Source organism: Puma concolor, chromosome C1, assembly GCF_028749965.1.
Source record: "Puma concolor isolate L17-30 chromosome C1, mPumCon1.1.hap2, whole genome shotgun sequence".
Classification (NCBI taxonomy): domain Eukaryota; kingdom Metazoa; phylum Chordata; class Mammalia; order Carnivora; family Felidae; genus Puma; species Puma concolor.
Genome location: NC_141674.1, coordinates 17,748,597 through 17,815,591, shown reverse-complemented (window position 1 = coordinate 17,815,591; position 66,995 = coordinate 17,748,597). Strand labels below are relative to the sequence as shown.

The 66,995-nt window shown below is 45.8% G+C and overlaps 2 protein-coding genes and 1 pseudogene across 8 annotated transcripts; all 3 read left to right on the top strand.

The window, feature by feature from the left end:
• The first annotated feature begins 9,086 nt into the window (after nucleotides 1-9,086).
• CNR2 (cannabinoid receptor 2) lies at nucleotides 9,087-35,052 on the top strand. 7 transcript variants are annotated; one of them, XR_015254537.1, is made up of 4 exons: nucleotides 9,087-9,305; nucleotides 9,783-9,895; nucleotides 24,614-24,829; nucleotides 31,051-31,134. XR_015254537.1 is itself a non-coding variant. In XM_086716025.1 (4 exons), the coding sequence occupies exon 4, from the start codon at nucleotides 31,888-31,890 to the stop codon at nucleotides 32,968-32,970; it is 1,083 nt and encodes a 360-aa protein (XP_086572151.1). In that variant the 5' UTR covers nucleotides 9,125-9,305; nucleotides 9,783-9,895; nucleotides 24,742-24,829; nucleotides 31,843-31,887; the 3' UTR covers nucleotides 32,971-35,052. The 7 variants fall into 7 exon arrangements, 4 of the variants coding, with proteins under 4 accessions (XP_086572151.1, XP_086572150.1, XP_086572152.1 ...); XR_015254538.1 differs by having other exon boundaries at nucleotides 9,092-9,305; nucleotides 24,742-24,829; XM_086716025.1 differs by lacking the exon at nucleotides 31,051-31,134 and adding an exon at nucleotides 31,843-35,052 and having other exon boundaries at nucleotides 9,125-9,305; nucleotides 24,742-24,829.
• A 2,565-nt stretch (nucleotides 35,053-37,617) lies between these two features.
• On the top strand, nucleotides 37,618-50,875 carry FUCA1 (alpha-L-fucosidase 1). The gene is made up of 8 exons (XM_025925611.2): nucleotides 37,618-38,049; nucleotides 39,906-40,040; nucleotides 41,926-42,063; nucleotides 43,978-44,083; nucleotides 46,561-46,761; nucleotides 48,462-48,652; nucleotides 49,796-49,895; nucleotides 50,117-50,875. The coding sequence occupies exons 1-8, from the start codon at nucleotides 37,673-37,675 to the stop codon at nucleotides 50,255-50,257; spliced, it is 1,389 nt and encodes a 462-aa protein (XP_025781396.2). The 5' UTR covers nucleotides 37,618-37,672; the 3' UTR covers nucleotides 50,258-50,875.
• A 442-nt stretch (nucleotides 50,876-51,317) lies between these two features.
• On the top strand, nucleotides 51,318-51,472 carry LOC112848998 (U4 spliceosomal RNA; annotated as a pseudogene).
• The last annotated feature ends 15,523 nt before the right edge of the window (nucleotides 51,473-66,995 follow it).

The following is a 66,995-nucleotide window of genomic DNA, read 5'->3' as shown; positions in this document are numbered from 1 at the left end:
GGATGCTGCCTCCTCTTTGTTCAGCGGACAGTTCTTCCTGCTCCTCTCCTGTCTAGCTGGCAGCTCGTTTTGTCCCCCGCCCTCTGTCTGCCCTCCCTCCACTCCTCTGAATTCCTTCGGGCAGGGGTGCAGTTGAGGAGTGAAGGGGGTCCCTCCTTCCTCTAGGAGATTGTCACCCGCTCATAGGCTGCCTTCTCATGATCCCTATTCTCTGAGTCTCACTCGTGCCAACTCAGTACCTGGACCCTGAATGTGTCTCAGGCCTTTCTGACGCCTCCACTGTCCCAAGCACAGATGGAGGGAGACACTTGAGTACACAAGCAAATACTAATTGGTAGACATGGCCCTTTATGAAAAACAAGCAAACCAGACTGAGAAGTGAGACCAGTGCTGTGGCAGAGATCACTCCTGGTGAGGAAGGACTTGAGTTAAGCCTGGAGGAGTAGAGGTCAAACAGGTGAGCAGCAGGGGTGGGATCTGCTGCCCCACTATCCTCCCCCCCCTCCCCCCCGCCCCGCTTCCTCTCTCCACAATATCCCACCCTCCTCAGCTGATGGAAGAGATGGAACTCGGCGCTTTAACACTCTGGCTCCTATTAGTTCCAATGTCCCACCTTTTGTTTTGTTTTGTTTTGTTTTGTTTTGTTTTAAAGTAGGCCTTACACCCAGCATGGAACCCACTTGAACTCACAACCCTGAGATCAAGACCTGGGCTGAGATCAAGAGTCAAATGCTCAACCGACTGAGCCACCCAGACACCCCTCCACTTTTTTGTTTTTTAATTTTTATTTAAATTCCAGTTTGTTAACATACAGCATGATATGAGTTGCAGGTGACAACATAGTGATTCAACACTTCCATAAATGACCCGGTGCCCATCACAAGTGCACCTCTTCATCCCCATCACCTATTTCCCCCATGCCCCACCTCCCCTCTGGGAGGAGAGTTTGTTCTCTATCGTTAAGAGTCTGTTTCTCGGTTTGCCTCTCTCTCTCTTTTTCCCCTTTGCTAGTTGGTTTTGTTTCTTAAATTCCACGTGTGAGTGAAATCGTATGGTATTTGTCTTTCTCTGACTTTTTTCGCTTAGCATAATACACTCCAGTTCCACCCACATTGTTGCAAATGACAAGATGTCTTTCTTTTTGACGGCTGAGTAATATTCCATATTATATATATATATAATAGGTATATATATGTGGATATATAGAAGGCATATATATCTACATATGGATATCTATATATTCATATATAGATGGATATATAGAAATGGATAAAGAAGGTATGGCATATATATATATGTATATATGCCATATATATATATATGCTACACCTTCTTTAATCCATTTGCCAGTTGGACACTTGGGCTGTTTCCATAGTTTGGCTATTGTAGATAATACTGCTGTAAACCTTGGGGTGCATGTATCCCTTTGAATTAGTATTTTTGTATCCTTTGGGTAAACATTTAGTAGTGCAATTGCTGGATCCTAGGGTAGTTCTGGTTTTAACTTTTTGGGGAACCTCCATACCGTTCTCCAGAGTGGCTGCACCAGTTTGCATTCCCACCAACGGCGCAAGAGGGTTCCCCCTTTTTCCGCATCTTCGCCAACACCTGTCGTCTCTTGCGTTGTGGATTTTTAGCTATTCTGACAGGCGTGAGGTGATAGCACATTGCAGTTTTGATTTGCATTTCCCTGACGACGAGCGATGTTGAGCATCCAGGGACACTCCACTTTCATTAGTCCAATAAATCCTTGCTGAGGGCCTACCTACTCCGGGTTGGGCCTCTGTGCCAGGTGCAGGAATAGTATGCCGTTTAGAGTGCCGTTTAGAGTGTGGGATTTACTGCCTCGTACCTGGGTTAACTTTTTAAATTTTTGGTTTCAGATTGGGGATGTTAAGGAGTATTCTGACACTTGTTTAAACCGCACAGAAGACTTTATTCGAGAATCTTGCAACGCAGAGAGAGATGGGGCTCAACTCCCAACACAGCACAGACAGCTGGGGGTTTACAGTCGAGGAGCACAGTGAGGGGGTCAGTGGACAGATGGTCACCAACAGGAGACATCGAGGGTAGGGGACACCCTCGCTAAACTGACCTAACAGGATTCTCGCTCAAGGCCAAGGACTTGAACCTCAAAGGTGGGAGATGAATAACCTAATCACAGATCACAGGTGGATTTAGCAGGATTCTTTGCTAAGACCAGGCTGGGCAGGCCTCAGACAGCACAAGGGCCAAGATCAAGGCCTACTTGGAAGAAGGGCTCAGAGGAACCCAACTACAGTTTGGTCAGAGAGATCCTTTGTCAGATAGCATTTCCATCTGTCTTCTATATCTTGTGTTTTCCTTGTCTCTGATATTTATATGGTCCTTTCTGATTCTTGCATTAAATGCTAGGTAGTAAGGGGCGCCTGGCTGGCTCAGTCGGCTGAGCGTCCGACTTTGGCTCAGGTCGTGATCTCACAGTTCGTGGGTTAAAGCCCCGCGTCGGGCTCTGTGTCGACAGCTCAGAGCCTGGAGCCTGCTTCGGATTCTGTGTCTCCTTCTCTCTCTGACCCTCCCCTGCTCACACTTTGTCTCACTCTGTTTCTCAAAAATAAATAAATGTAAAAAAAAAAAAAAAAAATTAAATCCTAGGTAGTAGCAGTAGATGGGAAAACTGAGGTTTAAGAAAATCCAGTCACTTGACCAAGGTCACACAGCTGTTTGCTGGCAGAAGAGGGGCCCAGGTCCATCTGTGTTTACAGCCCAGATGCTTAACCAGGGCGCTATGTTGCTTCTCGCGCCAGAACCCAGCTTGAAAATTCAAATCCAGTGTTCTGCTACTGAAGATGCCTGCCACCGTGCTGTTTTTGGAGCCTCGGTGTTATCTGCCTGAAACCCCCCAGGACAGTCGAGGCTATTATTGAACACTTTGAGTCTCGGAGCCTGGCAGGCTCAGATCTGCCCTCAGCCCCTGCCCACGCTGTTATTTATAGCATCGGTTGTTTACTGCTGGGGCTGGGCCACAAGGGCAAAGAACAGGCTGAAATACCCCGGCGGTGGCCGGGGCACCGGAGCCCAAGGTTGGCTCCAAAGTCAGATTCTGTTGATCAACCCTGTAATGTATCTGTTCAACTGTATCCCTCCTCTGTGCCCACGGGCCCCATGGGCATGCTGAGCCCCTCAACACCCCTGGCCCGGATATGTGGCAGCCTAGAGAGAAACACATCGAAAAATTAGCAATGTTTCCCTCCCCCATTGTGGCAGGATCCAGGGGCATTTTTGTCTTCTTCCTTGTAGTTTGTAAAGCTGCAATGAAAATTATTGCTTTTTCTAGGGGACCGTTGGGTGAGTTTACGGTCTTAAGCAGACCCCTTGGGTCTATGGCTCGCTGTCACTACTCTGTGCAAGGCCCCTCTCGTCCATTGATTTATTATGTACTGAGCTTGTTTTAAACCCTTTTCTCCCCCCACGCCCACCACAGATAACCCCTCTGTCCTGTTTTGTAAGTGTGTTTTCTAATCTACAAAAAGAGTAGTGTCCTGAGTGTCTTATTCTGCTTCTTCTCTTTTTTACCTTGGCACATAGGTGGACATTGTTACTTCTGTTTACTTTCATAGTCAGAAAAAAAAGGCCTAACAGTAACAAAGGTTGAGTCTGATGGATTTCAGGGAGAGCTGGGAATGGCTGTGAAGTCTCTAGCTTCCCTCTTCTGAAATACACAGGCATGCTTTAGGAAAGGGAAGGTACCCCCGGGGAGGGGATGTGGGTACACTCATCTAGAAGTTTCCAGCCATCCTCACTGGGAAGGGTAGGACAGGGAGCAAATGGGCAACACAGAAACACCAGGGAAGGGCCCTCGGGCAAAGGTGGCAGACTAGAGGCCTTCAGGACAGGTCCAGCCCATAGTAACCTGTTATTTGTTCCTCACAGAGTGAGATTAAAAAGTTGGAAGAATTTCACTTGCAAATCCAGATTGTTTACTTCTTTTGAAAAATCTGTGGTTTGGCCCCTTGAGCCCGTTCCCACAAGGACCGAGCAACAGAGCTGGGCAAGGGCTCCCTGGTTGGCCACGAGCCTCCATCTGATGCCACACCTGCCCCCACGCAAAGTTGCATTTGCAATACTTGCCCTAGATTTTATCAGATTCTTTTTTTTTAATTTTTTTTTAATGTTTACTTATTTTTGAGAGAGAGAGAGTCGGAGTGTGTGGGGGGGAGGGGCAGAGAGAGAGGGAGACACAGAATCTGAAGCGGGTTCCAGGCTCCGAGCTGTCAGCAGAGAGCCCGACGCGGGGCTCGAACTCAAGAACCTCGAGATCAGGACCTGTGCCGAAGCTGGATTTTTAACTGACCGAGCCACTCAGGTGCCCGAAATTTTATCAGATTCTTAAAGGGGATCATGATCCCCCAAACCCTAAGAATTACATTCCAAGGATGCCAAAACTTGGCTTGTGGACAACTGCTGCCCCTCTTACACCACTACAGACCTCATTAACTGATCATGACATGGTTTCCCACTGAGTTCCTACGCCCAGCTTCGGAATCTATGGTCTGATAACACCCACCAAAATACCTGACGTAGCCCTGAAGCTAAAATCTATCTGCCATTCCTGGAAACCCAACGGTCTCATTTTCTAGAGGAGACCAAGACCCAGAGAGGGGAAAGGACTCGCCCAAGGTCTTGAGGAGCTTGAGGACAGCCTTGCCCAAGGATTAACATTATGCTCACCAAGTCTACCCCTGATTCCCACGTGCTTCCCAAATAACATTGGAGTGACCTCACCAACGTCTACTCGTGCACAGATTTTTCTCGAGCGTTATGTATGTGCCAGGCACTACAGCCAGTTGCAGAGGCTACAACAGTGAATACGGTAGATGGATCTGTGATGCGATGCAGTTTATAGTCTTCAGACAGGGAAGGGCAAGAGTTATAAATATAAGAACTGCTTATAACAGTGGGGCTTAACCTTGCCTGGGTAGTCAGGGAGGGCTTCTCAGGGGAGGCAATGGCATTGCGGCTGACGTCTGAATAATGAATTAGGAGGGAAGAGCTTTCTGGTTGAGGGAACAGCATTGAACGCCCTGAGGTGGGAGGACGTGTGGGATCTTTGAGAAACTAACATAAGGACCCATGCCCCAGTGGCTCAAATGTAGAGGGGAGAGGGGTAGAGGCCGATCCCCCCACCCCTAATCCCCACCTCCAGCCCCTGCCCCTGTTGAGCATGTCGTCGTATATTTAACAAGTGGATATCAGCTCATAACATCCAAGCCTTTTGCTTTTTTTTTCCTCTTAATTTATATTGTGAGCATTTTCCAAAGTCATTGTGATGGGGTTTTTTTGTTTTGTTTTTTTTTTTTTTGAAAGCTTCATTGCTGGGACATCTGGATGGCTCAGTCGGTTAAGCGTCTGACTTCAGCTCAGGTCATGATCTCACGGTTCATGGGTTCGAGGCCCACATCGGGCTCTGTGCTGACAGCTCAGAGCCTGGAGCCCGCTTCAGATCCTCTGTCCCCCTCTCTCTGCCCCTCCCCCCACTCTCTCTCTCTCTCTCTCAAAAAATAAACATTAAAAAAAAAAGACAGCTTCATTTCTAATAGCTGTATTACCTTCCAACGCATGGATGTACCATAATTTATTAAATAATTCCTCTATTATCGGATGTTTAGAATGCCTCCTGGTTCTCACCATCATAAATAATACCAATGTAACATCGTTGATCATGTGATTCGTTTCTTAAAATAAGTTTCCACTTGGGGCACCTGGGTGGCGCAGTCGGTTAAGCGTCCGACTTCAGCCAGGTCACGATCTCGCGGTCCGTGAGTTCGAGCCCCGCGTCAGGCTCTGGGCTGATGGCTCGGAGCCTGGAGCCTGTTTCCGATTCTGTGTCTCCCTCTCTCTCTGCCCCTCCCCCGTTCATGCTCTGTCTCTCTCTGTCCCCCCAAAAATAAATAAACGTTGAAAAAAAAATTTTTTTTTAAAAATAAGTTTCCACAAGTTAATTACTGTTTCAAATGCTCTCTGTGGGCATGTTTGAGATTCACAAGAGGAGCCACAACTTTGTGCAGGACCGCCTCACATACTACCTGCGATCACCCTTTGGAGATTCCCAGGTGAGGAAGCTAAGGCTTGCAGGGGGCTTCACCAGGGTGTCACATAGGTGACAAGGGAGCTGGTTAAGACAGGTGTACTGTCGGGCCCACTTGCACCTGTCGAACGAGCATCTCTGTGCCTCGAACTCTTCCAGCCCTTCTGGTGATCTGATGAAGTCGGACAAACATCGGCCGGCTCCCAGTTGCTCATTTCAAAGGCTGAAGAAATTAAGAAAGTGCTTTGACCAACACAGTATGTTCCCCCCAGGCTAGAATTCCCTAGGTCTAGCCCAGGTCCAGAGGCTGCGCTCAAACCTCTATCCCACACTGCAAAACCCGGAGCCGGCTTCCTTCCAGGCCACACGCCCACTGGGTCTGTCTCACTGCCTGCTTCCCAACGTCGCTATTGGTTTGGGTTTTTTCTTAGTTTCATAAACGAATCACCACATTTTAAACACGCCTTATGCAGCCACCTAAAAGAGTATCTTTGGGGGCACCTGGGTGGCTCAGTCGGTCAAGCGGCCGACTTCGGCTCAGGTCATGATCTCGCAGTCCGGGAGTTCGAGCCCCGCGTCGGGCTCTGTGCTGACAGCTCAGAGCCTGGAGCCTGTTTCAGATTCTGTGTCTTCCTCTCTCTCTGACCCTCCCCTGTTCATGCTCTGTCTCTCTCTGTCTCAAAAATAAATAAAGGCTAAAAAAAAAAAAAATTTTTTTTTAAATACATAAAAAAAAAAAAATTAAAAAAAGAGTACCTGTGGTAAAGACTCGTACAGCTACACAACCCTTTTCCATATAAATATCACCACCAGCATTTGCACTTAGTGAATTCAGATCACTGGTGTTGGGTTTTCAGAAGCTTCAAGGCGTAACAGTTTGGTGAAAACTGCCACCCCACGGACTTGCAACTGCATTTTGTTTTCATTTTCCTAGGTTAATTCAGGCTCCCACATCCATACCGGAAACTGAGTCAGAAGGCCCAGACCTGACAAAGTCTGCTTCCCTGGGGCCCACTGGGAAATACGTCACCCCTGAATGCTCCTCCTTCAATCAGGTCCTAAATGTAGCGCCATGAGAGGCCCAGCACAGGCTAGATGCATCCAGTAGATGGCAGAATCTCACTGTGCGCGGGCTGGTGAGGCTGGCTGTCCAGAGGGGAAAGCCAGCTGGAGAAAACCAGCTCCTGGACCCTTCCCTGCCGATGCACCTAGCTCTCTCTGGGGAAAAAAAGAGAACAGACTTCCTTAGCGGGTCCCATCAGCCCTGCCCAGGGTACCCAGGAAACTTGGGGATCCTGGACTGCCCCGGCAAGAAGGTCTCTTATCCGTCATTTCCTTCAGGCTCCCCAAAGTGTGTCCAAGGACCAACAGCATCACCTGGGAACTTGTTAAGAATGCAGATTCCCAGGCCTCCCCCCAGAATACTTCAGTCAGAAACCTGGGGTGGAAGGGACAGCAATCTGTGTTTTAACAAGCCTTCTGGGCGATTCAGATGCATGCGGAAGTTATAGAAACACCGATTAGCTCCAACTTCCTCATTTTAGGAATGGGGAAATGGATACTACACAAGGGAAGTAACGTCACGCGGCCAGGAAGTAGCCAAGACCACACTAGAACCCAGATTCCCAGTGTTCTTTCTACCTTAACTTTGAAAATTCTTTTTTTATATATATACTTTTAATGTTTGACCATTTTTGAGAGAAAGAGACAGAACACGAGTTGGGGAGGGCAGAGAGAGAGGAAGACGCAGAATCCGAAGCAGGCTCCGGGCTCCCAGCTGTCAGCACAGAGCCTGATGCGGGGCTTGAACTCACGGAGCGCGAGATCATGACCTGAGCCGAAGTCGGACGCTCAACCGACTGAGCCACCCAGGCGCCCCGCCATCCTACATTCTTACTTGCTGAGTCCGGCACCTCTGCCTCAGGGGCACGATCTCCCTTCCTGAGAACCACCGGCCTAGATCCATCCGTTGGGGTCTGGAAAGTGGGGGTAGTAAGTAAAAATATCTAATGAGATAATCAAATGCCATTCATCTAGGAAGGCAGGAACTTTACCGTACTCATCTCTGTATCCCTAGGTAGAAGTAGATCTCATTGAATATTCTACCTGATAAGCCATAAAACAGACCCTTAACTATAGAGAACAAACTGAGGGTTGCTAGAGGCGCGGTGGGTGGGGGATGGGCCAGATGGGTGCTGGAGATTAAGGAGGGCCCTTGTTGGGATGAGCACTGGGTGTTGTATGTAAATCAGGAATCACTAAATTCTACTCCGGAAACTAATATTACACTGTATGTTAACTGGAATTTAGATTAAAACTTGAAACAATACATAAATACATAAACATTCTATCTGATAACAGGTATGAAAACACCCAGGAATGGGCATTAGGGACACAATCCCTGCCTTCAGGGAGCCCACGATCTAGCAAACGTGAGCGGAAAATGGTGTTGGTTTGACCCACATAGCGTTTCTAAAATATTTGACTTTGTGGTCAACATTCTAAAATTGGAAGCCATTACATAAAGGTCAGGATTTCTATTATCTCTTAGAAAAAGGGGAACATGTTCCAAATGTTTGGGACAGCTGGCAGCCGGGGTCTGCACTCCCATGCAGCAGGGCTTGGCTGGAGCTGAGATGCCAGCCCCCTCTGACTGGGTCATGTGTCTCCACTCCCCCACAGTCCCCGCTACTCTCTCTTGCCCCATACCAGCACCCTTCACCCATTTGTGTTATCTGGCGGGTGCCGATGGGCATTGGATTTCAAAGCTCTGATCTGACAGGCAAGAGGGATTGATTGGAACGGAATGTCCTTTGAGGTGATCTGTGTAAGGCTGGTGCATTATCTCCATTTTGCAGATGAAAAAAAAACTAAGGTTTGGGAAGGTTAAAGCGAATTGCTCAAGGTCATGAACGCGATGTTGGATTAGAACCCAAGTCCCTTGGCTCCAGGGCCTACACCTGTGCCCTACAATGGCCCGAGTTCCTTGTGAGAAACAGCTCAGCTACAGGGACAAGAATGCTGCGGCAGTGGGGTCCCAGAGGGGAAGTGGTGACAGGGACGGAAGGCCAGGCCTCCCCACACTCACTCATCTGTGAGAAAGAGCAAAAGCAAGTGAAAGCTGTTTGGGGTGGCTGTTCAACAGGGGCTCTGACTGGGACCCAGACCCACCACCTGGACACGACTGCCAGGACTCCTCAGCGCCCAGCAGGATCAGGGAGCTCAGCCACAGATCACCGTGAGTAGCTGTCTGCAGCTTTCTTTGGGGCCTCTTCCTCATTTCGGAAAACTGTGTTCTGTGGGGCGCCGGTGGCCTAGCGGTTAGTTAGTATATAGCTGCCTTCCAGAAAACCTGTGCTCTTACTTCACCCCTTCCCTCCAGGGATGTAAGGAGCTGGGAGGGGGAGGACTGCCTGGGGCCGGGAAATTGCTGCCGTGTGAGGGGGACTCCTGAGGTTTTTGAGGACCAGTCACAGGAAGGCTCAGGGCTGGTGCCGTCCTCCCCTTTGGACAGGACCACCAAGGTCAGGACAGAAGGAGACACTCACCGACACACAGAGAGCCTTACTGCATGCAGGGCTTGACTTAGTTAACCCTCACATCTGTCTGCAGTCAGGACTGTTATCCCTCCCCGCCCCACAGATGGAGGGAAGTGATTTACCTAATGTCACATTCAGTGAGACACTGGCTTGAACTCAGACTCTCTGTTCCACAGTCACCCTTTCACCACCGGGGTGTCCTGCCTTACAAGGTCAGGCCTAATGAGCAGACAGTGGGCCCAGAAAGAACCCCAATAGATCGGCTGGAAGAGGCCTTAGAGGTCATCTGGTGAGTACAGGGCCCCTCTGCTGGACGGGGGGGCTGGGGGGGGGGCAAGGCTGAGGCTCAGGGAGCACAGCTTCCCTGTCTGGGGCAGTTCCGCAGCGTTAGAGCCACACTAGACTCAGGAGGCCAGGGGTCCGCTCCATGGAGGTTCCACTTAGCAGGACAGTCGTGTTTACGAGTGTGCCCTGGGCCAGCACCCAGGTGAATCTCAGCACTGGTAGGTAACCCCACGGCCTCAGGAAAATCGGTCCCCTTCCTTCCCACACGGCTCCCTCTTCTGCGAATGTTGGGCCCGATGCCAGCACTCGTGGGCCTGTGGTGAGGGCGGGCTGGATGATGCTGACACCAGGCGGGCACCTGGGTCAGCAAATGACTACAGTGGAGAGACTCTGATCTTCATCCATCGGCTCCTGCTATGGAGTAGAGATAAGGACGTCATGGCTGCAGGCTGTTTTTCTCTTGAACAGGTGGCAGGTAGATGCCTTGAGGACGCAAAGGCCAGGACTAGGGCAGAGGAGGGGCCGTGGAGGAATCTGGGGAGTCCCTGGGAGTCAGCACCCTAACGACTCTGGCCCTAGCATTAATTTCTACCAATGAAGCGTGTCCTTTACCTTTGGGAGGGTTAAGACCATGTAGTTAAGGTGGGCAAAATGGGAGCACGGCCCAGCCGAGCAGAGCCCTCCAGTGTATCTCTTCTGTTCCCTCCTCATCTTGGTGCACCTGTTAATCTTACTTACCCTGTGCTCTCAAACGTGCACAGAATGTTCTTTTATTCATTCTTATTAAAGCATGTTCAGTAGGACTCCGAGCTCTCACCCTACTGAGCTGGTCAGCGATGGGGTCTCGGTGCGTAGCGAGTCTCTCTCACCTTCCAGCAACGCACATGGCATCCTAGGGTCTCGTACAGAGCACAGAACGAGGGAGGCGCCCGGCCTTGGTGCCACCCTGGTTCCTCCTGTGATAGATGCCCATTGTCCAAAGGGGTTTGATTTCCCTGAAGTCCAGCCCTGTCCACTTCTCTGGCAGGCCTGGAGTCCGGATTCTTTGCCAGGATTTGAAACCACTGTGCTTTGGATTCAACTTCAGGGTGAGCCACCCAGTAACTTCCCCCAGAGGCCCCACCATCTCCCCAAGACAGCAGAGCACAGGATGTCAACACTCAAGGGACCCGTGACCTCTGGTCCCTTCTCAGCCCGGGGCCATCTGTCCTGTGTCCTTGGCTTTGGGTCACAGATGTAGGCTCTTCTCCCCACCCTCCTGGGACACCCACTTAACCGCACCGCACTCAGATTTTCACAAAGGACAGGGAGAAGGGCTGTCTTCAGACAGCTTCTGCTTTCTACCCCAACCCCTGCAAAAAGGCCCTGAGCCAGGAGAAACCAAGGATACTCTTTGAAGGGAGACAGGCAGCCTGTGAGACAAGGCTCGCAGGCAATGGTGACTCATTCAAGGTTGACCTTGAATTCAAGGCCAAGGAAGAGTGTCAAGTCCAGCTCTCTGGGCTCCAAAGCCTGTGCTATCAGTCGCTGAATCCTGTGGAAGACACAAGTCCCCCTCACCAATGAGTCAGATGGCCTTGGGGGAGTCACATCACCTTTCTAACCTACAGTTTCTCCAACTCCAAAAATGAAGCAAAGCCTTACCAATCTGCCGCAAAGGGGAGCCCCTTTCCTTAAGTTAACATTTAGTGAGAGTTCACTACCTGCTGGAACTCTGCCAGCACGGCTGCCTCACCTTGTCCAGTGCTCACGACAGCCTGTGAGGGAGACACAGGCTCTCACCACCCACATCTGAGAGGTGAGAAACTAAAGCTCGCCCAGGACTAAGACCTAGCCCAAGGTCACACAGCGGGTGGCACACGGCAAAGCCGGGACTCAAACCTGGGTCTGTCTGAAGCCAGAACCGGCTGCACTGTAGTGAGACCCAAACAGAACAGGTGTGGAGAGTACCTTGCGAGCACTGAGGTGTCATGCAGGCTTGAAGAACCATCAGCCCTCTTCCAGCCGAGCTCGGAAAAGGAAATTGAAGACCATAATTCCCTCTTCCCTCCATCTCCTGGGGAAAGATAGGGTCCACAGAACATGGGCTGTATCCTGCCCCACCCCCATCCAGGGGAGACCCCCCCAAATGCCAAGGAAAGAAAATGGCAGAGAAAGGCAGATCATCAATAGGGTAGATCAGAAGGGGAGGAGCCCCCAGTGTCATTAAAGCCAAGCTAGGGGGAGGGCGCCTGGGTGGCTCCGTCGGTTAAACGCCCGACTTCGGCTCAGGTCAGGATCTGGCAGTTTGTGAGTTCGAGCCCCGCGTGGGGCTCTGTGCTGACAGCTCGGAGCCTGGAGCCTGCTTCGGATTCTGTGTCTCTCCATCTCTCGGCCCCTCCCCTGCTCATGCTCTGTGTCTCTCTGTCTCTCAATAATAAATAAACATTAAAAAAACATTTTTTTTAAAAGCCAAGCTTGGGAAGGAAGGCTGCTGAGGTCCCATCCAAATCAGAAGAATGTTGGGGAGACCTCCGGACAGAAATGGGTTGGGCTGAGTGTCCTATGGGCTTTGCTGCCTCCCCTCTCCTCCCCCCCCCTGCTCCTACCCCTCCAGAGGAGGCCCCCAATCTTCTGCTCGCACAGTGAGTCAGAGGCAGCCCCTCCCACTACAGCTACCACCCCCCCTCCGCCCTCCTCTCCCTGGGGGGTTGGGGCCACCCCAAAGTTCCTCTGAGAACCACAGCTGCGTTCACGGTGTTGCCTCTGCTGGACAGTGAATCGTCCTCTGTGGGTCTCCGTGGATCTGCCTGGGTCCTGGGAAATCTGACGGAGCTGAAAGGAGGGGGTGGGAGCCTGCTGAGAACCGGGCGGGGGTGCAGGGTGTCTCACGGACCTTCTCGAAGACTTCACACGAGTCCTAGCTTTTTTTTTTTTTTTTTTAATTTTTTTTTCAACGTTTATTTATTTTTGGGACAGAGAGAGACAGAGCATGAACGGGGGAGGGGCAGAGAGAGAGAGGGAGACACAGAATCGGAAACAGGCTCCAGGCTCCGAGCCATCAGCCCAGAGCCTGACGCGGGGCTCGAACTCACGGACTGCGAGATCGTGACCTGGCTGAAGTCGGACGCTCAACCGACTGCGCCACCCAGGCGCCCCGAGTCCTATCTTAATAATACCCACTTGGCAGATGAGGTCACCAAGGCCCAGTCAGAGCGGGCAAACGGTAGAGACCAGAGTCAAGCTCAGCTCTGTGTTTCCATTACTTTCCACGAGGTTTTCCCAACAAGGAGGAAGGTATTCCAGAAGGTTCACACACTAGAAGTTCAGGGTGCTTGGCTCCATTTTTAAAAAAAATTAGCGAATAATTATTTTTGCTATTTAGAAGATTGTTTTTATTCAGACTGAGAGCTTCTTAAAATAAAAAGGATCAAAAGCAGAAGTCAGTGGTGATCAAATGAATGATAACCTAATGAATTCCCACCCAGGATGTTTCTTCTTTGGCGACTAGAGTGGCTTTAGCTGATATATATGGTTTTACACTGGTCTTATCCTTAATTGTTTATTATTTAATTTGCACCCTTATTGAACCAATGATCAAAGACAGGATGCAAAAGGAACTCTGATGTCAAAAACAGAAGGAAATAAGAAGGAAAATAATACCTCCTCTGAAAATTTGCCTCAAGATTCATAAGTTGTGTTTATCTGATCAAGTTACTTACAAAGCATTTCAGGGAAGTTCTTATGCTTCTCCACATTTCAAGATTGTTAAAAAGAGAAAATAACGTGTTCTTTCGTCTCCTGTGTTGGGCATAAAGGCGATCCACACTTGCCAGGCAAATGCAGAGAGAGGCTTGCAAATAGGGACCTCAGATTATTTTCTCTTGCCTGTGACAAACATGAGATTCTTTTTAAAAAGGTACAAACTAGGGGCACCTGGGTGGCTCAGTGGGTAAGTGTCCAGCTTCTGCTCAGGTCATGAGCTCATGGTTGTGGGTTCGAGTTCTGCGTCGGGCTCTGTGCTGACAGCTCAGAGCCAGGAGCCTACTTCAGATTCTGTGTCTCCCTCGCTCTCTGCCCCTCACACTCTGTCTCTGTCTCTGTCTCCCTCAAAAATAAACATTAAAAAAGTAATAAAATTTTAAAAAATGACAAAATAAAGCCATGAGGAATTAAAAAAAAATTTTTTTAAGTACAAATTGGCTTTTTAAGCATTGAATGCAAGAATTCAAACCCTCGTACTTGGGTGGCTCAGTCGTTAAGCATCCAACTTCAACTCAGGTTATGATCTCCCTGTTCTTGAGTTGAAGCCCCATGTCGGACCCTGTGCTAACAGCTCAGAGCCTGGAGCTCTGGATTCTGTGTGTGTGTGTGCTCTCTCTGTGCCCCTGTTTCCCCCCCTCCTCAAAAATAAACAAACATTAGAAAATTTAAAAAAAAAAAAAAAAAAGAATTCAAACCCTCAGGTCATGAAAGTGATTCCCATCCTCCTGTTACATCGTAGCCTATTGTAATGTCCGTTTGGTCCCAATATTAACATTCCCTCAAAATGTGTTCACTAACCAGGCGTTTTCTTCTGTTGTCACTGCAAAGCAGAAAGGAGCATACGTGCCCCTTGGAAGGTGGGGAGGAGTCAAAAGTTATCTTCACACATCATGCATATAATTTAAAGGGTTTAAAATAAATCTTAGGGAAAATTCTGCAATGATACACGTATTGAAAATAGTACATTTAACTTAAAATCGCTTCCTTTTTCACAAGCCATACACGACTACAAAATGGCTCAAATAATTCCTATTGGGGTTTCTAACATTATATGTTACTGTGAAACAGTTCCCAAGTCGGAAGAGATTGGAGATTATTCTAGTCTGACGCCCTCACTCTGTTTTATTTTACTCTTTCAGTTTTGGCCATGACCCTTAGATAACCTGGCACACAGACAGACGACCTTAATTGAGGGTAGAGTAAGGTACTGAGCTATGCATCTGCTACATGCCCCCTGCCCCATATACTCCTCACAACAGCCCTGAGTACTTTCATTATCCCCATTTTACAGATGAGGACACTGAGGCTCAGGGAGGTGAGGCAATCTGCCCAAGACACAACGGACCTAATAAGAGGCAGAACCAGAATTCACAACCGTGACTTGGGGCGGCCTCTTAAACCTCTGTCTGTAGGGGCGCCTGGGTGGCTCAGTGGGTTAAGCGTCTGACTCTTGATGTCGGCTCAGGTCTCGATCTCACGGTTTGTGAGATCGAGGCCCATGTTGGGCTCTGTGCTGACAGCCCAGAGCTTGCTTGTAAGTTTCCTTCTTATTCTCAGTCGATCCTTATCTGTTGACCACCTCTCCTTCCGGAAGCAGGAGATGGAACTCCAGGCCTCCTTGCGAGTTGGTGTACCGAGGGAATCAGTGTGCTGGGTCTGATCCCAAATTCTAGGCCAGAAATGGTGACATGCTTTCGTCCTCACTGCCCCAGGGCCCAAAGCAAACAGCGCCACCGGGGCACATTAATTCGCTCTGTAGAAAGCAGTGGGTGGAGTGTGCGTGAGGGTCACCTCCCCAGATGTCTGGCCCATCTCTGGCTTCTCCGCATCTCTCCATGGCCTGACTGCCCACAGCAGGTTTCATTCATTCATCAGCCTGCATCCAGCTGTCCCCGCGGCCCTCTAGCCACTTTGTCACCCCAGATGTTAGGGGCCCAAAGTCTTATGAATCAGCCCCTCTGCTGATGCCAGTTTCCTCGATTATGAAATGGGAATGCTACCAGTCCCCTCGTTGGCTTGTCGTGCAGAATATATGAATTACTGAGCAAAGGGCATAGAATGGTCTGGCACACAGTATACAGTAAGCGCTCATTCAGTGTTACTTTCCACTATTGTCGTGATCACCACTGTGTTCCATGGCTCTGTCGCCCCACCGCTCCCACCTCCGTTTGGAGAACTGGTCTGAATTGCAACCCCCACGGTGCAACTAGAAACAACCAGAATCAAGGTTAGGGCAGGGACCACACCCTTTGGGATCTGGGCAAGCCAGGAAGAAGTAGAAGAACCTGGGGGAAGCTGCAGGTGATTCAGAATATCCACCACTTAATTAGCCCTTGCCTACTCTCTGCTGTATAGAGAAGCCACCACGAAAAGTCCCCATCATCACACCTCTCTGCCCCCTGGTTATAAGGCCTTGTTTGCCCTACAGGGAGCACTTCATGGTCAGAAGGGGTCAGCCGCCATACACACACACACACAGACACACACACACACACACACACACACACACACTTCCCAATGACCAATGACCAAGCTTCGCCCTCAGGGTCAGGGAGATCCATGCACTGTTATCAGTCATGCAGACTTTAACGTGACTGAGTTTCCAAAATTTTCTGTAGCAGGTTTTCTTTGAAAGAGAGGTATAGGCCTTTTTTAAATCCCTGTTACAGAGATAAAGGTAAAAGGCAGGGAATCGGAGTAACGGGCCCTGAATCACAGGGGGGCTCCCTGCTAGGGCAAAACTAAGACACCTGTCATCAGACACCCCATCCTGAGACCCTGAACCCTGGGATCTGGTAAAGCAGGAAACAGGGGACCTTATGCTGCTTCCAGAATTTCAAGAAGCGCCCCGCCCCCTCCTCAGAAAGGACAGAGGTCCTCAGGAGAAAGCTGCAGGGACCCACTGAGCAACTGGGAGGAGAGGTCCCATGATTACAGGCCAAGCCTGGGTTTGAATTGGGCTCTGCCCTTTCGTATGACCTCAGGCAAGTCACTTCGTGTGTGTCTGCAAAAGGGAGCCGATGTTAATAGTACCGTCCTTCCCTGATTATCGTGCAGATTAACTGAGTTCACACGCGAAGCCAAGCTTGGCGCACAGGAAGCTGTTAGCATTTAGGTTCGATCCCCCAAGACCCCACCCTCTCCTGCACATTTCAGCAGGGCAGGGGAATCTCCTAAAGGCTTGTCCTAAGTGCTCTTGTCGCAGATCCTTTGAGAATCACTTGTGAAATGTCAAGCCCGGCTTCTGCAAGCCCGGCATGTTCTTCCTGCTGATATACATTCCATCAGCCCCCTTTCCCCCCCTATACATTTTTTAAAAATGTTTTTATTTATTTTTGAGAGAAAGAGAGATAGAGTGTGAATGGAGGAGGGGCAGAGAGAGAGGGAGACACAGAATCCGAAGCAGGCTCCAAGCTCTGAGCTGTCAGCACAGAGGGGCTCAAAGAGGAAAGTCCAAAGAGTCCAAAGAGGAAAGGATGAAAAGGAAAGGGAAGAGATTGTCGCCCCGAGTGCGTCCCTCCCGCGGACAGGGTCCGCCACGCGCGTAGCCACCCAAGCCGGAGTTCTGACTCTGCCACCTGCAAGTCGTGTGACCTGGGGCGGATCCATCCAGCTGGGCCCCAGCACCGTCATCTTAAAATAGGGAAAATAAGACAATCCACCCACAAGTGCGGTTCGCAGGATAAAGGAAACAATGCAGGTAAAAAGCCTCTTGGAGAGCCTGCTACGAAGGAAGTAGTAAAGGGTGGTGACAAATTCATTTTCCTCACATACTTTAACCACAATGACCTATGACAATAGGCTGAATGCAGAAGCAGAGATGAGAATCCGGCTGCCAGATAATTAAGAGACTTCCTTTTGCCTAAAACTATTTTCATTAAAAATGGGCTATTTCTGGGGCACCTGGGTGGCTCCGTCGGTTAAGCGTCCAACTTCGGCTCAGGTCATGAGCTCACGGTCCGTGAGTTCGAGCCCCGGGTCGGCCTCTGTGCTGACAGCTCGGAGCCTGGAGCCTGCTTCGGATTCTGTGTCTCCCTCTCTCTCTGACCCTCCCCTGTTCATGCTCTGTCTCTCTCTGTCTCAAAAATAAATAAACGTTAAAAAATTAAAAAAAAAAATAGGCTATTTCTAGGGGCACCTGGGTGGCTCAGTCAGTTGAGCATCCAACTTTGGCAGAGATCATGACCTCGTAGTTTGTGGGTTCGAGCCCCGCATCTGGCTCGCTGCTATCAGCCTGTCAGTGCAGAGCCTGCTTCAGATCCCCTGTCCCCCCCCCTTAGGTCCCCTCCCCCACTTATGCTCTCCCCCAAATAAATAAATATTTTTAAAAAATAGGTTATTGCTATTAACATGTAATATAGTTTCACTAAACATATTTTTTAAGTTGTCAGGTTTATTTTCTAATACAGTAAAGAGTGAGAGATGTAACCTACACCAATGAAAGCCCTCTAGGGTCTGGTGATTTTTTAAGATAGTAAAGGGGTGCAGAGAGCCCAGAGTTTGAGATCTGCTGCTCCAGGCTTTCCTAAGCTGACTTTCTCATGCCCAGCTCTTCTGCAAGTGAACAACAACCCCCCTGCCCCATGTGGTTACTTGCACAACTTCAAGTTGGAAAGAAGGACCCTTTGAGATGTCATCAAAAACCCCTTCCTGGTACAGATGGGCACACTGAAAGAAGACTGTTTTGCCTGAGGTTACCCGGCCATCGTTTCCACCCCAAGCTGGAACCAGAAGCCTCTCTCCTTGGCCCAGGGCTGTAATATGTACACATATTGTGTGTGTGTGTGTATATATATATATATATATATATATAGTCTCTACTATATATATATATTATAGATAGATAGATAGAATCTGCCATCCACGGAGGGCTTACTGTGTGCCAGGCACTGTATTAAGCATTAATTCTCGTGCTTCACCACCACCGGTGAAGTATGTACTATTTGTTATTCCCATTTTATGGATGAGGAAACAGAGGAAAAGAAGTGAATGAAGTGACATTTTTAGTGTTTATTTTTGAGAAAGACAGCGTGAGGGGGGAGGGGCAGAGACTGGGAGTGGGTTGGGGGGGACAAAGAATCCAAAGTGATCTCTGCCTTGACAGCTCAAACCCATGAACCGGGAGATCATGACCTAAGCCAAAGTCGGACGCTGAACCGACTGAGCCACCCGAGCACCCCCAGAAGTAACTTTATCTGAGGGCACAAAGCTAACACTTGGCTGTGCCAGTTCTGGAAGTCGGGTCTGTCTGACTCCAAAGCCCCAAGAGCCTGACTGGCAAATCCTTGGGGGTGAGGAGGTCAGGACTCCATCTGGTTGGCGGGGATAAGACTAAAATCTAGATCAGCTAATGTAAGCAAGGGAGGCATTGCTGAGTGAAATTGGTCCAAAAAGGAAAAAGCCAGAAAGAGAAACGATGCAATTTGCCCCTGGGGCTAAAGGACAAAGATCGCCTATTTGCTGTGGTTAGGGCCCCTCGCCCCCGGGCAAGGTCATGCACTGGATCCTGTCCCTTTACCAACCTGACTTTGTCGGAGCACTGGGGCTCAAGTCCTAGCTTTGCCTGGCACTTGCTGTGAACTTTGGGTAAGTGACTTGCCCTCTCCGCACCCATTTGCTCAAGACATGCTACCTGCTTCAGATACCATCGTGAGCCCTCCCCACTGTGCAAACTGTCAAATATGATATGGATGTGGGCACCATTGGTTCATTCTCTGAAAGGGAAGTTGCTGGAACATAAGGTAGTTGAAAAAAGGAAGAAAAGATCTGAAAAGACTCAACCACCCTGTCCTGTGGGAAGATTTCAGATCAGTCAGTTAATTACCAAGAATGAAGGAACAGAAACCAACAGGACGGGACCCTGCGTCTTCAGAGGAATGAACACGTGCCCGGTGCCCCCAGCACGTTTCTTACATCCATCCCTGGGCCCCGCTTTCCTCATCTGGAAAATGTGGAAAATAATTACACCAGCCTTGCAGGGTTGTTTTGAGGTTTCAGTGAGATAATGTGTGGAGGGCGCTAGTACCATGCCAAGCCCTCGTCATCATTATCCTTCGATCTTCTTCTCAGATGGCAGCACTGGGGACAGGGAGGGAAAGTGACTTCTCCATAGCACCAACTGGTGCCAGAGCCAGGCTCAAACCCTGAGCATCGCGGCTTAGCGTGAGACCCTTTTCTTTCCGCCACATCACACACCAACACGCTATAGTCCATTCAGGCCCCCATGCGACTGCTTGTTTTAAATCGTTACTTAATCTGCACATCAAGAATGCAGGTAGTAATAGTTTCCCCAGTCACAGATGAAGAAACTGAGGCTCGGAGAGTCTGAGTAACTCGCCCTCAGGTCACACAGCCCACCACTGGCAGAGCCGGGATTTGAAGCCGGCAATGTTTCATTCCAAAGCTTTGGCCCTTTAACCTTTGCTACCGTGGAAAGAGGCCTCAGACACCGTTTAGCTTAGTTCCTCCCAGGAGGGAGGCTGGAGACGATACAGAAAGACGAGGAAGGAAGGTCCAGGGAGAACAAGTGTCCAGACAGCAGGTAGTGATCCCACAGGCCCCTGGTGGGAGCGATGAACAGCGAGTGGACAGCAGACAGGACGGAAACTTCCAGCCCCACAGGGCAGACTCATGGGGAGTGAGATTTTTCTGCCAACCGTTAGATGTTTGAGAAAGGCCTTCATGGTGATCCTTTGCGCCAATTCTATAAATTAAAAATCCTTCCCTTAAAGAACTGGAGGAGGTCTATCTTATGAATTAGGGCAGTGGAAATACAAGCAAAGCATCAGAAACCACTAAAAGAGAGAAGAAATGAATCAGGAACCAACCTTGAACGAACCAGGACTGCAGGCTTGCATCGTGTTTAGCTCTGAACTTCCTGTCAGCGGAGGGAAAAGAAAATACAAAGTCTCTCTGAAGAAGCCTGTTTTTTCCCAATAGGACATTTGTTCGTTCATTCATTCAACGTGTTGATTTTAAAATATTTAAGTGCCTACTTTATGCCAGCCCTTGTGCTCAAGTGCTGGAAATCCCAGGAAAAATGTATGAAAGAAATCAGTTTGAGGCGCCTGGGTGGCTCAGGCAGTTAAGCGTCGGACTCCTGATTTCAGCTCAGGCCATGATCCCAGGGTTGGGGGACCCAGTCCGGCTTCAGGCTCTGCGCTGAGTATGCAGCCTGCTTGGGATTCTATCTCTTCCTCTGTCCCTCTCCCCTCTTGCTCGTTCTCTCTCTCCCCCTCAAATAAAAAAAAAAATTTTTTTTTAATTAAAAAAATAGAAGAAATCGGTCTGGGGGCGCCTGGGTGGCGCAGTCGGTTAAGCGTCCGACTTCAGCCAGGTCACGATCTCGCGGTCCGGGAGTTCGAGCCCCGCGTCGGGCTCTGGGCTGATGCTCAGAGCCTGGAGCCTGTTTCCGATTCTGTGTCTCCCTCTCTCTCTGCCCCTCCCCCGTTCATGCTCTGTCTCTCTCTGTCCCAAAAATAAATAAAAAAAAAAAAAGTTGAAAAAAAAAATTAAAAAAAAAAAAGAAGAAATCGGTCTGCGCAGCCCTTTGTATCCCTTCCCTAGGGGAATTTCCATATTTTGCCTCACATCCATAAGCTTCTCCTAGGGCTTATATCACTGGAGAGATTTCTTTTTAATTTTTTTTAATGTTTATTTATTTTTGAGAGAGAGACAGAGAGAGAGACAGAGCACAAGCAGGGGAGGGGAAGAGAGAGAGCAAGACACAGAATCCGAAGCAGGCTCCAGGCTCTGAGCTGTCAACACAGAGCCCGATGCAGGGCTCGAACTCACAGATTGTGAGATCATGACCTGAGCCAAAGTCAGACGCTTAACCCACTGAGCCACCCAGGCGTCCACATCACTGGAGAGATTTTTAAGTTCCTTCACTCACAATCTGTCCCACCTCCTCTGGGATGACTACCGTAGTGGTCTATTTACAAGGTCAAAAAGAGCCTGGACAGTTGCCAACCTTTTAGTTCACTTTCTGCCTTAGACCTGCTGTTTGTGGTTCCCATCTCTTTCTAGAAGGCTGGTTCCCTGGATAAAGGGCACTAGGGTGAGGCTCAGGATGAGGGGGAATTGGGGCCGATGGGCACTGTCTGTCATGGCTTGGGAACAGGGGGTGGTGGCTCGGGGCCACCTAATTGTCTTGCTTACCTGGGCTGAGTTCCACCTCCATGAGGGCTGCTGAGCCTAGCTCAGAACCCCTCATTACAAGAACTTCGCTTCATTGTAAAGGGAACTAGAATACAAAGATGTCTTCCCTCCCTGACCCCCAGATTCAACTCTCAAAACTAGAAGCTCACAATCCAGGAAGCAAGAGGAGACAAATATTACTGATACAAATAACAGAAGGTAGATGGTGATCCATACAGCAGGACTCAATGAGTTTCAACCACCTGGAAGGGTTACGGGAAACCAGAGAATGCTTCCTGGAGAAGGTGGCCTTGATACAGGACCTGAAAAAAATAGATAAGATTTGGGTAAAGGACAATAGCCTACAGCCCCAAATCCCAGAGAACTTCCTTGCAACTTGCAGCCAAGGGCTATCAAGCACAGAAAGGAAGTAGGAGAAGAAATGTGGAAGGAAGGCCCCGTGACTCCCTTCCTACAGCTGGACATAGCACCAAGAGCCCAGACTGCTGGGAAGCAGGCCAAGAAGGTCATGTGGGTCAAACAGGGTTTTAAAAACGTGATGGTTTGGCCTTCATGGTGATAAAGTGTCAGCTAAGAACGAGCAGAGATCTTTCTATTTGCCTCAGCTCTCAGAGGAAGGTCAGACAAGCCTTGAGCACAGAATCCTGTAAGAATTCTAACTCAACTGAGTTCTTTCCTGCCTTTTATTGGACACGTACTGTTAGCCAGGCACAGCACCATGAATTTAGGAAACTTCAGTTACTTAATCGGTACAGCAATGCCATGTGGGTGGTATTTCTCACCGGTTCACAGCTGGATGAAACAGAGGGGAGGTAACTTGCCCAGTGTCACACAGCCCACGAAATGGAGAGCTGCGTTCGAATCCAAGGAGGTCTGGGATTCAACATGGTGAATTTCCAGGAGGAGACCTAAGAAATCACCCACTCTACCCACCTGCTTTAAAGATGCAAAAAGAAAGACCCAGAAAGGAGAAGGGAGCTGCCCAATGACGATCAGTAGCAGAACAGGGACTAGAACCCAGGCCTCCGCACTCCCAGTCAGAGAGAAAAATGACCGCTCTTGACCTCCAATCTCAGCTTTTCACTTGCAGGTGTAGTAGCCACGTTCAAAGGGTTACGATCCTCCTCGTCCCTGGTGCCCCCAGGCTTTAACGTGGGGGCAGCTGTTACCATGGCGCTCATTCTTTCACTTCACACTTTCAGTTCAGGTAGGAAAACCCCCCAGGGGCACCCACCCACCCCCACCGCCCCCCCCACATCCCCCTGCCTGAAGGTTCCCTTCCCAGACACTCAGCATGAGGGCTCTAGGACTGCAGGCCCTGCCAACCCACCACAGCATGGACATGCTGTCTGAGAAGAGTGTCAGGCAGTTTGAGGACTTTGACATGTTTCTTAGGTGGGGATAGCACTTGCCTGGTTCTTTTTTTTTTTTTTTTTTTGAGAGAGAGAGCGAGGTGGGGAGAGGGGCAGAGGGAGAGAGGGAGAGGGAGAATCTCAAGCAGGCTCCACGCTCAGCACAGAGCCCCATGCAGGGCTCGATCCCATGACCCTGGAATCCTGACCTGAGCCAAAATCGAGAGTCAGAGGCTCAACCAACTGAGCCACCCAGGCGTCCCTGGTTGGTTCTCTTTTTAAAAAACATTTTTTTAACGTTTATTCATTTTTGAGAGACAGAGAGAGACAGAGTATGAGCGGGGAAGGGGCAGAGAGAGAGGGAGACACAGAATCCGAAGCACGCTCCAGGCTCCGAGCTGTCGGCACAGAGCCCGACGCGGGGCTCGAACTCACGAACTGCGAGATCATGCCCTGAGCCAAAGCAGGCCACTTAACTGACTGAGCCACCCAGGAGCCCCAAGGTTGGTTCTCTTTTCATCCTGCATTTGTACAGAGTCGGCCACAAAATGGTTTTGTATGACTTGGTGCTTCTTACTATTGGGAACTTTATTGACACAGTGATAAAATATATATATATATATATATATATTATATATATATATACTGAGCCTGGGTAGCTCAGTCGGTTGAGCGTCCGACTTCGGCTCAGGTCATGATCTCACAGTTCGTGGGTTCAAGCCCCACGTCGGGCTCTGTGCCGACAGCTCGGAGCCTGGATCCTGCTCCGGATTCTGTGTCTCCCTCTCTCTCTGCCCCTCCCCTGCTCCTGCTGTCTCTCTCTGTCTCTCAAAAATAAATAAATGCAAAAATAAAGGAAAAATATGAACGCTTTCCCCTAAAAAATGTACAGACATAAAGTCTTACACACACTTTGAAAAGATGGCTACCCCCATCACAGCTCACTGGCTTCAAAAGCCGTGTTGGAGGTCATCAACCAATTGGTTTTTCCAAGGAGAATGGGACAGGTATTGTCACTGCCATTTCATAAATGAGAAAAGGGGATGGGGGGCGCCTGGGAGACTCAGTCGGTGGAGCGGCCGACTCTTGATGACAGCTCAGGTCATGGTCTCACGGGCTCGTGGGCTCGAGCTCTGCACTGACATCGCAGAGCCTGCTTGGGATTCTCTCTCTTCCTCTCTCTCTCTGCCCCTTCCCCTGCCCTCTGTCTTGCTCGCTCTCTCTCAAAATAAATAAGTAAACATTCAAGAAAATAAGTAACTGAGAAAAGGGGCTCAGAAAGTCGAAGGGACTTGCCCAGAGTCACATGATGAGACAAGGCAGAGGTGGAACGGTTCCACCTCTGTCACGCAGCCCACGCTGGGTCTCTCCCCGTGCTGGGCATTCAGACCAGTCCTCGCCCTGGAGGCAGGCCCGTCCGGGAGCCAGATGCTCTGACTCCAGAAGGTATTTCTATCCGCCCACAGGGAAACCAGACAGGGAGCTGGGTTTCCTGTTGCTTTGTGCATCCTGTTGCCGTCGGATGTTGTCTTGTCAGGCCCTCCCTCCAAGGGCCTGCATTTCCTGACCTTGCCGAATTTGGACACCACCACAGGTCAGTGGCCACGCCAGACCTGGATGCAGCACAGAATGCCGGCAGCCACCTCTCTGGCATCCCACTTCTAGGCTGGACGCTGCGTGGGGTAAGCCATGCTCTGGTGGGAAGGGGACCGTTTTCCCAGGGAAATTCAGGGAGAGGGGAGTTTGGCTGGGGCCGCAGGGTGCAGGGAGGAAGCTTCCAGAAGTGACAGGGTGGGGACGTGGGAACCGAGAAAGGTTTGCACTGTCTGTCACTCATTCATGACCAGGGCTGAGAACTCGGCCAGCACCATTTCCTGTCTCAGCTCAGATGTGACTTTAGCGACATTCAGCAAACTGTACGTCTCAGGGAAACACTTCTGTCGGTAGGGTCACCTCTGTGCCTACAGAACAAGAGTCTTGTCTTGTGATCTGGGGGGATGTGAAGTCTAGTTTCAGGTCTGCTGCTCTTTTGCTGGGCGACCTCAGGGATTGTATCCCCACCCTTGGACTGTTTTCTTAATGGTAAAATGATGGACCTGGATTAGACGAGAGGTTTCCGACGTTCCTCGGGTTGCCTTGAAGAGAGGCTACCAGTGACTTGAGCTCAGATTTTACCTGACTTATGAATAGGGGTTCCATCAATTGTAAAAATTATTCTGCTGTCTTAAAATTTTTGAAGCCCTAGCGGCGCCTGGGTGGCTCAGTCAGATGAGCGTCTGAGTTCGGCTCAGGTCATAATCTCAGAGTTCACGAGTTCAAGTCCCGTGTCCAGCTCTGTGCTGACAGCTCAGAGCCCGAAACTGTTTCAGATTCTGTGTCTCCCTCTCTCTCTGCTTTCTTCATCTTGTGCTCTGTCTCTCTCTCAAAAATAAACAAAAATTAAAAAAAATTTTTTTTAACCTGGATTATAATAAGGGTTAACATTTATCACACTCTTGTGATGTGCCAAGCATGTTATTATTTTTTTTTAAGTTTATTTATTTATTTTGGAGAGAGAGAGACGTGGGAAGGGCAGAGAGAGAGGGAGAGAGAGAGAATCCCAAGCAGGCTCTGCACCATCGGCACACAGCCCGATGCAGGGCTCGAACTCATGAACTGTGAGATCATGACCTGAGCGGAAACCAAGAGTCCGACGCTCAACTGACTGAGCCACCCAGGCGCCCCCTGGCATGTTATTCTTAAGAACCTCATGGAGTAGGTGAGTTATCCCCATTGGAAGATGCTCATCATCATCATCAGCAGCAGCAGCAGCAGCACTTTCAGATAGTATATTAATGTACTTAAAGCCTCACAAAACCCATTTTACAGATGAGAAATGGGAAGACTGAGGCATTCGGTATCTTCAACAAGGCCACCCTGCTGGAATTTTAACCTACAGGATGTGCTCCCCTCCCCCTCACATTCTTACTTGGGGTCCACTCCACTTGAGGCAAATGGGGTTCATTCATTAGGGAGTTTTTGAGCACCTACTGTGTAGATGGCAGGCGTTGTGCAAGGCACTAAAAGACCCAGAAATAACGAAAGCCCAGTCCCTGACCTTGCCAAGCTGTGGGACCTCCACCAAGTGGTTTAACATCTCTGAGCCCACGTTATCTATGCAAGAACAGTAACCATAATCTTTATATTGTCAAGTTGTATGAAGTAGATGGTGGCAAATTACTTTGTAGAATTTCAGTCCCGTACAAATGTTGGTTAGTGCGGTTATTCCTCCGGTGGGAGAAAAGCCTAGTGCAGAACTGGTTACAACATAAGCAGAGTAAGACTGGGAGCTTCCAGACTGATGGGGGATCGAGGAAGCCTTCACTGGGCGAAAGATGAGTCCAGAAGGAAGGAAAAGAAGGAAGGTGAGCCAGAAAAAGGAACCCTGGGGCAAAGGTGTGGGCAGAGGTGCAAGAAAGCAGAGCTATCTGGGAACCAGTGGGGCATCTGGTGGAGCAGCTGAGCCGGATAGGACTGCCAGCCGTGGCTGCTGGGCGCTGTGCCCTGCCCTGCCTGGCCGTCCACACACAGCACAGCATGCTGGCGTGGGCCAGTGCCATCCCGCGAAGGCTTCATGTGAGCCACATGTCATTTAAAAAATAAGTAAGGGGGCGCCTGGATGGCTCAGTGGGTGGAGCATCCAACTTGGGCTCATGATCTCACAGCTCGTGAGTTCGAGCCCTGCCTCGGGCTCTGTGCTGACAGCTCGGAGCCTGGAACCTGCTTCGGATTCTGTGTTTCCCCCTCTCTCTGCCCCTCCCCTGCTTGCTCTCTCCCTCTCCCTCTCTCTCAAAAACAAACATTAATTTTTTTTTTTTTAAATAAGTAAATAAATAAATAAATAAATAAATAGAAACAGGAGAGTTAAGTAAACAACCTTGTTGCTGTCTCCTCGGTCACACGTGTCAGTGTCCCTCAGGAGCATATTCCCGGGAGAGAAACTGGTGCATTCAAGGGCAGCGGCACATCAACTTTGCCAGATTTTGCCAAACTGCTCTCCACAGTGGTTGTGCCAACTTACACCCCCGTCGCAGTGCTGAAAATTCTTGTTGGTCTGCACCTTCTCCAACGCTCAGTATCATCAGGTTTAATGTTTTTTTAAGTTTATTTATTTATTTTGAGAGAGAGAGAGAGCGATAGACAGAGAGAGCATGCAAGTGGGGAAGGGCAGAGAGAGAGAGAGAGAGAGAGAGAGAGAATCCCAAGCTGGCTCCGCACTGTCAGTGCAGAGCAAGTTTCAGGGCTCGATCTCACGAACTGGGGTCGTGACCTGAGCCACCCAGGCGCCCCTCTCAGGTTTAAGGTTTTACCAACCTGATTGGAGCGAAACTTACATTTCTGTGGACGTTATCGAGGTTAAACGTCTTTTCAAAGGATCATTGACGAAAAACAATAGCAACGACGTCAACAACAAAGGATCATTGACCATTTCTCTTTCACACCATTAATTTTCTCTCCTTTTTTCTTCAGAAATCTTTCCTGAAGGGGCACCTGGGTGGCTCAGGCAAGGTTAAGTGTCTGACTTCGGCTCAGGTCACGATCTCACGGTTCGTGAGTTTGCGCCCCATATAGGGCTCTGTGCTGTCAGCACGGAGCTCACTTGGGATCTTCCTCCCCCTTCTTTCTCTGCCCCTTCCCCACTTGTGCTCTCTCTCTCTCTCAAAAATAAAAAAATAAAATAAACATTAAAAAAAAACTTTCCTGAGGGGTTGCCTATTTTATCACCTTTTCAAAAAACTAGCCTCAGTCTTTTCCAGTCTCCATTAGTTTCCTATGTAATTAATTTCTGCTCTTCTGATTTCTGTCTTCTGCCTTCTTTGTATTTATGCTGTTGTCCCTTTTCTAATTTTGTGATGGTTAGCACATTTTTTTCCCTTTTCCACTATGAGCATGTGGGGCTATAGATTTCCTTTTCGGTGCTGCTCAGATGCATCCCACGAATTTTAATGTTACAATTCTAAGTATTTTCGGACTCCCTTTATGATTTCTTGACCCAAGAATTATTCAGAAGTGGGTTTTTTTAACATTTATTTATTTTTGAGACAGAGCATGAATGGGGGAGGGTCAGAGAGAGAGGGAGACACAGAATCTGAAACAGGCTCCAGGCTCTGAGCTGTCAGCACAGAGCCCGACGCGGGGCTTGAACTCACGAACCGTGAGATCATGACCTGAGCCGAAGTCGGATGCTCAACCAACTGAGCCACCCAGGCGCCCCTTCAGAAGTGTTTTTGAAGCTTCGTACTATGAAGTTTGTTAGTTATATTTTTTTAAGTTCTTAATAAATTGCACTATGGTCAGAGAACATGGTTTGTATGTTACAGATTATTTTAAATTTGTTAAAATTTACTTTTCACCTAAGACTTATCCAGTTTTGGTAAATTGCTTGAAAACAGTGTGTATTCTCTAATTCTTGGGTGCTGAGTTCCATATATGACTATTTTTTTAATTTTATTTTTAAGTAATCTCTACACCCAACGTGGGGCTTGAACTCACAACCCTGAGATCAAGAGTCGCATGTACTACCAACTGAGACAGCCAGGTGTCCATCCATATTAACTACTGGATCAAGGTTGTTCATTGAATGTTCAAATATTGTGCATTCTATTAACTAGTATGTTGTCAACTTAATCTATCAATTTCTGAGAAAGGAATGCTAAAGTCAGTCATTATTCAATTTCACTTCACTTCAAGTCCACAATATTTATTGAGTACCTATTATGTACCAGATACTATTCTAAGACCTTATATGAGTGAACAAAATTCTTGACCTCATGGAGCTTAAATTCTAGTGGAACAACAGACAATAAACAATAAAACATAATACATAGATAAGTTATGTAGGGTACAGTGTATGTTAGAAAGTGATAAGTGATATGGGAAAAAATAAAAATAGAGCAGAGGGAGGGGGACCAAAAGAGCAGGAGGTTGGTGTGAGTTACAGTATTAAATAGAGTGGTAAGAAAGATGTCACTGAAAAGGTAAAACTCGAGCCAAGACTTGAAGAAGGTGAGCGACTAAGTCAAGCATATATCTAGGGAAAGTGTGCCCAGATAGAGGGAACAGCCAGTGCAAACGTCCTGTGGCAGGAGGTTAGACACCTCAGGCATTCAGTGTGGCTAAAGCTGGCTGACCAAGGAAAGCATGATATTAGAGATAACAGGGCCAGAACACATAAAGCCCTTTAGGCCATTGTAAGTACCTTGGCTTTTACACCAAATGGAATGGGTCCTATACAAAGTTTCAGACAATGAGTAGCACCCTCTGACATATTTTAAAAGGATCATTCCAGAAGCCCAGTTAGTAAACTATCAAAGTCAACCAGGTAGGAGATGATGCTTGATTTTTAAAATCCTGAAGTAGATCAATGCCTTACTCACTTCCTAAATAAAGCTTCCACTCTTTCTCTTTCTTGGCTTGTGTTACTGTCATTCACAATTTTGCTTCCATTTTTTTCTTTATGCCCTCCAAACTGATCATCAGCATTCTTATTAGTGTTGTATACAAACTGTTGTTTTTATCTACACATACATTTAGCAATTTATTTGTTCACAGTTCCTTCTTGCCTTCCTATTCTTTCCTCTATGAAAAATTTCTTTCTGGTGATGGCACATCGTTTAAATGTTCTTTCAGTAAAGGTCTGTTACTAGATACGTCTACTTCTATTTATTTATTCTGAGTTGTAGTTTAGTTACCTCCCTCCCACCTCTTTCTTCTGGCATCTATTGTTGCTTTTGGAAAATCAGCTTTTAAATTTAATTATGATTCATTTGCAGGTAGTGTGTCCTTTCCCTCTGATTGCTTTTAATTTTTTCTCTGTCTTTGGTGTTCGGAAGTTTAATTATGATATATGTGAACGTTCAATTAGTTTGTTTTTAAAATTATGCTGGGGGGGTGCAGGGGAACCTGGGTGGCTCAGTCAGTTAAGCATCCAATTTCGGCTCAGGTGATGACCTCATGGTTTGTGAGTTTGAGCCTAGGGCTCAGTGCTGACAGAGAGCCTGCCTGGGGTTCTCTCTCTCCCTCTCTCTGCCCCTCCCCCACCTGCATGCACGCGCAAAGTCTCTCTCTCTCTCTCAACATAAATAAATAAACGTTAAAAAGATACTTATAAAATAAAATAAAATAAATAAAATAAAATTCTGCTCAGAGTTCACTGTGATTTCTGAATCTGAGGAGAATTCTGGACGATTCTCCACCATCCGCCTCCCTCTTTGGCCTCCCCAATGCCTACCCTCAATTCTATTTTTCCCTTCTGAAACTCCAATTAGATATATTATAGGACTTTTCATTCAATCCTTCATGCCTCTTAACCTCTCTTGTATCTGTCCCATGTCTTTGTCTCTTTTGCTACGTTTCAAGAAATCTCTTCAGCTCTACCTTCGGGTTCAGTGCTTTCCAACGAATCTGTTCTGTTTTTTTAACCTGCCTTTAAGAGTTTCTTTTTTCAAAGACTTTATTTTTCAGTTCCAGAAATTCTACTTGATTCATTTTTAAATCTGCCTAGACAGTCTCCCATTATGTACTCATGTTTTTGAGCCCTTATTGTTTAATTATATTAAACATATTCCCAAGAATGACACAAAGTTCTGGCAAGTCTCATTCTACTGTCTGACATTTCTGTTAACTCTTGTCCATAGATTCTTAAGTTTTTTGTAATTTTGCATTGTGAGCTCAAATACCATGGGCTTCTCCATGTGGGAATCTTGGATTACCTGGCTAGAAAGTGTATCTCTCTAGAGAAATTTCCAGTCTGCTTTCTAGTAATATCTAATGATGTCCCCTATAATATTTGGGAGCCCTGGTTCGGTTTTTCTCAATATTTAGAATACTTATACTAAAAAATGATTCATTATCTGACATTCAGGTTTATCTGGATTCCTATATTTTATCTGGCAACCCTACTGGTGTGAGGCCAAAGATTCATCTTTGTTGTTAAAACTTCAGCATCGGGGCGCCTGGGTGGCGCAGTCGGTTAAGCGTCCGACTTCAGCCAGGTCACGATCTCGCAGTCCGTGGGTTCGAGCCCCGCGTCGGGCTCTGGGCTGATGGCTCAGAGCCTGGAGCCTGTTTCCGATTCTGTGTCTCCCTCTCTCTCTGCCCCTCGCCCGTTCATGCTCTGTCTCTCTCTGTCCCAAAAATAAAAATAAAAAACTTTGAAAAAAAAAAATTAAAAAAAAAAAAAACTTCAGCATCTTACTTACCGAAACCGACAAACAAAACAAAACCGAACAAAAGGCCGATGGAAAAAATCCCCTCCCGCCTTATCACTCTGGATTCCATTTTTTTCTTGGTTTTGATTTCCTCTCAGTTTTTGACGCTTGGAGATTTCTTTTACTTTCAAAGGGAAGTCTCAGGATTGGTCTTTTTGAAAACAAAAGACCAAAAACCTTGCAGTCCCCTTCTGTTTCTTGAATTCCCACATACCTCTCCTAAAGCAAAGCAACCAGTACAGACCTAGTGACCCAGTGGGATGGAGCCAGGGCAAAACACAGGGGAACAAAACACAAATTTTTTTCAAAAGTTGAAAGGTCTAAATCGCTATGGCAACGCAAGACCCATCCACACAGGTAAAGGGTGTGGCTAGAGCTGATGACTGTGTGAAGTCGTTATTGTGCTAATTGAAAAAGACTCACTTCTTCCCCTCACTGTACTACAGCAAAGGCTTCTTGGCAAGCCCGGCAGGAGCCAAGGGATCCACCTCATGGAGAGACGCTGGGTGATGGAGGCGGCCAATGGCTGCAAGGATGGCTTGGATTTCAACCCCATGAAAGAGTACATGGTCCTGAACGCTTCCCAGAGGATCGCTATTGCAGTGCTGTGCACCTCCCTGGCCCTGCTAAGCGCCCTGGAGAACCTGGCCGTGCTCTACCTGATCCTGTCCTCCCACCGGCTCCGCAGGAAGCCTTCGTATCTGTTCATTAGCAGCTTGGCTGTGGCTGACTTCCTGGCCAGCGTGATCTTTGCTTGCAACTTTGTCAATTTCCACGTCTTCCACGGCATGGACTCTCAGGCTGTCTTCCTGCTGAAGATTGGTAGCGTGACCATTACCTTCACAGCCTCTGTAGGCAGCCTACTGCTGACCGCCATTGACCGCTACCTCTGTCTGTGCTACCCATCCACATACAAAGCCCTACTCACCCGTGGGAGGGCGCTGGCAACCCTGGGCATCATGTGGGTCCTCTCAGCATTGGTCTCCTACCTGCCCCTTATGGGATGGACCTGCTGTCCCAGTCCCTGCTCTGAGCTTTTCCCCCTGATTCCCAATGACTATCTGCTGGGCTGGCTCCTGTTCATTGCCTTCCTCTTCTTTGGCATCATCTACACTTACGGGCACGTCCTCTGGAAGGCCCATCAGCATGTAGCCAGCTTGGCTGAACACCAGGACAGGCAGGTGCCAGGAATGGCACGGATGAGGCTGGATGTGAGGTTGGCCAAGACCCTGGGGGTGGTGCTGGCTGTGCTTTTCATCTGCTGGTTCCCGGTGCTGGCCCTCATGGTCTACAGCCTGACCGCCACCCTAAGCGACCAGGTCAAGAAGGTCTTCGCCTTCTGCTCCTTGCTCTGCCTTGTCAACTCCATGGTCAACCCCATTATCTATGCCCTGAGGAGTGGGGAGATCCGCTCCTCTGCCTACCGCTGCCTGGCCCACTGGAGGAAGCATCTGAGGAGACGTGGGCTTGAAGGAAGCAAAGAAGTCCCGAGGTCCTCAGTTACTGAGACAGAGGCTGATGTGAAAATCACCCCGTGGCCAGATTCCAGAGGACTATACTGCTCTGATTGCTGATGAGGCCTCTCACAGTTCAACAAGCTGAGCCAATCATTTCACTCCCTGGAGGAGAGAGAGCGACCTTGACCCTATTGTCTTACTTGAGCCAGCCCCAGGGGCCTGGACACTTACCCCTTTTCACTGATGACTGATGGCACCCACCCTTGGCAGGTAGCCTGGCCACGCCTATTTGCACACAGACTGTTGGAGAGCTAGGCCCTGTGAGGAGTGGCAACGTGGGCAAGAGGCCTGGGCAGGCTCAGTGCTCGTCAGGTTAGGAGAACCTCCCCAACAAGATGGCTTAGTGCTTGCGTCCTCCAGAGACCACAGAGACCGCAGCCAGATGGAGCCTTCAGGCTCAGCAACAAGGGACTTGGAGGACATCTGGGAAGAAGAATGGATTCTTTTCCTGGGATCTCAAAGTATCGGATGGGATGGCTGGCCAACCCTGTCCTTGCTTAATTGTCAGGGCCTCCTTGGCTCTAAGGCTATGAAAGACCCCACTTTCTGGTCATCCTTTCCTACTGAGGACGAAAAACTTTGATATGATGAGGCTCAAGGGGGTTGATCCACCTCTTTCATAGGTAATTGACAAGCCTCCAGCTCAGGGAATCTTGCTATTAGTGCAATGGCCCCACTTGACATCCTGACAATCTCCACTCACAGCCACTGTGACCTAGGTCCCGGGGATACAGGGGAGGCTGACACTGTGCAAGACACAGAATTTTCAGAGCATTTTATTGACCCTGTGAAGTCCTATTTGATGGTTTGGTTCCCCTGGAAGCAAGCAGTGCCCCAATCTAATACAGCTCCAAGAAAAAGAAAGACATTCACTAGGATTTCATAAACTCCCAAATTGTTCTCCGCTGTCCCTCAATTCAGCCCCTTTGTCTCTTCCACACCCCTACAGCAAAAAATAAACAGGGCAAGTGAGAGGAGGGGGAAATTCCCTTCCTATGTGCCAGGCATGGGACTGACATCCCACAGTCTGTTATCGCCAGCAAGAACACAGCCCCATGCTTCCGAAGATTCCAGGACACCCATATTTTACATATCAGGGAAGCTGCGTTCCTACCAAACAAGCTTAAAACAGGCAAGAGAAATTGTTGTTGGTGGGGAAGATTACAGAGGCATTCTAATGCGGTTATGTGGGACCACAGAGAGAGTAAAAGGAAATTGTTTAAACATGTCTTCATTTAATGTTTACAAGACAAGGTGTCCACTATTCACTCATTCATTCATTCATTCATTCATGCACGCATCTCACAAATACGTGCCAGGCTTCGTGCTAGGTCCCATGTGCAGCCATAAATGAGACTGCCCCCACCTAAAAGGACTTACATTTTACATTCTGGTGGGAACGACAGCCACTAACAAAGATAATTACTGGTGGTACAATGAAGGAACTCATTAGTCAAGGGAAAGGGACTAACTGAGACAACTTTAGGTTGGTCATAAATGTCAGCTGGTTTTTATTGAGGCTTTACTATGTGCCACACACCAGGGTGAGTGCTTTCAAATGAGGTATTTCATTTAGTCCTCATAATAACCTGACCACGAGGGTCTTAAGATCCTTGTTTTATGGATAAGGAACTATCGAAGAGACCAAATCACTTGCCTGAGGTCACATTGCTGATATGTACCCCAAACTGGGGTTTCCAACCCTTTCCCACTAACCTTTTGGCTTAGTTCAGCCAAATTCTGTCAATGAGGAATAATACTCGATTTCTGTAACATCAGATTGTTGCTCTCTTAACTCACCATTATTTCTCACTGCACTTCATTGTATGTCCTGTGTTAATTTCCTGTAACAGTTTTCCACAAACTGAGTGGCTTAAAACAACAGAAATTCATTATTTCACAGTTCCGGAAGCTACAGTCCAAAATCAAGGCATCAGCAGGGCCATGTTCCTTCCAGAGGTTCAAGGACAGTATCCTTCCTGGCTTCTTCCCACTTCTGGGAGTTCCTGATGTTCTTTGGCTTGTGGCAACAGAACTCCAGTCTCTGCCTCCGTCTTCATATGGCCCTCCCCTCCCCACCTCTCCCGGCATCTTCTTTTAAGGACACCAATCATTGAATTAAAGGCACCTCCTAATCCAGTATGACTTCATCATAATTTAACAAATGACATCTACAGAGGCTATTTTCAAATAAGGAAACATTCACTGGTTCCGAGTGTACATGAAGTTTGGGGGTGACCATTATTCATTTCAGTACAACCCCCAAAGACAAATCCTACCCCTCTGTTACAGCCCAGATCATGGACTGTGTTAAATGGCAGTCACTGGCTAGTCTCCCCCCATGAGATGAGCTACACGTTCACCTCCTGGTCCCCAGTGCTCCCTGACAACCCAGCATAGAGTCTTAAGAGGGCTGGTCAATACTTGTGGAACTAAACTGCTCCTGAAAACCATTTTGGAAAATCAAACTTTCTTTTAACCCAGATGCCTATCTTTTTGTAAGGCAGAGACATGGAATGATTTTTTTTTAATTTTTAAAAAATGTTTATTTATTTTTGAGAGAGAGAGAGACAGAGCACGAGTGGGGGAGGGGCAGAGAGAGTGAGAGAGAGAGAGAGAGAGAGAGGGAGAATCCAAAGCAGGCTCCAGGCTCTGAGCCAGCAGCATAGAGCCCAACGTGGGGCTCGAACTCACGAACTGTGAGCTCATGACCTGAGCTGAAGTCAGATGCTTAACCGACTGAACTATCCAGGCATCCTGGCATGATTTTTTTAAGGTGAACTTGAGATTCCTTAAGGTTTGGGCATGCCTTTCTTTAATCATTCATGGGGTCTGCTCTCATTTTAGCAAAGAAAATGCCCCAAGTGCCTGGCATAAATTGACACTCAGCAAATATGTATTGTTTAACGAATGAAACTGGAGTTTAAAAATCATTTGCACGTCCACACTTCCTACCTCTCTCTTTTCACATTCACACTCAATTTCTGCTCTAAGTAAAGAACTCGAGTTTATGGAGGAGGAGAGCAAGTGGGGAAAGGGGTCCGTGGATTTCACTGAGAACTCACCTTATTATTTAGATGAGGGAACGGACCTAGACAGTGGACGAGACTTGCCCAGGAAGAGCCAACAAGGTGATACCCAGTGCCAAAAATGCAGGTCTCCCAACTTCCGGTTTTATCCACACCATCACCATGCCTCTCACCTACCTGTCCCTGCAGATTTACATTTTGGTGAGGAGAATAAGGAGACGTGAAGGTCACAGTGTCCCATTTTACCTTCCCCAAGATAAGTTCCATAACGTCAGAGCCCATTACTCACTCTGATCACTAGAAGATGTGTGCAAATGGGTTGGGTTAGGTTTTTCGAGGTGGTCCATGCTTACTGTTCTGGGCACTATGTTAACATAATCTTGCAGAGAAAGAAACACAGAAGATAAACTAGCCGTTCAATCAGCAACACCACTGTATTTCCTTATCACTCCTTGAATGAGGAAGTGCTTGGTTTTGTCAACATAGGCTCCAATCCCTCCCAGAAAGATGCAGCCTGTAGAGGAGAGGCACGGATTCCACATCTGGAGACCTGGATTCTGGTCCCACCTCCGGCTCAAACTAGCCTCGTGATCCGAGGGCAACTCCAATCCCCTCTCTGGCTCTCAGTTTCCTCCTCCATAAGTAGGGAAGCGGATAGTGTCCAGGATCTCCAAAGTCCCTTCCAACTCTGATGTGCCTCAGCTCTCTCACTGATACGTGGGGACTGGCTGTGCCACATGGGGTCATTGGGCTTCCCCCACCTGATGGCCTCACTTGTTTGAGCACACAGCGTGTAAAAGGGTAGAGGAGCTGGTGACATCCCTGAGAGACAAAGTTGACACGGGCGCTCCTTGGGCCTGGGGCTCTCAATTTTCTCACTCTGCTCTTCTAAAAACGTTCCTTAGTGGCAGCCTGTGCCCGGGTCTTGTTTTTTTGTTTGGTTTTGTTTCATTTGTTTATTTTTAATTTACATCCAAGTTAGTTAGCATATAGAGCAATAATGATTTCAGGGGTAGATTCCAGTGATTCATCCCCTATGTATAACACCCAGTGCTCATCCCAACAAATGTCTTCCTCAATGCCCCTTGACCATTTAGCCCATCCCCCCCACCCACAGCCCCTCCAGCCACCCTTGGTTTGTTCTCTAGGGTCTCATTTTTCCAATTAGATATTACACTCTTTGAATTGCCTCAGAATGCCCAAAGCAAGTTCAATAAATATTAGACGGGCACAGTGACCACAGAGGCTCTTCCTCTCTCGGCTCCCACTCTTCCCCCTCTTCTTCCCTGGCAATGCCTCCACCATCCCTCTAGCCAGCATTTCTGCCTGGGCCGTCACTATGCCCTCCCATCTGGTATTCCTGCCTCCAGGCTGGCTCTTCTCTACTAACGTTCGAAAAGTCCTCTATGGCTCCCAATGACAAAATGCACTAGTCCCAGCTCTCAGCACTCGCCAGGCCTTCCTCACCCCCATGATTTAACCCAGCTGTGACTTCCTCATCCCTCAGGGATCACGGTCAACGACCCTTTGCGTTTTTCTCCTTTTGAGCGCCAGAGGGCGCTGCAGGAAAAGCCGCGGCGGAGAGGAACACGTCGCCAAGCCGCCTAGGTTGACACGCCCCTTTTCCCCTCCGAGCCAATCATTAGTTAGAGTAGGCGGAACCGGGCGGCCCGCACCTGCGCGTTAAGAAGCGGAGAGGAGGCTCGGAGTCCGCCACTCGGTTCTCCGAAATGAAGTCGCGGGCGGTGGGCGCCGGGCTGGTGCTGCTGCTGCTGCCGGTGCTGCTCCGAGCCGCATACGTGCGCGGGTTCCGGCCTCAGCCCCGTTATACCCCGGACTGGCAGAGTCTGGACTCCCGGCCGCTGCCGGAGTGGTTCGACAAGGCCAAGTTCGGGGTGTTCGTGCACTGGGGCGTGTTCTCGGTGCCGGCCTGGGGCAGCGAGTGGTTCTGGTGGCACTGGAAGGGCGAGGGGCTGCCGCAGTACGAGCAGTTCATGAGCGACAACTACCCGCCCGGCTTCAGCTACGCCGACTTCGGGCCGCAGTTCACCGCGCGCTTCTTCAACCCGGACAGCTGGGCGGATCTCTTCCAGGCGGCCGGGGCCAAGTGAGTGTCGCCGCGGGGACCGGCGGAGCTCGCGTTCCCGGCTCGGGCTGACGTTGGGCAGGTGGGAACTGAGTGGGGGCGGGGCGGGGAGGCGAGGCCGCTGTCCCCGGGTCACACGGCTGCCCGGCTGACTTAATGTCCCCCCGGGGCCTGTGATTTGCCTCCTGAAGGATGCAGAACTGAATGTAGCACTCCTGATCAGGAGAAGGCGCGTCTGCTGGGGGGTTCGAAAAAAATAAAGCTTTCAGGGAGGTGGTGGGCTGGAAGGCCCCCTTGTCTACACCTGTTGATCGAGACGATTGAGCTCTGATACCTAATGTCCTTCCAGGTCAACAAGACAATCAGGATTCCAGAATTTTAATCCATTGGTCTGGAGTTTTGTTACCTCCCTGCAGCCTCCTTCCATGGTGATAGAAAGGGGTGTATTTAGTTCGTTTCAGCCTTAATATCTCCCAGGGGAAGAGGGAGGGGAGGGGAGTTCTGGTGTGCAGTCCATTTGGACAACAGTACCAGTTCTCACTCACCTGCTCTTCTCAGTGCCCTGCACACAGAAAGTGCTCAAGAAATGTCTGAACTGTTTTGATAACTGTTGGAGCTTGAGTGTGGTCGGTGCAGAGAACTGAGAGTGTGGCATGCTGAAATGGGGAAGGGAGAGGCTGTTAAAGGCTGGGGCCAATCCTGAAGGACTAATCCATGAGGGCAGTGTGTGAAGTCAGGTGTGAAGTGAGGGGACGGTTCCCTTCAGCTTCTGGAAGAATCAGCTTGGCGGCCGGGAGGGAAGCAGGTTGGAAGAGGGTAAGAATGGAGGCAGGGAGGTTTCCGGGCTCCTGGCTTAGAGTGGCCTTCCACCCTTACCTTGTCTTCTCAGTCATTTTCTGGGTTTTAGTTTCTCTTGGATAAGTTCTTTTGTCCTAAAGAAAAATTACAGCTGACTCTTACTAGTGTTTGCCAATAAACGTGTGGGAACATAAGGCTTGACCAAATGGAGGAGGTGGTCACTGTCTAATGGGAGCTTTAGAGATCCATACTTTACAAATGACAAAAAATTAAAATCTGGGAGACATCCTTTGTCCAGACCCCTTATTTTGTAGCCCAGGTGACTAGCCCAGACAGAGGAAGGGAACTAATGTCCTGCATCCAAATCTCATGACTCCAAGGCGAAGGTTCTTTCCACCACACCAGGGGTCTGCATACTGTGGCCCGAGAGATGGGTCCCCTCCGCCTGTTTCTATAAGTTCCATGAGATGAGAATGATTTTTACATTTTAAAGGGTTTAAAAAAGAAAAAGGATATGCTACGGAGAGGAGTGGGGGCCACAAAGGCTGAAGTACTATCTATCTGGCCTTTCAAGTCTTAGAGCTCCCTACTACAGCCAGTGATTAAATTATCACGTGCAGGCTTCGTCTGTTTTTCTGCCATTAAAGCAAATGAGATGTTGAGTGATTTGGTTGTTATTTCGACATTTTTCTCCCCAGTTCTTTTGGTCTTTTGTCACCTCTGTGAGAGGCAATCCAGGTGACCTTTGCCTTTACTTTTCTATCATCTGCTATTTCCAGAACCGGAGAGCTAAGGTGCACTTCTTTTCCCTTATCTACTCCTCCCTTCCCTCTGGGCGTCCTCCTTGGCTGGGGACTAAAGAATTGTCCTCCTTAAGTTTGCTTCCATTCCTAAAACTCCCCATGGGGATTTGTGACTGCAGCAGCTCCCTGGGTGTCGCTAATGCAATTACCCATGCAAGTACGGTTTCTGTAATCAAGTTCTCCGGACCATTTTTAAAACCCTCAGGCATGCTGGGTAAGTTCACGCTTGTGGCCCGCCGCCTGCTTCCTTTGCTCATGTAGTTTTGATGTCCACAGATACGTAGTCCTGACAACAAAGCATCACGAAGGCTTCACAAACTGGCCAAGTCCTGTGTCTTGGAACTGGAACTCCAAGGATGTGGGTCCCCATCGCGATTTGGTTGGTGAGTTGGGAAAAGCTGTTCAGAAGAGGTAGGTATCTACAGATGGTTACTCTCTCATGTCTTTTGATGCACCATTTCTCTCCGATCTTACGTGTCGTCTAAGTTTACGTTCAGCGAGTAGCCTGGCCTTTGAATTAGCAGGCTCTGATGCCCAGCACTTTTCATGCCTGAACTTTTCATGATACCGTGAGAGAAGGTCATGGCCTTGTTTAGGTGAAGGATACCCAGAGTAGCCCACCATGCCTCATTTGCACTCTGTGAAGGATTCTTTCTGGAAGGCCTTGCAACCCAAGGCCTTTTCTAGTGGCTGATGAAGGACTGGGTCTGTCGTTTTTGTGTCCCCCTTAGCTGTCAACATACAGCTTTGCAGGCATTCAGAGAAAGTTTGGATGAATGAGATCCAGAGGGAACTGAAAAGGGCAGTTAGAGCAGCCAAAAAGTGAGGTAAGGAGCCGCTTGGTTGATTCTAATTAATGCTTCCTAATATTTATCGACTTAATAAGAAGTAACTTTCCCAAGGGGCGCCTGGGGGGCTCAGTCAGTTAAGCATCAGACTCTTGATTTCGGCTCAGGTCATGCTCTCACTGTTCCTGGGATGGAGCCCGCCCCACATGAGGCTCTGTGCCAAGAGCTGGGAGCCTACTTGGGATTTTCTCTCCTTCTCTCTGCTGGTGCGCTCTCTCTCTCTCTCTCTCTCTCTCTCTCTCTCAAATAAACGTTAAACATTAAAAAAAAAAAAAAAAGTAACTTCCCAAGATCAAAGAGCTAGGAAATGGTACAAGTGGGCTTTGAACCCCATTATCCTGGTTTTGTGCCCTACAATTCTAGGTATGTTTGCCTGTAGAGAGGAAAAGTAGTATTTGTCCCCTGCCCAATCCCGCTCTTTTGTGATTTGGTAAACTTGCTGCCCTGTTTCAGGGGTAGGCCAGCTGCCTGTTTGTATAAATAAAGTTTGATTGGAACACAGTTACGTCCACTCATTTATGGGTTATGTCTGGGGCTGCTTCAGGCTGCAACTTCAGAGTTGTGATAGAGACCGTGAGGCCCACAAAGTCTAAAATGCTATGTGGCCATAAAGAAAGCGTTTACTGACTCTGGTCACCTGTTCAATATTCAGTCTTCCAATGCCGTGCTTGGCTCACAGTCCTGCTGTAAAACTCTGAGATGTTGATGAGATCTGGATTTTACCATCCTTGATTTTTACCTTCTTTGTACCCGGTTAGGCCCCAGGTCATATGATGAAACACTTAACTCTAATTCTTTCTGCCTTATCTGTGCGGTTGCAATGTTATCCTTACTTCTTACTGAGTATAGCATTTCTGTGACACTCACCACTTAGAACTCAAAACAAGTTTTATTGTGTACAAAAATAGGTCACTTTGACCCTTTTTCATTTTGGCTAAGAATTCTCAACATTTCAATGTTAAGAACTGTTAGTAAATCTTAGGTAAATGAAACAATAAACCTGTATTCATTAATTTCAACTAAATAGAAAATGTTACTAATGATCACTTCTGAGAGATAAGATTTTGGATATTCTTTATATTTTTTTCTATTTTCCAGTATCTTTACAATATGTATTCTTTCTTATGACTGACAGAGAAAAACAGTTCTTAAAAAAGAACTATGTGTCGTTACTGAGATAATGGACATAGATAAAATGTGGTTTAAATAACATTTGGTGTTAAGATAGTTATGTATAAAAAATAGTCATGTGTATTATCAAAAACCCAATCATCTTGTTTAAGTTAATGATAAGACATAATTTAAGGAAATGGTTTGGGATCCCACTGCCCTGCATACCCTTACGGGTGAGTTTCGCTGAGATGTAAAATGCTGTCACTGATTTTTCTTAAACTAAATTATTTTTTCTTTGCTTACTGGACAGGTACTGTTCTGTTTTTCTTTTTCAGGAACATGCGTTATGGACTCTATCACTCACTTTTAGAATGGTTCCACCCACTCTACCTACTTGATAAGAAAAATGGCTTCAAAACACAGCATTTTGTCCATGCAAAAACAATGCCAGAACTGTACGACCTTGTTTACAGGTAAAAAAAAAAAAAAAAAATTCTTTTTGGTCTTATGACTTTTATCAGTGAAATTAGAGCTTCCTATAGGATACTGTTAAGTTGGGAGGAAGGGGAAAGGAAGGACTATGGAAAAAAATCTACAAGACATCAAAATAAGAATGGTGGTTTGTATTAAGACAGAGTATATTTTTTTCCTCCTCTACTTCTCAAAACTCCCATAATGTGGTCATAATTGTCTTTATAGGTTAAAATGAACAAAACCAAGGATGGTGGTTAAGTCAAAACTTCAGTCCCTCTTTACATGTAGTTTTCTCTGTCGGGACCTTGCAGAGGGGCAACAAGGCCCAAAGAACCCTGCGTAGGATTTGGCGTCCGGCAGATTTGCATTTGAACCCTGGCTCTTGTTACAAACCTTAAATGACTACCCTTCTGAGCCTCAGATTCTCACCATGTAAAGTAGGGAAATAATGCCTTTTACATAGGGCTCAGAACGATATGTGAAAAGTATCTGTCACCTTGCCTGTACAGAAAAAGGGTGGCGTTATCATTATTATCATTAAAACGATCACTTTCACATTGGGGTTCATCACTAGTCTTCACCATGTTTTATTTCTAGTTCGCCCTTCTCGCACCTGGGCGTGCCACCTCGTAGAGGACGGTGAACCTTTAAGACTCTAGCGGCAGCCATCTCTGCCTGGACTCTCATTTTAGACCAAAACAAAAACAAAACTCCTTGTATCCAGATGACTTCCCTAAGGAAATAGTACGGTTGTAAGAGACCCGCAGAGGTTCGGAGTCCCGACAGAACTGGATCTGATACCCGGTTCTTTTTCTTGCTGGCTGTATGGCCTTGAACAAACTCCTTAATCTGTCTAGATCTCAGTTTCTTTACCTGAGAAAGGAGGTTAATAGACACTGCAGGGCTGTTGTGGAAACTAATGACGTAATGATGAGTATAAAGTGCCTAATACAGTTTCTCATACACGGTACCACACAGGCCACCTGCGTTATATCTTGCCTCTCAGACAGGCAGTCTTTTTCCTGAAATCCACTTGCTGTCCTGCTTACAGAGCACAGCACAGGATCAGGATCGGGTAAATTTGCACTTGAGTTTCAGCTCCTATTACTTACAGGCTTTGCCACTTAAAACACACTGCCCTGCTGAGCATCAGGTTCTTGCTCTCTAAATGGGAATAATCATGCTTACCTCATAGGTGCGTGTGCTCACGCGCATAGAGCTCAGAGTGTCAATATGTGAAAGGTGCAGCTGTGGCTCAAGTGGACTCAAAAGATCCTTTATAGTTGAAGCTATGGCAGTTGTGCAAAAACAGCGCATTTGGTGGAATAGTTGAAGTTTTTTTTTTTTTAACATTTATTCATTTTTGAGAGACATTGTGAGTGGGGGAGGGGCAGAGAGAGAGGGAGACACAGAATCCGAAGCGGGCTCCAGGCTCTGAGCTGTCAGCACAGAGCCTGATGCGGGACTAGAACTCACAGACCACAAGATCATGACCTGAGCTGAAGTCAGACGCTTAACCGACTGAGCCACCCAGGCGCCCCGACGCGCTTAATACATCTTAAAAGCAGACACCTTAATCCTACAGTTCTGGAGCACCACTCTTGATCAGAAGTAGTTGCTGGAAAGAAATCAAATTGTATATATACTGATTACGACTCTTTTTTCGGAAGACATTGAAAAAAGATTAGGAGGAAATGTACCAAAATATTGTGTATTAAACAGCGGTTATATGAGGAACCATAACAGTTACAGCTGTTGTTTTTGTCTCTTTAGTTTTCCACATTCTCTGCACCATGTAATTTTTCGGTACTTTCAAAACGGGAGAAATTTTTATATTTGTTGCAAAATAGATCCGTAAGACCTTACTGCGAACAGATTCAGATGATAAACTTTCCTAATTGTGTATCTTTCAGGTATGAACCTGACTTGATTTGGTCTGATGGAGAGTGGGAATGTCCTGATACTTACTGGAACTCTACCGAGTTTCTTTCTTGGCTCTACAATGATAGCCCAGTCAAGGCATGTGATTGTATGACTTCTCTCTTATTTGTCTGTTATGAGAAAAGAAAGAGTAAGGAGCCAAGATCTGGAGTAATAACAGTGACAACAGCAGCAATAATAAATACTAATAGCAATGTGGAGGTGGTAGGGACCAGGGGACTTCATGAATAGTAAAGGTTTCTCCTTTTCCCCTCTTCCTTAGAGTATAAGCTTTTCTTTTTCTTCTTTAATTCTTGATTAAAAAAAATTTTTTTTAATATTTACTTGTTCTTGAGAGACAGAGCACGAATGGGAGAGGAGCAGAGAGAGAGGGAGACAGAATCCGAAGCAGGCTCCAGGCCCTGAGCTGTCAGCACAGAGCCCGACACAGGGCTCGAACTCACAGATCGTGAGATCATGACCTGAGCTGAAGTTGGACGCTCAATGGACTGAGCCACCTTTGATTCTTTTTTTTTTTTTTTTTTTTTAATATATGAAATTTATTGTCAAATTGGTTTCCATACAACACCCAGTGCTCATCCCAAAAGGCCACCTTTGATTCTTGACTTTGACAACAGAGGTTTACATCTTGTTAAATTTAAGGAGTAGAATAGAAGCAGTATGTAGAAATCCCAGAGACTTAGAGAAAGTAAAATAAACTATTAAGCACACGAACATTATAAATGAAAAAAAAAAACAAAAAAAAACCCCAGCCCCCCCCCAAATTAATAGACAAAACATAAAAATTAAATGATGGGAATGAGATGTACATATTTATGACTGTACCTAATCGTGTTGGTCATGTGGTTTAACTCTCGAGGAAATTTCCTTTCCCTTCTATCCAAATTCTTGACGGAACTTTGCCTCCCTCCCCTCCCCCTCCTCCTCCCCCCTGCTACATACTCAGCACTATGACACTGTATAGCTGCCCATTTCTGGTTTGTATTTTCGTACGCTTACAAAGTCACAGAAGCCTGGGTCTTCACCGCACAAAAATTTAACAATTCTGCATATTCTGGATTTGTTGTGGATTTTCAAGAAAAATCCAAGTATAGCACCAGGTTGTACTGAGCTATCTTGGTAGATTCATAAACCTCCTAAGGAGCTTATTGGGTAACTGTTACTAAATTCAGGAGGTAAAAAGGGGAAAACCGATGTGACAACTAGAAATTAAGAGTGCTTTTCTGGGATTTGCCAAGTGTGGAGGGACTCAGGGGCACAGCTTAAAACGGGCTTTCCCCAAGGTGCTCACCCTGGACCGGCTCCGATGTGCACCCTTGGGTGGGACGCTGCAGGTGCTGTTCTGCACACTCTTGTTCTACGCTTTCTCGTGCGTTAGGAAGGAGGGTTATTTCGGAGCTATGCTCATCTTGGGAAAGTGCTTTTAGGAGAAGTCCCTTTTCCTTACTGTTCCTTCTGTCCATAATTCCCACATGGCTCCCTCCTGTGCTTCCTCCAGTCTTCCCCCAGAGCTCATCTGATTCGTGCAGCCTTCCTAGTCCCCCTGTCTGAAACTGCAGCATGCCCCTGTCTCCCTGCTGGCTTTTTCCCTTAGCACTACCTGGCTTAACATTTTTCAGATGTCACTTGCCTTGTTTCTTAACTCTCTCTCACTAAAGGGTCAGCTTTCTGAGGGCAAGGTTTTGGGTCTATTCATTGCTACATCCCCAACCCCAAGAACAGTACTTAGCCAGTTAGGCACCTAATAAGTATTAGTTAAATGTTAACTAAATCTGGCTCCTGACAATTCATATTCTTTGCTAGAATTAAGAAACACTCCCGGATTAGTGTTTCCCCTTTAAGTTCGGTAATTAACTCTGCTGTCATATTGTCCACACGTCTGTCTCCTCAGTCAGTCTCTGCTGGATCTCTAAGGACAAAAACTGTTTTATTCACCTTAGATATGCCAGCACGAGCATAATGGTAGTATTAATCATTAACATTGAGATAATCTGCATAATTTCTCAGAGTTCAGCAAAGATTTGAAGGAAGGAAAAGAATATTTGCTGACTTTTCTTTACCTAGGAAAAGGAAGTCAGGGTTATATAGTGGAAGGCATCTTGGGCTGGGTTCACCTACCAGCTTCACGATCCCAGCTTCTGCCCAGGGATGTGACCTTGGGCAAGGCTTCTCTCCATTCCTCCTTTATAGAAGAAGTGGTTTACCAGATGGTCTTTAAAACAGGCTCTCCCAGCTCTGACGTTACCTATGGGCCTAGCAGGGTTTCTCAGCCTAGCGCTGTTGACATTTGGGGCTGGATGTTTTGTTGTGAGACATTTAACAGCATCCCTGGCCTCTACCCATAGATAGCAATAGCACCACCCCCACTGTGGCAACCAAAAATGTCTCTAGACTTTGCCAAAAGTCTCCAGAGTAAAGCAGCCCCCAAATGAGAACCACTGTTGTAGACCAAGTCTGCTCCTTCTGTCCAGATACATACTTAATTTACCAAACAGCATTACATAAGGAAGCTAGGTGTTTTACCTCTGGTGACCCAGTACTCTTTCTTCCTTTAGGACAAGGTAGTGGTAAATGACCGATGGGGTCAGAACTGTTCCTGTCACCATGGAGGATACTACAACTGTCAGGATAAATTCAAGCCAGAGAGCTTGCCAAATCACAAGTGGGAAATGTGTAGCTCCGTAGACAAGGTCTCCTGGGGCTATCGTCGCAACATGGTGCTATCTGACGTCGCAACTGAGTGTGAAATCATCTCGGTAAGAACGCTTACGAGTTAGGTGTTTGTTAACTACTATCTCCAACTAGCCTTCTAACTAAGAGTGGTGGGAGCATTCTGGGATGGAAGTGCAGGTCGATCTATCGACCCACTGGGGTCATTGAACATACCCACAGAAACCTGTCCTAAGGAAATCATTGTAATTACAGAAGAAGGTTTTACATACAGAGATGTTCTTCCCAGGATTATCTGCAGTTGGACATGTGGGTTGTGTTCATTTCTGGCAGCCATAAGGGGATGTTTAAGTAGATTTGGGCATTTTCCTTGACTATTAAAAAGTTTATGAATGTAATATTGGGTCAGTGCCTGGGGATTGCGTGAAAAAATAAGTTATGAATTACCATAGCTATATAAAATCTATTTCCACTGCATAGGAAAAAGACCAGAAGGGAGTATCAAAAGTTGGTGGTGTAGTGTCTTTGGGATACTGTAACAAATTCTCCTTTTTAAAATTTTATGAGGGGCGCCTGGGTGGCGCAGTCGGTTAAGCGTCCGACTTCAGCCAGGTCACGATCTCACGGTCCGTGAGTTCGAGCCCCGCGTCAGGCTCTGGGCTGATGGCTCGGAGCCTGGAGCGTGTTTCTGATTCTGTGTCTCCCTCTCTCTCTGCCCCTCCGCCGTTCATGCTCTGTCTCTCTCTGTCCCAAAAAAATAAATAAAAAAAAACGTTAAAAAAAAAAAAAAAAAAAATTTTATGAGTGTAACCATAAGTTTTCTGGGCCTCCTTGAAGTGCACCTGTTTGAGGTCATAGTAAACACACACACACACACACACACACCCACTCCAGAAGCCTTGAAGAATATATTTCTTTACAGCATCTTTTCCCAGAGAGGCAGCATATACATTTATGTAGCCCATTTCTTTTTTTTTTTTTAATGTTTATTTATTTATTTTTAAGAGAGGGAGAGAGACAGAGCACGAGTGGGGGAGGGGCAGAGAGAGAGGGAGACCTAGAATCCCAAGCAGGCTCCAGGCTCCGAGCTGTCAGCACAGAGCCCGATGCGGGGCTCGAACCCACAAACCGTAAGATCACGACCTGAGCCAAAGGCGGACACTAACCAACTGAGCCACCTAGGCTACATAGCCCATTTCATACAGAGCGTCCCGAATTCTGCAGATCTCTTCCATGTCCCCAAAGTGCCCCTAGCACCCCCTCAAAATCTCTCTTGTCTTATCTCCATATTCTCTCTATGTGGCTCCATGGGATCACATCACAGCGAAGTGTTTTGTCCTCCCCTTCCCTGCTCACACTTTGCCCTTCTGACACATGACCTTCCCAGTGCATGCCACACCGTGGGAAGTGCAGGCTGACACGGAAGCACCCATGATCACTTCCTGGAATTCAAGTTAATCTATTTCTCCACTTTGTAGCAGGATTTTTTCAGTTTTCTCATATAAGCCCATCCTGCTTTCATAATGACAAAAAATATATGGCATTTTCAAAAGGGTAAAGGCTGTTCACCAAAGGAGATTCTTTTTTCTTAATACCTATGTGTTTCAGATTCTGTGTCTCCCTCTCTCTCTGACCCTCCCCCGTTCATGCTCTGTCTCTCTCTGTCTCAAAAATAAATAAACCTTAAAAAAAATTTTTTTTTAAATAAAAAAAATACCTATGTGTTCTCAGCATCATGCTGGGCTTAGCACTCATAGCTATGGTTTCACTGTTCTGCTCTCTCCAGGAACTGGTTCAGACAGTGAGCTTGGGAGGCAACTACCTTCTCAACATTGGACCAACTAAAGACGGGCTGATAGTTCCCATCTTCCAAGAAAGGCTTCTTGCTGTTGGGAAGTGGCTGAGCATCAATGGGGAGGCCATCTATTCCTCTAAACCGTGGAGGAAGCAACTGGAGAAGAACACGACGTCTGTGTGGTGAGCTTGTGCTTCGTTGCGGGCGGGAGCAGGACGGCGGCCCCCCCAAACTGGTGTCTCCTCGGGTCCGCAGTGTTAGAAGCCAGGCTGGAAGCCATCTTGATTGAGGAAACCCGGAGCCGTTCTTTTGCTGTTAAATTTGTACCCCAATTTATGTCTGAAGCCACCAGGATATCTTTGACTCGTGAGAGGTGTGGTGGGCTTCGTGAAGGAAGGAGCCACGAGGCATCTGTTAACATACTTGACCTTGTTACCCTATCTCTAAAAATAGTAATAGCCAATACTATTGGCACAGCACCTACAGTGTGTTAGGCTCCAATCCAAATTCTTCCCATTCACATAATCCCTTTAGTAGTCCCACCAAGCGGACACTGTTATCATCCCCATGTTGCAAGTGAGAAGGGGACCCAGGGCAGTTCTATACAGTTCCTAACCCTAGGACCACAAAGCTAACTAGTGGAGAAGTTGTGATCGAAACTTGGAATTTCGAATCTAGTTATTTGACCCTGGGCCTGTGTTTTTCAAGTGCGAAGCAGGGCACAGATACTTAACTTTCCTGGAGTTGTTGTGATGGTTAAGTGCGATAACTTATGTAAAGCGCCCGAGAGCATGCCCAGCGTATACAAAGTGCTCAGTGAAAGGTATCTGCAGGTGTTACACCATAGCACATAGGTCTTTGGATCAGGGGAAACACGTTCATCCTTCCGTTTCGAGTGAATTTCTATTTAGTGATTTTCATCCTCTTCTCTAAGCCTGGTGAACTCTCAGAACAAATGCGTCTTTATTGTACATCTTGCCCTTGTTAGATCCTCTGCTGTTCTCCCACGGATTTGGGGTTGAAAAAAGATTTGAATAATAAGGGAAGTGACTTCAATGTGAAATAACTAGTATAAGCGTTAAAATTTTTTCAAGAAAATGTCTAGCCCAGTAGAGCAGGCAAATGGAAGAGATCACCAAAAAGAGCCTTCCAAGGCTGTTTTCTTTCCTTCCTGCAGACCTGGTATCCAAGTAAGCATCACTTCCTAGCAGCAGTGACAGACTCAAGGTCTTGGAGTTGGTAGATAACTGAAAGGGAGATGTATAAGGCTATGTGTCAGGGTCACAAGCCAGGTATTTCTGACAACGGTGTTTCTTTTTTCCCAGGTATACCTCAAGAGAAACAACTGTTTATGCCATTTTCCTGCACTGGCCAGAAAATGGAGTCTTAAGCCTTGTATCCCCCAAAACTACCTCGACTACACAGGTAAGGAGCCTCTCAGACTGTCCTTTCTGAGAGGTAACTTTCTTTAAAGGAATGGGAGGTCAACTCTGTTTCTTCCCTTTGGCCCCAGTTTTCCCCCATTTTGATTCCCCTTTTAGACTGTCTGCCCTGCCCTGGCCCGGTGTGGCTGTGTCCCATCATGTTCAAGCCGTATCCTGTACTCAGTGCACTGATGTGTGATCATTCCCTTTTACGTTCTGCAGATAACGATGCTGGGGATCCAAAAAGATCTGAAATGGTCTACAGATCCAGAAGGAGGTCTGCTCATTTATCTGCCCCAGTTACCACTCCTTACTCTCCCAGTTGACTTTGGTTGGACTATAAAGCTGGTAGGAGTGGAGTGACCACTGGAGCTCAGGCAGAACTGTCTTCTCTTTGCTGTTTTGATTTTCCTCTTATAGCACCGTCGTTGTAATAAACTACTTCTCTACTTGGAGCTGGATTTTCCAACACATTTTAATCAAAGGAACTGAGTGTCTGTACTGATGCCTCTGTGGATCAGGGATCTGAGATCCATGGCTAGCATTCTCTCTCTGAGCAGAAGGAACTAATCGGTTAAGCTCTGAGTTCATCCTTCTCTTCCTAACTCGGGAAATTCTCTACCCGGGAAACTTCCCTCCATTCTCTGTGTTCGAAACCTGTTTCCTTACTCAGTGACTTCAGGTAAAGAATAAGCCAGTCACCCTATTGCCTGTGGAAGGAGGTGAAAAAGGTTTAGCAAGCTCAACCACATGCTGTTTACCTAGTGTCATTTGTCATCCCCACCCTTCCAAGAGGTGGAGAGCCTGGAAGGGAAAGAAGAGGCTTGCTAGGCTGCTGGTGGTCAGCTCTTTGAAAGTTTCCAAAGCAAACTAGGGACTCAGAAGTCCAGTTTGTTTCCAGAGATATTATGAAGGAAATGAATGTGATTCTGCCTTGCTTTTGAAAATACGATCAAATGAATAAATTTTTATGTCAAATCATTTCTACCAAAAAGCATGTTGTAGTCTTCTTCTCCCAGTTTCTATATGGACTGCTTATAAAAAGCTTTATATTTCTGTAAAAAGAAAAAAAAAAAAAAAAGACTCACCAAGTCTCCTTAATGCAGAACAGAGAACATAATTCCTTGGTTTTTTTGCTTCTCTAATACTGCTTCTTTTGAGTTGGCTACCAATTCAGCTCCCCCCCCCCTTTAATTATAGATCTAATCAGATTTTCCATTTCTTTTTTATTTGGTAGATATATTTAGACATCTTAACACAACGTTTAAGGAATGTTTGTTTTCTCAAGCACATGGAATATTTATAAATACCAAAGGGACACTATCCTACAGATGTCTGCAACATAATTAAAGGACCATAAAAACATAAAAACCTGGAGGAAAAAAGCCTATAGGTTTGGAAGTTTTAAAACATACTTTAAAATAACTTTGCACAGTGGCAGTATCATAGCCAATGAGGTTTATCCGAGGCATGATTATTGCTAATTAAAACATACTTTAAAATAACTCACTGATCAAAGAAGGCACCATACAGGGGATGAGAAAATGCTTAGAATAATATTGAGAACACTATGTACTGAACCTTGTGAGATGGAATGAAGTCTTTAGAGAGGATGCTGGGAAGATGGCAGAGAGGAGGCACCAGGAATCTATCTCCAGACCTGGACAACAATTGCACTGGCAGAATTTGATGCAACTTTTGTAGAACTGTGGAGTCTACCAAGGCTCCAACTTCCAGAGGAAGATTTGGATGGTAAATTGTGGTTAGTGTTGGCCAACTTAGCTGCCTATCCCCCATCCCCAGCCACGGAACAGGCAGCTATGAATGTGTTCCTAGAACAACTTGCACACAGCTCATGGGAGCCCAAGAGGGCAAAAAGGACCCTGCCCTCCAAATACCTGGGATTTGAGCTTGGATCTCTGATGGCTGCTTCTGGTTGCAGAGGTGGGCAGCCATTGTTGTGCCTCCCCCATTGTTGCAAGCCCCTCCTCCTTGGGCTAAAGTGACTTCCAGTGGATTTAAAGGGCTAGTGCCCTCCCCTCTCCCATTCAAATATTACCCATTTGGGGAGCCAGACATTAAAAACTAGGATATTCAAAAGCAACTGCATGTATGAGGAAAATTAGAAAGTGGCCATGCATGCCCAGGGAAAGGCTCAGAAAAGACCTGAGGAGACCTTAAATTTATACTTCTGGATTATCCTCAGCATAGAAACAGCCTACAATAATCAAAATACAAAAACAATAACAATAAAACCCCAGCAAACCCAGGAGGGTAGTAACTGATTTCCAGAGTTACGACATTATTAGATTCCAATGTCCAGTTTTAAACAAATCACCAGGCATGCAAAGAAACAGGGAAACATGTCCCTTCAAAAGAAAAAAGTGAATCAACAGAAACTTAAAAACAAGTCTCTGTAAAAGACCTGATGGCAGATAAATTAGACCTTAAAACAGGTGCCTTAAAGACACTCAAAAAACTAAAGGAAGCTGTGGGAGAAATTCGAGAAAATGATGTATGAATGAAACATATGTCAATAGATAGCTAGATAACGTAAGAAACCACACACGCACAAAATTCTGGAGCTGAAAAGTTCAAGAACTAAAATGAGAAATTCACCAGAGGGATTCAAAGGCAGATTTGACTAGGCAGAAGAAAGGATACCGCACTTGAAGACAGGACAGTGGAAATTATTGAGTCTGAGGAACTGAAAGAAGAGAGATTGAAGAAAAGACCATATGTTAGAGCAGAGATCAACAGAATAGAGAACCAAAAAACAATAGAGAAGATAAATGAAACAATTGTTTTTTCAGGGCGCCTGGGTGGCTCAGTCAATTGAGCATCCAACTCTTGATTTCACCTCAGGTCATGATCCCAGGGTTATGGGATTGAGCCTTGTGTCAGGCTCTGCACTAAGTGTGGAGCCTGCTTAAGATTTTCTCTCTCTGAGCCAAAGCATAAGAGACTCTTAAAAACTGAGAACAAACTGAGGGGAGGGAGGGGAGGGTGGGTGATGGGTATTGAAGAGGGCACCTTTTGGGATGAGCACTGGGTGTTGTATGGAAACCAATTTGACAATAAACTTCATATATTGAAAAAAATAAAAAAAATTAAAAAAAAAAGATTTTCTCTCTCTGCCCCCCTCTCCTACTTGCATGTGAGCTGTCTCTCTCTAAAAAAAAACTTTTTTTAAAGTTCATTTTTTGGGGCGCCTGGGTGGCGCAGTTGGTTGAGCGTCCGACTTCAGCCAGGTCACGATCTCGCGGTCTGTGAGTTCGAGCCCCGCGTCAGGCTCTGGGCTGATGGCTCAGAGCCTGGAGCCTGTTTCCGATTCTGTGCCTCCCTCTCTCTCTGCCCCTCCCCCGTTCATGCTCTGTGTCTCTCTGTCCCAAAAATAAATAAACGTTGAAAAAAAAAATTAAAAAAAAAAAAAAAAGAATAAAGTTCATTTTTTGAAAAGATCAGCAAAATGACAAACCTGTAGCTATGATGAAAAAAGAAGATTCAAATTACTAAAATAAAAATGAAAATGGGGACATTACTACTAATTCTACAGAAATAAAAAGGACTATAAGAGAAAACTAATGAGCAGTTGTACTCCAACAAACTGGATAACCTAGATGAAGTGGGAAATTTCCTAAAAACAAAACCTACCAAGACCGCATCACAAAGAAATAGAAAACCCGAATAGACTTATAACTAGTAAGGAGATTTAATCAATAGTTTTAAAATCTGTCAAAGAAAATCCCTGGACCCAATAGCTTCTTGACAAATTCTACCGTTTAAAGAACTAACTTTTCCAAAAAATTAAAGAGGAGAGAAAACTTCCTAACTTACTCTGCGAGACCAGCATTGAACTCATATCATACCCAGACAAAGACACTACCAGAAGACTACAGACCAATATCCCTATGATCATTGATGCAAAACTCTTCAACAAAATACTAGCAAACCCAAATCAGTAAAATATTCAAAGTATCACACACCATCACCAAGTGGAATTTATTCATGGAATGCAAGGACGGTTCAAGATACAGAAATCAATCATTATAATACACCACATTAACAAAATGAAGGGGAAAAAACGTGATCATCTCAACTGATGAAAGCATTTGACAAAATCCAACACTTTTTTGTGAAAAATACACTCGAGAAACTAGGACTAAAAGCAAACTACCTCGACATAATAAAAGCCATATAAAAAACCTATAGCAAACATCATACTCAATGGTGAAAGACTGAAAGCTTTTCCTCTAGGACCATGCACAAGACATGGATTCCTGCGTTTACCACTTGTATTTGGAAGTCCTAGCCAGAGCAGCTAGTCAAGAAAAAGAAATAAAAGGTATCCAAATTAAAAAGGAATAAGTAAAATACTCTGTTTGCAGATGATATAATCTGATATGTAGAAAACCCTGAAGATTCCACACACATACACACACACACACACACACACACACACACACACACACACACACACACATACTGTTAGTTACTAAGTAACCAAACAGCATGGTACTGGCAGAAAGCAGACATAAAGTAGATAAATGGATTAGAATAGAGAAACTCAAAATAAATCCTTGCACATGTGGTCAAATTATTTTTGAAAACGGTGCCAAGACATTCACTGGGGGAAAAAAACAGTCTTTTCGACAAATGGTGCTGGGAAAACTAGATATCTATGTACAAAAGAATGAAGTTAGACCCTTCTCTGATATCATACAAGGTTAACTCAAAATGGATCAAATACCTACATGTAAGGCCCAAAAACAATAAAACTCTTGGAAGACAGATGACATAGGACAAGAGTTCATGATACTGGATTTGGTAGTGATTTTGTGGGTACACCAAAGGCACAGAAAACAAAAAGAAATAGACAAATAGACTTAATGAAAATTTTTAAAATTTGTGCATCCAAAGGCACCATCAACAGGATTTATAGAGCAAACCTCAGTTAAAAAAAAAAAGAATGCGGGGCGCCTGGGTGGCTCAGTCGGTTAAGCGTCCAACTTCGGCTCAGGTCATGATCTCGCGGTTTGTGAGTTCAAGCCCGGTGTCGGACTCTGTGCTGACCGCTCAGAGCCTGGAGCCTGTTTCGGATTCTGTGTCTCCCTCTCTCTCTAACCCTCCCCCGTTCATGCTCTGTCTCTGTCTCAAAAATAAATAAACGTTTAAAAAAAATTTTTTTTAAAAAGAATGCATACCTCAGAATGGGAGAAAATATTTGCAAATAATCTATCTGATAATATTAAATATTTAATATTATTTTTAATATTAATAAAATATTGATTTTATTTACTATTCTGATTAAAATCCAGAATATAAAGTAGTAGACTCCTAAAACTCAACTAACGAAGGACAGCCCAATTTAAAAATGGAAAAGGACTTCAACATATATTTTTCCAAAGAAAATACACAAATGGACATTAAGAATAAAAAGATGATCATGGGGCGCCTGGGTGGCGCAGTCGGTTAAGCGTCCAACTTCAGCCAGGTCACGATCTCGCAGTCCGTGAGTTCGAGCCCCGCGTCGGGCTCTGGGCTGATGGCTCAGAGCCTGGAGCCTGTTTCCGATTCTGTGTCTTCCTCTCTCTCTGCCCATCCCCTGTTCATGCTCTGTCTCTCTCTGTCCCAAAAATAAATAAACGTTGAAAAAAAAAAACTTAAAAAAAAAAGAATAAAAAGATGATCAGAATCACTAATCGCTAGGGAAGTAGAAATCAAAACCCCGAGATGCCACTTTACAACCATCAGAATGGCTTTATCAAAAAACAAAAAGACAGGGGCGCCTGGGTGGCTCAGTCGGTTGAGCGTCCGACTTCGGCTCAGGTCGCGATCTCGCTGTCAGTGAGTTCGAGCCCCGCGTCAGGCTCTGGGCTGATGGCTCAGAGCCTGGAGTCTGCTTCCATTCTGTGTCTCCCCCTCTCTCTGCCCCTCCCCCATTCATGCTCTGTCTCTGTCTCAAAAATAAATGAAACGTTAAAAAAAAAATTTAAAAAACAAAAAGACAAACCAGAAAATAAGTGTTGGCAAGGATGAGGAGAAATTGGAACCCTTGTGCGTTGCTGGTGGGAATGTAAAATGGTGCAACTTTTGTGAAAAACAATGTAGCACTTCCTGAAAAAAATTAGACGTAGACTTACCATATGGTCCAGCAATTTCACTTTGGGGTGTATACCCCAAAGAACTGAAAACAGAGTCTCAAAAAGAGTATTTGTACACCTATGTTGATACCAGCATTGTTCACAATCATCAAAACATGGAAGTAACCCAAGTGTCTGTTGACAGATGAATGGATAAGCAAACTGAAATATACTTACATATGTGTTTGCTTTTCAATTTATTTCACCTATATATTGCACAGTTTGCTTAGCCACATATATGTTACTCAATGTTAAAAAGGAAGGAAATTCTGGGGTGCCTGGGTGGCTCAGTCAGTTGAGCGTCCGACTTCGGCTCAGGTCATGATCTCACAGTCTGTGAGTTCGAGCCCCACATCGGGCTCTGTGCTGATGGCTCAGAGCCTGGAGCCTGCTTCCGATTCTGTGTCTCCCTCTCTCTCTGCCGCTTCCCTGCTCATGCTCTGTCTCTCTCTGTCTCAAAAATAAGTATAAAACATTAATAAAAATTTTTTTTTAAAAAGTAAGGAAATTCTGCAATATGATAACATGGATAACCCTTGAGAACATTAAATGAAATCAGCCAGTCACAAGAAGATTCCACTTCTCTGAGATACTTAGCATAGTTCAAATCACAGAGACAGAAAGTAGAGTGGTGGGTACCGGCTGTAGAATTTCAGTTTTACAAGATGAAATCAGTTATGGTGATGGATGACAGTGATGGTTGTACATTATGAATATTTCATACCACTGAACTGTACACTGAAAAATGATTAAGATGATAAATTGTATGTTATATGTATTTTACCACAATAAAAAATGGGAAAAAATGGAAAAGTGTACTTAAAGGAAATGTATAGCCTTAAATTTATATTGGGAAAAATGAAAGGCTGAGATTTAATAAGTTATGGAATATCATTGTAAAAAAATCAGGAAGCAGGGTTGGGGGGTGGAAACGGAGCACCAATTCAAAGAAAATAATATTTAAGTGATGAAATTGAAAGCAGAAACTCGGGGCACCTGGGTGGCTCAGTCGGTTAAGCGTCTGACTTTGGCTCAGGTCATGATCTTACGGTCCGTGAGTTCGGGCCCTGCGTCGGGCTCTGTGCTGACAGCTCAGAGCCTGGAGCCCGTTTCAGATTCTGTGTCTCCTCTCTCTCTCTGCCCCTCCCCTGTTCATGCTCTGTCTCTGTCTCAAAAATAAAAAAAGAAACAGTAAAAAAATTTAAAAAAAAATAAAAAAATAAAAGCAGAAACTCAAGAAGCAGAATACAATAATGATCAATAGGGCCAATAGTTTATTCTTTGAAATACTAACAATAAACAGAAAAAAGAAAAGAAAACGCACAAATAAACAATCTTAGGAATGAAAACACACTACACAGCAAGATTAAAAAGAGAATAGGGGTGCCTGGGTGGCTCGGTCATTAAGTGTACGACTCTTGATTTCAGCTCCAGTCATGATCTCAGGGTTTGTGAGATCAGGCCCCAAGTTGGGCTCTGTGCTGACAGCATGGAGCCTGCTTGGGATTCCCTCTATCCTCTCTCTCTCTCTCTCTGCCCCTCCCCTTGCTCTCTTTCTCTTAAAAAAAAAAAATTAATTTTAACGTTTATTTATTTTTGAGACAGAGAGACAGAGCATGAACAGGGGAGGGTCAGAGAGAGGGAGACACAGAATCTGAAACAGGCTCCAGGCTCTGAGCTGTCAGCACAGAGCTGGACGTGGGGCTTGAACTCACGGACCGCGAGATCATGACCTGAGCCGAAGTCAGACATTTAACTGACTGAGCCACCCAGGCGCCCCCCAAAATTTAAATTTTTTAGAGAATAAGATGGATGATTTTGTACCAATAAAATTTGAAACAAATAAAATGAAAACATTCCTTGAAAAAAGCACTAAGCCAAATGACTTAAGGAGAAATAGAAACCTTGAAAGTCCTCTAACATTTAAAGAAACCGAATCAGTACTGCACGATCCTCCCGTAAAGAAAACACCAGACCCAGGTGGTTTTACAGTTGAGTCACGCAAAACTTCCAAAGAGGTTGGAAGTCTTACTGTTTTTCAGATAATGGAAAAAGGGAACACACCTCGTGTCGTTCATAACACTACCATAATTTTGACACCATAATTAGAGGAAAATAGTAAAATAATAGGATAGCTCTATCCACTCATAAATAAAGATCCAAAAAATTCTTTTTTTTTTTAATTTTTTTACGCTTTTATTTTTGAGACAGAAAGCATGAGCTGGGGAGAGGCAGAGAGAGAGGGAGACAGGAACCAAGCAGGCTCTGCACTGACCGAGCTGTGAGATCATGACCTGAGCAGAAATCAGACGCTTAACCAGCTGAACCACCCAGACACCCCCCAAAAATTCTTTAAAAAAATTTTTTTAAGTTTATTTATTTTGAGAGAGAGAGAGAGAGAGAGAGAGAGCATGTGGGGGAAGGGAGAGGCAGAGAGAGAGGGAGAGAGAGAATCCCAATCAGGCTCTGCCCTGCCATTGCAGAGCCCGACTTGGGGCTCATTCACATCAACCATGAGATCATGACCTGAGCCAAAATCAAGAGTCAGACACTCAACCGACTGAGCCACCCATTCACCCCCCAAAGACGCAAAAAATCCTAAGCAAAATATCACAAACTGAATCCAGGTAACAGTCATAAAAGTATGACAACACTTGTTGAAATTGGTTGTATAGCAGGAATTTAATATCAGAAAAAATTTAATATCAGAATAATTTAATATCAGAAAAAAATGCCAGTGAATTCAACACATTAACAGAGTAAAGCTAGATGATCTCAGTAGTTTCAGAAATATTTTTTGATAAGTCACATTTGTTTTTTGTGGTTTTTTTTTTTTTTGTAGTTTTTTTAAGTAGGCTCCACACCCAACATTGAGCTTGAACTCATGACCCTGGGATCAAGAGTTGCATGCTCTGCCAACTGAGCCAGCCGGGTGCCACCCCTGATACATCACATTTGTAATTCAGAGTAACAACAACAACAAACCTATGTGAAAAGCAGGACCAGAAGTGGGCATACGCTAACAGTTTACAGCAAACATTATACCTAAAAGGGGGTGTTGAGAAGCAAGCCTTTTAAAGCAGGAGTGAGCTGGGGTGCCCAGTATCACTGTGCTAAGTGCTATTTGGGAGGTCCTAACCCATGCAGTAAAACAGGTAAAAGAAATAAGGGACATCAGAATTCGCAAGGAAGAAACCAAGCTGTCGCTGTTCTCAGATTGTGTGATTGTCCACATACAAAACCTCAAAGAATATACAAATGAATTCTTAGAAGTAACCTGATATGTTAGCAGGTTGTTGGATCCGTAGATAAAAATCAGTTGCATTTCTACAGTCCAGAAACTAGAAAACAATGAAAAACTTCCTTCTTCTGTAACAATGAAAGATACAAGATACCTAAAACAAAATGAGAAAAAGTTGTGCCAGAGACTCAACAATTGCCACTCCCACGGCCCTAACCCCTCATCCCACTGGAAGGAGATGTGGCAGACAATGTGGCCTGCATCTGAAGGCCTCCCGGACGGTTTGAAAGGTCCCCAGTAAATTCTGCTGGCTGAGTTCACTTACAGACCCAGCTCCTGGCCAAATCTTACACACCCCAGGTGTGTCCTCAGCTCTTCAGTCTTTCAGAAGATGCCAAACTGGAGTGCTTCCAGGATGGTTCTCAAGAAGAAGAGTAGATTCAGCCCCTTAAAAATGTAATCCCAAAGTGTGGTCCCAACTCTAAGATGTCATCCAATGTCTGGAGTAAATCATCGCTGTTGGTCATTATTGGAGAATGGCTGCTATGAAAACCGGCAGGTCCCACTTCTTACAAAATTGAGTTGCCCCTAACTCTTAAGTCTTAAATATTGCATCAGATGTCTGGAGTATGGAGCACCTGGGTGGCTCAGTTGGTTAAGCATCTGATTTCGGCTTGGGTCATGATCTCACGGTTCATGAGTTCGAGCCCTGCATGAGGCTCTGTGCCGACAGCTCAGAGCCTGGAACCTGCTTTGGATTCTGTTTCTCCCTCTCTCTCTGACCCTCCCCCCTCTCAAAAATTAATAAATGTTTAAAAATTTTTCAAATGTCTGGAGTAAATCCATGCTGTTTTGGATTTGATTCCAGATGATGGTTATGATGGAAATAAGTAGATCCAACTTCTTACGAAACGGAGGTCAGAGGTCTGTCATATCCTTTCAGCCTCCCTGCTCATGTGGAGGGTCACAGGTCCAGGATGGTTTGCTGCTGGGACAAAGATGGAACCCCTTACAAAATGTTGGCTCAAGGTGTGTCCCAGGATCTTTCTCAACGGAGACAAGCAAATCAAACACCTTGCATCAACTCAAATGTCTCAAGTAATTGCATGTTGGAATTACCAGCCCAGGGCAGGATAGTTTGTAGGGAAGACTTGATTGGATCTCTTATGAAATTGAAGCCTAAGTTTCTGGACTCTTCAGCTGGGGACCTTGGCAGGCCACGTCCTCTCATCTGCCAGCAAATCCTAAGCTGACAAATTATATTTTCACTGTAGTTACCTTAGGAAACTGACAAAAGTGACTCTCATAGTCTGTTAATGGGCTGAGAATTTTCCAAAGGTAGACAACCCCGCCACAGTGGCCCCTCCGGGGACATGGGTTGCAGATGAGAAGACCTTGACCAGGCCCAAGATACTATACTTGTGGGGGCTACCTAGGGCCATAGACCTAGATGGCCAAACTTGAGCGGGTGGAAAGATGGGAGTGGGCGCAAAGACCGATGGGAGTCGGTCATCTCAGGGAATTTCCCTCCCTTTATTATGTTTTTGACGTTTAAAAAACTGCTTGATGGAGCTATAATTCACATTCTACAGCTCACCCATTTAAAATGGACAACTCAGGGGCGCCTGGGTGGCTCAGTCGGTTAAGCGTCCAACTTCGGCTCAGGTCATGATCTCACAGTCCATGAATTCGAGCCCCGCGTCGGGCTTTGTGCTGACAGCTCAGAGCCTGGAGCCTGCTTTGGATTCTGTGTCTCCCTCTCTCTCTGACCATCCCTTGTTCATGCTCTGTCTCTCTCTCTCTCTCACAAATAAATAAACATTAAAAAAAATTTTTTTTAAATGGACAACTCAGTGGTCTTTAGTAGATTTACAGAGTTGTCCAAACATCACTACAATCCATTTTAGAACATTTTTATCACCCCCAAAAGAAACTCCATACCTTTAAAAAAATTTTTTTTTACATTTATGTATTGTTGAGAGAGAGACAGAGCACAAGTGGGGGAGGGGCAGAGAGAGGAGACACAGAATCCAAAGCAGGCTCCAGGCTCTGAGCTGTCAGCACAGAGCCCCAAGCAGGGCTCAAACTCACAAACTGTGACATCATGACCTAACACTCAGGCACTCCTCCATACCTTTTTTTTTTTTTTATAATGTTTATGTATTTTTGAGAGAGAGAGAGACAGAGACAGAGTGTGAGCAGGGGAGGTGCAGAGAGAGAAGGAGACACAGAATCTGAAGCAGGCTCCAGGCTCTGAGCTGTCGGCACAGAGCCCGATGCAGGGCTGGAACTCATGGACAGTGAGATCATGACCTGAGCTGAAGTCGGACGCTCAACCGACTGAGCCACCCAGGCACCCCACCTCTCCATACCTTTTAAAAGTTGGCATTCCCATATCCCTTCAGTACTCTCCCAGCCCTAGGTAACCACTAATCTACTTTCTCTCTATGAATTGACCTATTCTAGGTACCTCGTATAAATGAAACCATACAATATGTGCTCTTTTGGGTCTGGTTTCTTTCACTTAGCCTAGTTTTTTCAGGGTTGATCCATGTTATAACACATATCAGAACTTTCTTTTTATGGCTGAATAATGCTCTGTTGTATGCATGCCCCTCCCCCACATTTGTTTATCTATCACTTAATGGGCATTTGGGTTACTTTCACTTTTTGGCTAATTATGAATAGGCTGCTTCGTACAGTTATGCACAACTTTTTTTAATGGACATATGGTTTTTAAAGAAAATTTTTTTAATGTTTATTTTTGAGAGAGAGAGAGAGACAGAATGTGAGGAGGAGAGGGGTGGAGAGAGAGGGAGACACAGAATCCGAAGCAGGCTCCAGGCTCTGAGCTGTCAGCACAGAGCCCGACGCGGGGCTCGAACTCACAAGCTGTGAGATCATGACCTGAGCAGAAGTTGGACACTTAACCAACTGAGCCACCCAGGCGCCCTGGACATATGTTTTTATTTCTCTTACATATATACCTAGAGTGGAATTGTTGGTTCATATGGTAACTCTTTTTCTAACTTTTTTTATTATGAATATATATATATAACATAAAATTCATCATTTCAACCATTTTTTTAATATGAAATTTATTGTCAAATTGGTTTCCATACAACACCCAGTGCTCATCCCAACAGGTGCCCTCCTCAATACCCATCATCCACCCTCCCCTCCCTCCCACCCCCCATCAACCCTCAGTTTGTTCTCAGTTTTTAAGGGTCTCCTATGGTTTGGCTCCCTCCCTCTCTAACCTTTTTTTGTTTTCCCCTCCCCCACGGTCTTCTGTTAAGTTTCTCAGGATCCGCATAAGAGTGAAAACATATGGTATCTGTCTTTCTCTGTGTGACTTATTTCAGTGACCATAACACTCTCCAGTTCCATCCACGTTGCTACAAAAGGCCATATTTCATTCTTTCTCATTGCCACATAGTATTCCGTCAACCATTTTTAAGCATATAATTCTCAGTGACTTCTAGTACTTCCTCAGTGTTGTGCAACTACTATTTCTAAGATTTTTATTATTCCAAACAGAAACTCTGAAACCTTGAAGCAATAAGTCCCCATCCCTCTCATCCCCACTCCTCCAGCCCCTGTTTTTTTTTTTTTTTAATGTTTACTTATTTGAGAGAGGAGGAGGGGCATAAATAGGGGAGGGGCAGAGAGAGAGGAAGAGAGAGAGAGAATTCCAAGCAGGCTTCTCGCTGTCAGCGCAGAGCCCAATGTAGGGCCTGATGCTACAAACTGTGAGAACATGACCTGAGCCAAAATAGAGTCTGAAAGTCAACTGACTGAGCCACTCAGGTGCCCCCGGTCCCTGGTTATCTCTATTCTACTTTCAGTCTCTGTGAATTTCCTAGATACTTCATGTAAGTAGAATCATATTTGTCTTCGGTTACTGGCTTATTTCACTTGGCATAGTATTTCAAGGTTTATTCATAGTACAGCCTGTATCAAAACTTCATTCCTTTTTAAGGTTGGAAAATGTTCCACTGTATGTGTATACCACATTCTTTTTATCCATTCACCAATTGATGGACATTTGGATTGCTTAGACCTTTTGACTACAGTGAATATGCTGCTATAAACATTGACATGCAAGTTATCTCTTTGACTTCCTGTGTTTCATTCATTTTGGATGCGTAACTAGGAGTGGAATTGCTGGATCATATAGTAATTCTGTGTGTAGCTTTTAGAGGAACAGACAAACTTTTCCAGGGTGCTTTGTACCGTTCTGCATTCCCACGGGCCATCTACGAAAGTTCCAGTTTCTTCCTGTCCTCATCAACACTTGCTATTATCTGTCTTTTTTTTTTTTCTGTATTTTTGATTATAGCCATTCTATTTTATTTGAAAAAAAACTTTTTTTACATTTCTTTATTTTTGAGAAACAGAGTGAGACAAAGCATGAGCGGGGGAGGGGCAGAGAGAGAAGGAGACACAGAATCTGAAGCAGGCTCCAGGCTCTGAGCAAGAGGTCAGCACAGAGCCTGAGGTGGGGCTCGAACCCACGAACTGTGAGATCATGACCTGAGCCGAAGTCAGACACTCAACCGACTGAGCCACCCAGGGGTCCCGATTATAGCCATTCTATGGATGTGAAGATGATTTTATTTTTGAGCCACTTTTGAAAGTTGTAATTTTCTAGGAAATCCATTTCAACCAAGTTTTCAGATTTATTGTCCATAAATTTGGAAACTCAACAGTGCAGTGTCTTTAATTCTGTCCTCTTGTTTTATTCGTGTTTCTTTTTTTTTTAAATCAGTGTGGTCATATGGCGTTGGCACTGTTTTTAGTCTCAAAGAGCCAGTTTCCTTTTTTTTTTTTTTTTCTGATTGGATGATCCTCTCTCAGTTGTAACTTCTTCCCTCTTTCATTCAAATTTGTACCTTTTATTTTATTCTTCACTCTACTTACTTGGTGTTTTTTTCTGTTTTTTTTTTCCTCTCTCATATTTGAGTTAAAATACGATTCCAACTGAGAGTGACCCTGAGCAGACTCAAGTACATTTGCTAGTATTACTCATTCAGTAAGTATTTAGTGCCAGCCATGTACCTAGTATTGTGGACACCACAGTGAGCAATCAATTAAAGTCTCTGCCCTTTAGGCATTCACCTAAGAGCTGGGCTTGTAAGTAATTTACATTTGCAGAATTTACTAACAAGTGCTTTCAGGAAACAGGGAATGAGTGAATCAGACCATCTGTGATAATAATTAGGAGGGGTGGGGACAGGAACTGGCAATGGCATGCTTTGCCTAAGAACAGTCATCGTATGGTGAGCATGTGTGCACTTTTTTATTAAGGTAAAACGTACACAACATAAAATTTACTATTTTAACCCTTTTGAGTATACAGTTCAGAGGCATTAAGGCACATTGTTGTGCAATCATCTCCACTATTCATCTTCAGAATGTTTTCATCTTCTCAAACTGGGACTCTGTACCCATTAAACAATAATGCCTCATATCCTTCTCCCCTCAGCTTCTGGTAACCACTCTACTTTGGCAAACACCATCTTCCTAGGAGGAATGTCTATTCACATTCTTGCCATTTTTTTTTTCAACGTTTATTTATTTTTGGGACAGAGAGAGACAGAGCATGAACGGGGGAGGGGCAGAGAGAGAGGGAGACACAGAATCGGAAACAGGCTCCAGGCTCCGAGCCATCAGCCCAGAGCCCGACGCGGGGCTCGAACTCACAGACCGTGAGATCGTGACCTGGCTGAAGTCGGACGCTTAACCAACTGTGCCACCCAGGCGCCCCACATTCTTGCCATTTTTGAGATGTTTATTTGTTCTTGAATTTTAGGAGTTCTTTGAATATTCTGGATATTAAGCACTTATCAGATATATGATTTTCAAATATTTTGTCCCATTTTGTGGGTTATTATTTCATTCTTGATGGTATTCTTTGATGCACAAAAGTGATGAAGTCCAATTTCTCTGTTTTTCCTTTTGCTGCCTATGATTTTGGTGCCATACTCAAGAAATCATTGCCAACTCAAATGTCATGAAGCTTTTCCTCTATGTTTTCTTCAAAGAGTTTTGTAGTTTTAGCTCTTACGTGTAGATTTTTGATCCATTTTGAGTTACTTTTGTATATGGTGTGAAGTAAGGGTCCAATTTCGTTCTTTCCGATGTGGATATCCAATTTTCCCAGCATCATTTATTGAAAAGACTGTCCTTTTCCCCACTGAATGATCTTGGCATCCTTGTTGAAAATTATATGACCATATATACAAGGGTTTCTTTCTTGGTTCTCTATTCTATTCTACTGATCTATATGTCTTCCTTTATGCCAGTACCACACTGTTTTTATTAATATAGTAAGTTTTGAAATCAGAAAGTGTCAGTCTTCCAACTTGTGCTTTTTTTTTCCAATATTGTTTTGGCTATTCGGGGCCCCTGGAGGTTCCACATGAATTTTAGGATGAATGTTTCTATTTCTTCAAAAAACATCATTGAGATTTTAATAGGGATTGCACAGAATCTGCAGATCACTTTGGATAATACTGACATCTTAACAATATTGTCTTCCAATTCATGTACATGAGATACCTTTCCATCTATTTCCGTCTTCTTTAATTTCAGGAATTGTTTACAGTTTGTTCATAGTTTTCAGTGCATAATTCCTGAAAGTCAAAAATAAATATGTCATAACAGTCATGAAAATCATAAATAAATATTTTATTTTATTTTATTTTTTAAATTTTTTTTAACGTTTTATTTATTTTTGAGACAGACAGAGACAGAGCATGAACGGGGGAGGGTCAGAGAGGGAGGGAGACACAGAATATGAAACAAGCTCTGGGCTCTGAGCAGTCAGCACAGAGCCCGACGCAGGGCTCGAACTCATGGACAGTGAGATCGTGACCTGAGCCGAAGTCGGATGCTTAACCAACTGAGCCACCCAGGCGCCCCTAAATAAATATTTTAAAATAAATTAAATGCCGTGCTAGTATTTTGAGGTCTGATTCTGTCCGTTAGCTGCAGGTTTGGTGCTGAGGAAATTTTTGGTACTATGGAAGCATAACAGAACACTTATCAGGTCATGTTCTTTCCCTAGCTAAAATCTGAGCCCCCTGATGGCAGGGACAGTGCCTTCTCTGACTCCCGTAGGACTGCCAGTTAATGCATTTACCAGCTGGATACCACCCACCCAGTAGCCACAGTGACTTTTCACTAAATGGAAATTTGATCATCTCTCTCTGCTTAAAACCCATCATATGCATTGTTATTAGGATAGCTGTTAATGTGTTCTCCAAAGCCAGTGGTATGGTCCCTGTCAATCTCTCCCATCTTAGTAGAAAGTCCCATCCTTGCTCTGCGGTCATTCCGGCCTTCTTATCTCTCTAAAACAGTGTTTTTCAAACATTTCTAAATTACAGCCTACAGTAAGAAATTTAATTTACATTGTAACCTAGTTGACATATGTAAGAACAAACAAAAGATTTGCAAAGCAGTACTTAGCTTTACTACTATTTTCTCCAATTTTTTCTATTTTTTAAAAAAGTTGGCACCTGCTAGATTAACGTTATGACCCATTAATGGGGTACAACATGCATTTTGGAAAACACTGCTCTAAGCATTCAATTTCTTTGCCCCAGGGCCTTTGCATATGGTTTGCTCTCTGGAAAGTTTTTCTTGTGTCCTCTTTACCTGGATACATCTTACTCATTCTCAAGGTATGAAATCAAAGGATGTTTCATGC

Coding starts and splice junctions, on each gene's coding strand:
- CNR2 (XM_086716026.1), top strand. CDS start 31,888: ATGGAGAGACGCTGGGTGATGGAGGCGGCCAATGGCTGCAAGGATGGC.
- FUCA1 (XM_025925611.2), top strand. CDS start 37,673: ATGAAGTCGCGGGCGGTGGGCGCCGGGCTGGTGCTGCTGCTGCTGCCG. Junction 42,064..43,977: donor CTGTACGACCTTGTTTACAG/GTAAAAAAAAAA, acceptor TGTATCTTTCAG/GTATGAACCTGACTTGATTT. Junction 48,653..49,795: donor AAGAACACGACGTCTGTGTG/GTGAGCTTGTGC, acceptor CTTTTTTCCCAG/GTATACCTCAAGAGAAACAA.